Here is a 72,089-nt window from a genome sequence, read left to right as displayed (position 1 = left end):
GCGAAGGTCACACCAGCTTCATTGTACACTTTGAAGACTTTCTCAATGGCATTGACATAGGCAGCTGTTCTCAGGTCCAATCCCAGGTTGTATTTCATGGCTGTGTGCATAATTTGCCTGGCAGAACGCTCCATTGTGTACGCCAAGCCAGAGTACACAATGTCTTTCTCAGATGCGCCTGATATCCTGTCTTGGAACTCTGCTGTGGGTACAATGGGAATAGTTCCCCCATGCTTTCCAAATTTTCTTTCTAAACTCTCTTGAACAGACATGAGCAAGTGGTAGGTAGAATCCCTTTCATATTTAAAGGTCAAACGGCCAAAGCTGACATGATTTAGATTCTTCAGCCACTCAAAGTATGATACTGTCACTCCTCCAGCATTCAAGTAGAGATCTGGAATAACCATAATGTTTCTCTCCAGGAAGATCTTATCAGCTTCTGGAGTTGTTGGCCCGTTGGCACCTTCAGCAATAATCTTGGCTTTGACTCTGGGTGCGCTGGATTTGGTCAACTGCTTCTCACTGGCAGCTGGGATCAGTATGTCACAGTCAGCCTCCAAGACGCTTCCTTCATAGGGCTTTGCCTTGGGGAAGCCCAGAATGGACCCATGTTGCAATTTGAAGGCTTCCAGTTCATTTGGGTCAATACCATCTGGATTCCATATACTCCCATCAGACTCACCAACAGCAATACATTTAGCACCAACACGATGTAAATATCTTGTAGAGTGCAGGCCCACATTACCAAATCCCTGAACAACAAATGTTTTATCTCCAAATCCTGGTGTCATTCCTAAAATGCTCATGTAAGAAGCTTCATTGATGAAGTTTTCAATCCCATGGAAGACACCACGGCCAGTAGCAGAAATGCGTCCGTGGATGCCCCCTTGACTGATGGGTTTACCAGTAACACAGGCACGTGCATTAATATCGTAGTGGCCTATGGTGTTGGCATAGGTATCAGCGATCCAGGACATCTCCCGCTCACCTGTGCTCATGTCTGGGGCAGGGACATCAATGCGAGGACCAATAAAGCCCTTCTTTGCTAGCTCCACGGTGAACCTCCTTGTGATCTTTTCCAGTTCATTATCAGTATAGTTCTTGGGATTGATCTTAACACCAGCTTTAGCGCCCCCAAACGGCACATCAACCACTGCACATTTGTATGTCATCAGAGAAGCCAAAGCTTTCACCTCGTCTACACTCACATCAGTGCTGTAACGGATACCTCCCTTGCAGGGCATGCGGTGCTGGCTGTGCTGGGCCCGGTAGCCTTCGATGACCTCCCAGGAGCCGTCGTCACGCCGGATGGGGAAGGAGAGGCTCAGCACATGGTTGCAGGGCTTGATGATCTGCAGGATGCCGCGCACCCGGTTCCGTTTCTGCTCCTCGCTCTCCCGGGTCCTCAGGTCCTCCACCAGCTTGTCCTCCACAATGCTGGCGCCGCGGTCGAAGAAGCCCTCCACCATCTTGAAGAAGTTGGGGTCGTCCTCACGGTCGGCCACCACCTCGCTGTAGTGGCGCAGGGCGGCCAATGCGAGCCCCAGCTGCGGGGCGGTGGCCGGCCGTCCCCGGGCCCGGCCCAGCAGCGCGGCCGAGTTGGTGGCCGCCGAGCCCAGGGCGGCGGGCCCGGCCCGGGACAGCAGCAGCGCTTTGCCCAGGTAGCGGTACATGGCGGCGGCGAAGGCGAGGTGCGAGATGGGCGCGGAACAGGCGCGCTTTCTGAGTCCCCGCGACGAAAGAGGAAGGGCCTGGAGCGGGTTGCTCTTTTAAGCCGCAACTTACTTCCTGTCCAGCTGTTCCCTCCCCTCGGGCGCTAACGGACTTCCTGGCCAGGCGCCGCCCACGGCACCAGACCTCCGCCTTCCTTCTATACGTTCTTTTGTCTTCTGTTCTACCTTATATTTTCTTATTTCCTTCTGCTGGCGTAGAAAGGTAATTTATTTCTATTAGTTTTGTGATTTCCCTTTAAAATGTGCATACCAACTTGATTTTATATATGTAAAGTCAATCAATATCTTTTTTAAATTTTCCTTCTGAATATCAAGTACATTAAAATGCTGTAACTTCAACCCACCTCTTACCACTTTACCATATTTTCCAGTACTTTACTATTGGTTGTTTTTATACCGTCAACTGGGTTTTTATTTTTCTTATACAGTTAATTATTGCTATCACTCTTGAATAATAATTTGGCTAGATATAAAATTATAGGTCGGTTTCTTTCAAAACTGAAGAAGTTTTATGTACTTCTGATGTGTATCACTACTGAAAGGTCTCCTGCTTATTTTTTATTTGTAGGTAATATGTCCTTTATGATTGCTTTTAAGATCTTTTTTATTATTTAGTGTAGAGTTTGATCCTGATATGCATAGCTTTTGATTTAGTTTTATTTATCCTTGCTGTTTTAACTCGGATTTTTGCTTCTGATTATTTGGATCTTTCATGATTTGGGATAAAATATGAGCCTTCCTTTTCTTTGACTATTGTCACTCTTGTATTTTATATATTCACTTCTCTGGAATTCAAATTTTATGTGTGTTGAGACTTCTAATTCAATTTTCTATGTATCTGAATCTCTCATATTTTCCTTTTCTTTATTTCTCTGTGCTGTACTATGAATACTTTTCTTTTTCTTTTTTTTCTTTTTTTTTTTTTTTTTTTTTTTTTTTTTGAGACAGAGTTTCGCTCTTGTTACCCAGGCTGGAGTGCAATGGCGCAATCTCGGCTCACCGCAACCTCCGCCTCCTGGGTTCAGGCAATTCTCCTGCCTCAGCCTCCTGAGTAGCTGGGATTACAGGCACGCACCACCATGCCCAGCTAATTTTTTGTGTTTTTAGTAGAGACGGGGTTTCACCATGTTGACCGGGATGGTCTCGATCTCTTGACCTCGTGATCCACCCACCTCGGCCTCCCAAAGTGCTGGGATTACAGGCTTGAGCCACCGCGCCCGGTCACTTTTCTAAGATTTATCTCCAAGATTATTAATTTTGTCTTTAGCAGTTGTGATGCAATGAATAAGATTGTCTAAAAATGACCCCGGGAATTCACTTTGAGTTGACTTGACAAAGATCACACTGGAACCAGGGGCTCTCCCTTTTACCGCAAGGGACTTTGCATCCATTCCGTTTGTCACTGGACCTGTGCTTTCCTCTACCAAACAGGTACTTATGTACAGCAATTTTTCCAGATTCTTTGTGGCTAGCATCGAATCACAGTAATTTTTTTCTGTACATATGGACCATGAAATCTAGAGAGCCTCATGTCTACCAGTCTATGTGGTAATATACTAACAAGACTGTTTCCTAGCATTTGCCAAAAAAAAAAAAAAAATCCGTAGAATTACAAGAGAATGAGCTTCTTTTACAGGGTCATAGATCCACACTATGGAATAACACACTTCAGATCTTGGCAAAGCTTTCTTGGTGATGCCAGAATAAAGGGGTCTCACACGTTTTCTTCTCTTGTATATGCAGGTTTCCTTGGTTTATATGTTTCCTTTGAAAACCTTATTTCTTAATCCATGCAGTGTAACATTGTGAAGTTTGTCCCAACCCCTATTATAGGTCAGATGAAGTTTAGTTGCTTATTATATGTTGTTTGCTAGAAAGTTTTGTGATTTAGAATTGTAGATTCATCTTCAGTAGGGCTTTATCTAGTATAAGTGGTTATCAAACTTCAGTATAAATTAGAATCATCTGAAGGACTTACTGAAACACAGATTGTTAGATGTCAACGCTTCCTTTATGTTAAGTTTAGGGTTCTGATTTGGTCAGTCTTGGTTGAGGCTCAAAAATGGGCATTTGTAAAAAATTCCAGGTGATGTTGATGTTCATGGTCCCTAAACATATGTTGGGAAGTACTAGTCTTTAGGGAATCCTTTTCCCTTGCTGAGAATATGTTGCTTCATTGACGTGTACATTGTTTCTATGAAACAATGAAGGGCTATGACCAGTCTAAAGACATTTTAATTTTAATTTATTGGCAACACGTTGCAGATAATCTAAATTCAATTTCCCAAACTAGGTGAAGACAGGCCTACTGTTATGAATTTTTAGAGAACAATTTTTATTTGTGACTTAGGGTAAAGGTTGAAACAAAACAACTTCCTTGTTATATTTTTAATTATATGATAAGTGGAGTTTTTGCAGTCTATGCTTTCACTGAGGTTGAGGCCCCATAATGATTCCAGGCATTAGATAGAATCATTAGGGAATTTCAATTTCCCACTTTGTGAACCCAAGGTCATTAAAAGTCATGTCCTTTTGATGACTGAGAACAGTCAACTTCTTCGAGGGCAGCTACAGTTACAGTTACACTACTTTGCACTGTTTTTGAGATTCCTTTCCATTTGGGGCTTGTAGGCATTTCTTTCTTCTTTATGAGCTCTTATGTGAGCTCTTAATTCCCTTAAAATATATATTATTTATAATATGTGTATTGTCTTATAGTCTCAGTATATATAGAAAGAATATTGTATATTTTCTGTATATTTAAATAGTGTATATATATATATGTGTATATATATATATATATATAGAGAGAGAGAGAGAGAGAGAGAAAGAGAGAGAGACAGAGAGAGAGAGAGAGAGAGAGAGAATATAGTATAAGAAAATTTCACATTTCTAAATGTATGGCAGAGGGAAGATTTTCAGGTTACTTGGCTTGCCAAATTGCTGGAAATAGAATCTAGTCTTATAATGTTTTCAATTGACATTAAAATTCTACATACTTATGATATTCAATTCAGCATGATGTTTTAAAATATGTGCATTTTGTAAAATAGTGAAATCAAACTAATTAATATATGCATTATCTCACATATTTATCATTTTGGGGGGTGGGTAGAAAACTTAAAGGCTACTCTATTAGCAATTTTTAAGTTTACCATACATTGTTATTAACTATAGTCCTCATTTTTTTACAATAGATCCCATGTATTTATTTATCTTGTCTAACTGAAATTTGGTATCTTTAACAATAGGCTTTTATTTAAAGGTAAACAATCGACAAATGGGACCTAATCAAACTCCACAGCTTCTGCACGGCAAAAGAAACAGTCATTAGAGTGAACCGGCAACCAACAGAATGGGAAAAAAATTTTGCAGTTTATCCATCTGACAAAGGGCTGATATCCAGAATTTACAAAGAGCTAAAACAGAATTACAAGAAAATAACAAGCCCATTCAAAAGTGGGCAAAGGATATGAACAGACACTTTACAAAAGAAGACATACATGAGGCCAAAAAACATGAAAAAATGCTCATCATCATTGGTCATTAGAGAAATGCAAATCAAAACCACATTAAGATACCATCTCGCGCCAGTTAGAATGGCGATCATTGAAAAATCTGGAGACAGCATATGCTGGAGAGGATGTGGAGAAATAGGAACACTTTTACACTGTTGTTGGGAGTGTAAATTAGTTCAATCATTGTGGAAGACAGTGTGGCAATTCCTCAAGGACCTAGAAATAGAAATTCCATTTGACCCAGCAATCCCATTACTGGGTATATATCCAAAGGATTATAAATCCTTCTACTATAAGGACACATGCACACGAATGTTCATTGCAGCACTGTTTACAATAGCAAAGACCTGAAACCAACCCAAATACCCATCGATGATAGACTGGACTTTTTTTTTTTTTTTTTTTTTTTTTCTGTCTGAGAACACCTTTATTTCATCTTCAGGTCAGGTTTACAGGAGATTTTTACGAGATATGCTATTGTAGGGTATTTTTTTCCCTTTAGTGCTTTAAATACATCATACCACTTTATCCTGGCCTGTAAGACTTCCACTGAAAAGTCTACTGCCAGACATATTGGAGCTTAATTGTATGTTATTTGTTTCTTCTCTCTTGCTGCTTTTAGGATTCTTTTGTGTTTTTGATTTTGGGGAATTATATTATTAAATACTTTGGTGTGGTCTTTACATGGTAAATCTGCTTGGTGTTTCATAACCTTTTTGTACTTGAATATTGATATATTTCTCTGTGTTTTTTATGTTCTTTGTTATTATCCTTTTGAATATACTTTCTACTTCTATCTCTTTATTTACTTTCTCTTCAAGACCAATAGATCTTAGAGTTGCCATTTGAGGCTATTTTCTAGACCCTATAGGCATGCTTTATAAGTTTTTTTTTTCTTTTGTTTACTTTGATGCTTCATTTTCAAATAACCTTTCTTTCAGCTCACTAATTCTTTCTTTAACTTGGTCAATTCTGCTATTAAGACTTTGATGTACTTCTTAGTATGCCACTTATGTTTTCAAGCTTCAGAATTTCTAGTTGGTTCTTTTAAATTATTTCAATCTTCTTGTTAAATTTATTTGATAGGATTATAAATTCTTTTTTTGTGTTACCTTGAATTTCTTAGAGTTTTTTTTCAGAGCAAGTAGTTCGAATTCTCTCTCTGAAATGTCACATATTTGTTTTTCCAGGATTTGTCCTTAGTGCCTGATTTAGTTCATTTGATGAGGTGATGTTTTCCTTCATTGTTTTGTTTTTTATAGATGTTCATCTGTGTCTGGGCATGAAAGTGGTATTTAACTGTAGTCTTCACAGTCTGGGCTTGTTTTTACCCATTTTTTTTTGTGAAGGGTTTCTAGATATTAAAAAGGACTTGGATATTGCAAACTAAGCTGTACCTACTTTAGGATGCACTCCAAGCTCAGTAATGCTGTGTTTTTTTCATACATGTAGATGTACCATTTTGTTGGTTTTCGCAAAAAATCCATGATAATTTTAGTTTTTAATCTATCAATCTATTTATTTATTTAGAAACCAGGTTATCACACTGGCTATTTGGGGAGCAGGGGTGGTAGAGATAAAATTTTGCAATGTTGCCCAGGCTAATCTTGAATTCCAAGGCTCAAATTATCCACCTGACTCAGGTTCCCAAAGTGCTGGGATTACAGTTATAAGTCACTATGCCTTGCCTGTATTTATTTTCTTGCCTGTATTTTCTTTCTCTCTCTTTCTTTCTCTTTCCTTTCTTTCTTTCTTTTCTTTCTTTCTTTCTTTCTTTCTTTCTTTCTTTCTTTCTTTCTCTCTCTCTTTCTTTCTTTCTTTTTCTTTCTCCTTCTTTCCCTCCTTCCTTCCTTCTCTCCTTCCTTCCTTCCCTCCTTCCTTCCTTCCCTCCCTCCCTCCTTCCTTCCTTCTTTCCTTCTTTCCTTCCTTTTCTTTCTTTCTTTTCTTTTTCTCGCTTGCTTTCTTTCTTTTCTTTTCTTTTTTTTTTTTTTTTTTTTTTTTTTCCCCCAGTGAGAGACTCTTGTTATCTTCTTTTATTTTCTTCTAAACAAACAGAGTTTCTAACTCTGTTCTTGGCCACCGGAAGTGGGTGGTGGAGTGACACAACTACTCATTTTAACACCACACTTAAGACTGTACTGGATTAGACACAAAGGCAGAACACCACAGGGTCTCACCCAAGCAGTCTGTAACTACTCCCTGACTACTGCCTATGTTTGCTCAAGGTCCTGGGGCTCTACAATTGGCAGGTGACAAAGCCAGCCAGGTAAGTGTTATTTTCCTCATGGCAGTGAATTTCCCCAAATCCTAGGTGGGTCCGGAAGTTTGGTTGGGAGCCAGAGACTGGAGTCAGAACGTTTGAATTATAACTGGTATTCTATTGTTCTGTACCTGAGCTGCCAATGAAACCACACAATGTCATCTTTCCTACTATTTTCTTCCATTTCTAAAAGCAGAGGAGACCCACCTCAGACCACTGTCACCTTTTATTTATTCCTTCCTTTCTTCCTTCCTTCCTTCTGTCCTTCCTTTCTTCCTTCTTCCCTTCCTTCCTTCCTCCCTACTTTAGGAAGCACCCCAAGCTTGGTAATGCTGTGATTTTTGCTTACTTGTAGAGGAACCAGTACACAGGCCCATGGGGTATATTGTCAGATTACTGCTTTTTGTTCCCTAAGGTCCACGGGCTGTTGAGTCAGCTTGTGGTGAATTGTGCTTAACCTGGGACTCAACCTTCAGGGTAGTGGTTTCCCCTCTGGCCCAGGGCAGGGTCATAAATGCCATCCAAGTGTTAAGTCCTGGAATCATGGATCACAAGTGTCAAAATTGTGCTCTACTTCCCTGTGGCTGAGTTAGTACCTAAGGTGCCATACAAAGCTCCCTTAAGTTTTTCTTCTTCTTTTTTTTTTCTTTTTCTCAGACAGAAGGTGTTTCTCCTCATAGCTGCTACAGCTGCAAATGTGTTGAGTTCCAGCTGAAGCCAGGAAGTCTTAGAGTTTCAACCATGACCCTTGCCATAGTACCTGGGTATCAATGATGGTTATTCAGGGCCCAAAGTCTCTTCAGTTATCATGTGATGATTGCTGCCACAGTTGGGTTCTTCCCTTCTATAACACAAAATTCTTTCTTTGCCAGGGTATGTCTAGAAATGTCATTTGGGGGCTTTGGCGTGGAAAGGGGACCTCATGACTCTGATTGGTACCTTATCCTGCTGTGGCTGAGCTGATATTCAAGATGCCAGACCAAGTCTCTCTCACTCTTTCCTCTTCTCTGCTCAAATGGAAGGAAGAGATTTCTTTTGGATCCATAAGCTGTGCAGCCTGGGGTTAATGGAGGGATGATGCCAGCACTTTCTTTTTCACCCTAGCTGGTATCTCTGTATGTTGAGTGCCCCAATCTCCCTCCCCTGTTCACTGGCTGCGGGCCCAGCTCAGCACTAGGACTCATCTAGGAATTGCAGTCCTTGTGAACTAGACTACCTTTCAAGTTTATTTAGACTCCCCAAATCACTTTAGCCCATGGTGGTGAGTTACAACCACAGGGATTGGCAATTGTCCTCTGGCTAGAGCTGTTTTCAGTGCTTCCTCTGTGGGTGGGTGTCAGCTGAGTTTGGTTCAGTTTTTCTTGCTGCTATGAAAGGACAGCCTTGAGTTCAATGCCTCATAATCGCAGTGCTCAATCTCCCCCAGAGAGAGTCACCACTGCTGGGGGATTGTGGAAGGGTGGTGTTGGCAGCTCAAGATTTTTTTTTTCTACTTCTTTAGTGCCTCTGTCAGTAATATGAAGTTAAAACCGGGTACTGTGGGTGCCTTCCTGATTTTTGGTTCTTATGAAGGTGATTTTTTTTTTTTTTTGGTGTGTGTAGATAATTCTTTAATTGATGTCCTTGCAGGAGGACTGATTGGTGAAGCTTTCTATTCTGCCATCTCGCTCCACCTCTCATGCCCTCTTTTACTCTAGATGAAGAGACACAAGTCCCAGCAGGCTCCTAAACTGGAGTACATTGTATCACTAATGAAGGGGAACGTTATACTTCAAAATAACTATAGTCATTGAACTCTTAATAACAGGGATATGTTCTGAGAAATGCTTCATTAGATGATTTTGCTATTGTACAAACATTATAGAATGAACTTACACAAATCTAGAGGTTATAGACTACTATACATTTAGGCTATATGATATAGCTTGTTACTCCTAGGCTACAAACTTGTATAGCATGTTACTGTACTAAATACTGTAGGCAATTGTAACACAATGGTAAGAATTGGTGTATGTAAACATAGAGAACATACAGTAAAAACATGGCATAAAATATTTAAAACAGTAGACCTGTATAGGACTCTTCTCATGAATTGTGCTGCTATAAACATGTATGGGCACGTATATTTTTTTGTACAATGGCTTTGTTTTCTCTGCATAAATACCCAGTAGTGAAATTGCTGGAGCAAATGGTAGTTCTACTTTTAATTCTTTAAGGAATCTCCACAATGTTTTCCATAGTGGTTATACTAGTTTACATTCCCACGAGCAGTGTAGAAGTGTTCCCTTTTAACAACATCCATGGCAACATATTATTTTTTTGATTATTTGATTGCTGCCATTCTTAAAGAAGTAATGTGGTATTGCATTGTGGTTTTGATTTACATTTCCCTGATCATTTGTGATATTGAGCATTTTTACATGTTTGTTGGCCATTTGTGTATCTTCATTAGAAGATTGTCTATTCATGCTCTTATCCTACTTTTTAATGGGATTCTACTTTTTTTCTTGCTAATTTGTTTTAGTTTTTTGTAGATTCTGTATATTAGTCCTTTGTGGAATATATAGATTTGAAAGATTTTCTCTGACTCTGTGGGCTGTCTGTTTACTCTGCTGACTGTTTCTTTCTTTCCTTCCTTCTTTCTTTCTTTTTTTTGTATGCAGAAGTTCTTTAATTAAATCTCAGCTATGTATTTTATTTTATTTTTATTTTTTGCATTTGTTTTTGGGATCTTGGTAATGAAGTCTTGGCCTAAGCCAATGTCTAGGAAGGTTTTTCCAGCATTGTCTTCTGTAATTTGCATAGCTTCAGGTCTCACATTTAAGTTCTTAATTCATTTTGAGTTGTTTTTTTGAATAAGGTGAGAGATGAAGATCCAATTTTATCCTCCTCCTTGTGGTTCACAATTTATTCAAGCACCATTTGTTGAATAAGGTGTTCTTTTACCACTTTATGTTTTTATTTGCTTTGTCAAATATTTATTGGCTGTAAATATTTGGGCTTATTTCTGGGTTTCCTATTTTATTCCACTGGTGTATGTGCCGATTTTTATTACAGTATCATGATGTTTTTTGTGGCTATGGCCTTATAGTACAGTGTGAAATCAGGTATTCTGATGCCACCAGATTTGTTCTTTTCGCTTAGTCTTGTGTTGGCTATGCAGGCTCATTTTGGTTTCATATGAATTTTAGGAGAATTTTTTCTAGTTCTGTGAAGAAAAATGATGGTATATTGATGGAAATTGCATTGAATTTATAGATCACTTTTGACAGTATGATCATTTTCACAATATTGGTTCTATCCATGCATAAACATGGCATGTGCTTCCATTTGTTTATGTCATCTATGATTTCTATAAGCAGTGCTTTGTAGTTTTTTTATAGAGATCTTTCACCTGCTTGGTTAGCTGTATTTCTAAGTATTTTATTTATTTATTTGAAGCTATTGTATAAGAGGTTGAGTTCTTGATTTGATTTTCAGATTGGTGAATAGCAGTGCTACTGATTTGTGTACAGTAATTTTGTATCCCGAAACTGCTTACTTCCTTTATAAGTTCTAGGAGATTTTTGAAAGACTCCTTAGGGTTTTCACAGTGTACAATCATATCATTGGGAAAAAATGACAATTCGGCTTTCTCTTTGCTGATTTAATTGCCTCTTGTCTTGTTCTCTTGTTTGATTGATCCTGTTAGGACTTCCAATACTCTGTTTAATAGAAGTAGTGAGTGTGGACATCTTTGTCTTCTTTCAGAGAATAAGATCTAAAGATTTATTTAGATCTCAGATAAAATGCTTTCAGGTTTTTCATATTCAGGATTATGTTGTTTTTGGGTTTGTAATAGATTGCTTTTATTACTTTGAGACATGTCCCTTGTATGCCAGTATTGCTGAGAATTGTAATCATAAAGGAATGTTGAATTTTGTCAAATGCTTTTTGTGCATCTATTGAGATGAGATTTTTTTTTTTTTTTGAGATGGAGTTTTGCACTTGTTACCCAGGCTGGAATGCAATGGCGCGATCTCGGCTCACCGCAACCTCCGCCTCCTGAGTTCAGGCAATTCTCCTGCCTCAGCCTCCTGAGTAGCTGGGATTACAGGCATGCACCACCATGCCCAGCTAATTTTTGTATTTTTAGTAGAGAAAGGGTTTCACCATGTTGACCAGGATGGTCTCGATCTCTTGACCTCGTGATCCACCTGCTTCGGCCTCCCAAGGTGCTGGGATTACAGGCGTGAGCCACCGCGCCCAGCCTTTTTTTTTTTTTTGAGACGGAGTTTCGCTCTTGTTACCCAGGCTGGAGTGCAATGGCGAGATCTCGGCTCACCGCAACCTCCGCCTCCTGGGTTCAGGCAATTCTGCCTCAGCCTCCTGGATTATGTGATTTTTAATTCTGTTTATGTGGTGCATCACATTTATTGACTTGCATATGTTAAACCATCCCCGAATGCCTTGTATGAAGTCCACTTGCTCATGGTGGATTATCTTTTTGATATGCTGTTGGATTTGGTTAGCCAGTATTTTGTTAAGGATTTTTCCATCTTTGTTAATCAGGGATATTTGCCTGTAATTTTATTTTCTTGTTATGTTTTTTTCTGGCTTTGGTATTTAGGTGATACTGACTTTATAGAATAGTTTAGGGAGGATTCCATCTTTATCTTGTGGAATATCTTGTGTCAATAGGATTGGTCCCAATTCTTTCAATATCTGATAGGTTTCAGCTGTGAATCTGTCTGGATTTGAACTTTCTGTTGGTAACTTTTTAAGTCATCATTTCAATCTCCCTGTTAGTTATCGGTCTGGTCAAGATTTCTATTTTCTTCTGATTTAAGCTAGGAGAGTTGTATCTTTTCAGGAATTTATCCGTCTCCTCTAGGTTTACTTGTTTATGCACATAGAAGTGTTCATAGCATCCTTGAATAATCTTTGATACTTCTGTGGTGTCAGTTGTCATATCTACCATCTGGGTTCTAACTGAACTTATTTGAATCTTTTCTGTTCTTTTTCTGGTTAACCTTGCCAATGGTCTGTCAGTTTTATTTATCTATTCAAAGAACCAGATTTTTGATTCATTTATCTTTTGTATTGTTTGTTTTTTTCTTCAATTTTGTTTAATTCTGTTCTTATCTTGGTTATTGCTTTTATTTCTTTTAAAATTTATTTATTATACTTTAATTTCTGGGGTACATGTGCAGATGGGGCAGGTTTGTTTCATAGGTATACACCTGCCATGGTGGCGATTTGCTGCATCCATTGCCCATCATTTACATTAGGTATTTCTCCTAATGCTATCCCTCCTCAATTCCTCCACCCGCTGGTATTCGTCCCCTAGCCTCTTTATTTATTTTCTTTCGGCTTGGTTTGGGTTTGGTTTTATCTTGTTTCTCTAGTTCTTTGAGGTGTGACCTTAAATTGTCTATTTGTGCTCTTTCAGACTTTTTGATGTAGGCATTTATGACTATGAATTTTCTCCTTAACATTACCTTTCCTGTATTTCAGAGGTTTTTATGGGTTATGTCACTGTTATTGTTGAGTTTAAAGAATTGTTTAATTTTTATCTTGATTTCATTGTTGTCACAATGGTCATTCAAGAGCAGGTTATTAATTTCAGTGTATATGAATAGTTTTGAAGGTTCCTTTTGAAGTTGATTTTCAATTTTATTCCACTGTGTTCTGAGAGAGTACTTGATATAATTTCACTCTTCTTAAATGTACAGAGATGTGTTTTGCAGGCCACTATATGTTTTATCTTGGGGAAAGTTTTATGCACCAGTGAATAGAATGTATATTTTGCAGTTGTGGAGCAGAATGTTTTGTAAACATCTGTTAAGTCAATTTGTTTCAGGGTATAGTTAAAATCCATTGTTTCTTTGTTGACTTTGTGTCCTGATGACCTTTTTAGTGCTGTCAGTGAAATGCCAAATTCCTCCACTATTATTGTATTGCTGCCTATCTCATTTTTTACATCTAGTAGTAATTGTTTTATAACTTTGGTGCTCCCCTGTCAGATGCATATATATTAAGATTGTGATATTTTCCTGTTGGGCAAGGCCTTTTATCACTACATAATATATAATGTAATATATAAAGCAGATATAATATTGCTTGCACAGTGTCATTAGCCAATATAGGCGCTGTTTGGAACCTTTGGAAGACCCCTATAAATGAATTATAGCACAGGACTTTAGGAATTTGAAGCCATGCCCTGCCATCATCTTATGATAACTACTCTCCTTTTAGAGCAACAGTTGTTGGCCTGCTACTGGGCCTTAGTAGAAACTGAATGCTTATCCATGAACCACCATGTTACCAAGGGATCTGAGCTACAATCACAAATTGAGTGTTACATAATCCACCAAGCTATAAAGTTGAGTGTATGCAGCAACCCTCCATCATCAAATGGAAGTGCTATATACATGAACAGACCCAAGCATGCCCTTAAGGCATAATTAACTTACATAAAGAAGTGACCCAGATTCCCATTGTCCCCTATCTTGCTACACAGTTGTCTCTGTCCCGTTCTGAACCTATTGCTTTATGAGGATTTACCTGTCATTTAACAAAAGATGAAAAATCTAGGGCCTTTTGTACAGATAGCTGTGATTGATATGCACATACCACCGGGAAGTTGGTAGCTACAACATGATAGACCATTTCTGGGAAATACCTGAAGAACAGTGGTAAAAGAGGAATTCTTTCTATAGAAAGAATTTGGAACAGTGCACCTGGATGTTGACTTTGTTTGGAAGAAGAGACTGGACAGATGTACAGTTGTATACTGATTTATAGACTTTGGTCAATGGTTTGGTCAAGGACTTGGAAGGAACATGATTGGAAAAATGGTGACAAAGAAATTTGGGGAAAAGATATATAGATAGACCTCTCTGAGTGAGCAAAAAATGTGAAGATATTTACATCCTATGTGAATGCTCACCAAAAAGTCATCTAAGCAAATGAAAATTTGAAAATTGAGTAGATAGTATGAACTGTTCATTGGAAACTAGTTAATTTTTTTCTTTAGCCACCTCTGTCATCATCCAATGGGCTTATAAACGAATAATCCACAGGGGCACATATGGAGGTTATACATGTGCTCAGAGCTATAGATTTCCACTCATCAAGGTGAATCTGGCTATAGCCATCATGAATTGCCCGCTCTGTCAGTGGCAGAGACCAGATTAAGCCCCCAGTGTGACACTATTTTCTAGGGAATCAGGCAGATATTGGAGTCTGTTTGATTACATTGCACACCTTTCTTCATGGAAGAACCAGTACTTTATTCTTATTAAATTAGACATTTACTATAGATATATATTTGACTTCCTTGCATGCAATGCTTTTGTCAAAACTACAATCTGTAGACTTACAGAATACATTATTCACTGTCATGATATCCTACAGAGTATTACATTTTTTCAGGGAACTCACTTCACAGCAAAAGACGTGCAGCAGTGGGCCCATACTAATGGAATTCACTGGTGTCACCATGTTCTACACCATCCTGAATCAGCTGTCTTGATAGATCAGTAGGTGATGTTTTGAAGACTCAGTTACATTGTGTGCTAGATGAAAACACCTTGCAGGGCTAAGGCAAGGTTCTCCAGAAGGCTGCATGTGTTCTGAGTCAGTGTCTAGCATACGGTGCTGTTTGTTCAATAGTCAGGATTCATGAGTCCAGAAAAGAAGAGGTGTGAATAAGAGTGGTACCACTCACTATTGCCCCTAATAACTCACTAACTAAAAATGTTTGCTTCCTGTTTTTGTTGCTTCATGCTCTACTGATCTACAAATGTAATTCCAAGAGGAGAGAATGTTTCCACTAGGAGACATGAAAGTGATTCCATTGAATTGGCAATTAAGACTGTCAACTGGTCACTTTGGGTGCTTCATGCTTCTGAATTAACAAGTAAATAAGGAAATTTCAGTGTTGGCTGGAGTGACTGATCCTAACTTCCAAGGAGATATTTGACTACTACTTTACAACAGAAGTAAAAAAAATATATATGACTGAAATGTAGGAGATATCTTAGGGCAACTGTAGGTATTACAATGCCTTATGATTAAACTCAATGAAAACCACAACTACCCAATGAAGGCAGGACTACTAATTACCTAGATCCTACAGGAATTAAAATTTGGTTCATGAGACAGATAACTATAATAATCTGAAGTATTTGCTGAAGGCAAAGAAAATACAGAATGGGTAGTTAAAAACATAGTTATAAATACCAACAATAACACAGCCAGTTACTGGAAAAGGAACTTTAAATGTAATGAATCCTTCCTCCTTATTTTACTATGAATACATTTGTGTGTGTTTATATCTGTTTTCTTATTTCCTTCCACTTTCTTATTTTCTCACCATTTATTATTAAGATGTATTAATTTTATATCACAGGGCATAAGTATGAAATGACTTCCCTGCCTTTCTGGGAAATGAGTTAGCACATTTTTGGTTGTACACAAGATAGTTGTTTCATATTAGGAAGAATTATGACATTTCTTTGGAGACTATGGTTTAGGAAGATGGGTAGGGGTGCCAAGATGACAAGAACAGACTTCTGATAGTTTTACATATTAACTTGAGTGGGCCCCAGGGTGTATTTCCGAGTTTGCTTGTGAGGGTGTTTTTGGATGAGATTAACATTTAAATGGGTGAATCCAGAAATGATTTCTCCCAAATGTGATTTGGCATCATCCAATAAATTTTCAAATTAAATAGTACAAAGGGCAAAGGAAAAATAAAATTGTCCATTTGTTTTCTGCCTTACCACTTGAGCTGGGACATCTCATCTTCTTCTGACTTTGAACTGAGATTTACATCATTAGCTTCCCTAGTTCTGAGGACTTCAGACTTTGTCCCCAGGTTGTAGAGGGCAGCTCATGGGAATTTTTAGCCTCCATAATCAGGTGTACCAATTCCTCATAATAATTTATCTGTGTATATACATATACATTTATATATATATATCATATTTTATATAAGAATCAAATATCAATTATATATAAGTCACATATATTATGTAGATATAAATAATACATACATATGTTATATAAAGCCTATTCTCTTTCTCTGCAGAACCCTCATTAATAGAATCACACTAATTATATTTTTGTATATTCTTCCTAAAATTTGATTTACAAATACAGGTACATATAAATACACATTCCTAGGTCCCTTATATTAATAATATAAAACTATCAAATTATGCACATTGTTATGCACTTCAATTTTTTATGTTAACATACAGTTTTCTCATTCTTATTTATAATTGCATTGCATTCCATTGACTTTGTGTACCATAATATTAAGCCAGTAGGCTATTGGAGGTTATTTGAATGGTTTCTGACCTCTTCTGATAGCATTTTAACTATTAAGTGTTCCCTGTGATTATTTTGCTTGTTAGTATATCTGTAGGACAAATCTCAGAAGTAGTTTTGCTGGACACACACACACACACACAAAAGGCATGTGAAATTTGAATGTATGGTGACAAATTGCCCTTTTTCAGGGTTATGCCAATTTGTATGCCCACCAGTAATGTATCAGAGTCCCTACATCTCCACAGCATTTCCAGTGGTCTCTGTTGTAAGCTTAAGATTTTTAAGAAAATGATACTTCGTAAAATTGCATTTTGCTGTTATTTTAACTTGTTCTTACTTATAAGTAACACGTTTGCACATGTTATTGGGATGTTTATATTTTAATTTGTAGGCCATCTTTTCATGTCCTATGCTTATTTTTTATTGAGTTATTGGCCTTTTATAAAGACCCATTCTTGGAACATTCTCCAAGATAGACCATAAGCAAGAGTGCAAAAATGTGTCAACAAAGCTTTACGAAAGTGAAATCAATCAAATATCTTCTCAGATCAAAGCTGAATAAAGCCAGAAGTTAGTACCAAGAGAAACTTTGAAAAAAATATTCAAATACATGTAAACTAAACAACATGCTCCTGAATTACCATTGAGTCATTCAATAAATTAAGAAGAAAAGTTATATATATATATATATATGTAAATGAAAACACACCATATCTAAACGTGAGGGATGAAGCAGATGTAGTGCTAAAAGGAAAGTTTATAGCATTAAATGCCTACATCAAAAAAGTAGAAAGATTACAAATTAATAATCTAATGACACACCACAAATAGCTAGAAAAGCAAGAAGAAACCAAACCTCAAATTAGTAGAAGATGAGAAATAACCAAATCAGATCAGAACTAAATGAAACAGGTACTGAAAAAGAATACAAAGAATCAACAAATCAAAAATTTGATGGTGACAAAATGTCTCAGCATGCACTTGTCTGTAAAGAATTTTATTTCTCCTTCACTTATGAAGCTTAGTTTGGCTGTATGTGAAATTCTGGGTTGAAAATTACTTTCTTTAAGAATGTTGAATATTGGCCCCCACTCTCTTCTGGTTTGTAGGGTTTCTGTCGAGAGATCTGCTATTAGTCTGATGTTGTTATGAGAAAATGCAAAGAAATTCCAACAACAAAAGAACATATAATTTTATCTGATAAATTTAACAAAGATTAAAATAATTAAAGAGAATCAAGCAGAAATTCTGGAGCTGAAAAATGAAATTAGCATAATAAAAAGTGCATCAGAGTCTCTTAATAACAGAATTGATCAAGCAGAAGGATGAAACAGTGAGCTGAAAGAAAAGCTACTTGAAAATACACAGCCAGAGGAAGCAAAAGAAAAAAAAAATGAAGAAATGAAGCACACACACAAATGTAAAAAATAGCTTCAAAAGGGTAAACTTAATAGTTATTGGCCTGGAAGGGAAGGTAGAGAAATAGATAGTTGTAAAAGTGTATTCCAAGAGATAAGAACACAGAGCTTCCACAACCTAGAGAAAAATATTAATATCAAAGTACAAGAAGGTTATACAACATTAAGCCTATTTATCCAAAAGACTACCTCAAGGCATTTAATAATCAAACTTCCAAAGATCAAGAATAAAGAAAAAATCATAAAGGCAGCAAGAAAAAAAAAAGAAACATTCCTTGTTAGTTGTATTCCCAGGTACTTTATTCTCTTTGTAGCAATTGTGAATGGCAGTTCGTTCTTGATTTGGCTCTCTTGAAGTCTATTACTGGTGTATAGGAATGCTTGTGATTTTTGCACGTTGATTTTGTATCCTGAGACTTTACTGAAGTTGTTTATCAGTTTCAGGAGATTTTGGGCTGAGATGATGGGGTCTTCCAGATATACAATCATGTCATCTGCAAATAGAGACAATTTGATTTCCTCCTTTCCAATTTGGATACCCTTTATTTCTTTTTCTTGCCTGATTGCTCTGGCTAGAACTTCCAGTACTATATTGAATAGGAGTGGTGAGAGAGGGCACCCTTGTCAAGGACACGTGCACACGAATGTTCATTGCAGCACTGTTTACAATAGCAAAGACCTGGAACCAACCCAAATGCCCAACGACGATAGACTGGATAGGGAAAATGTGGTACATATACACCATGGAATATTACACAGCCATCAAAAACGATGAGTTCACATCCTTTGTAGGGACATGGATGAACCTGGAAACCATCATTCTCAGCAAACTGACACAAGAGCAGAAAATCAAACACCATATATTCTCACTCATAGATGGGTGTTGAACAATGAGAACACATGGACACAGGGAGGGGAGCACTACACACTGGGGTCCGTTGGGGGGAAATGGGGGAGGGGCGGGGGGGTGGGGAGGTGGGAAGAGAGAGCATGGGGAGAAATGACAGATACAGGTGAGGGGACGGAAGGCAGCAAACCACACTGCCAAGTGTGTACCTATGCAACAATCTTGCATGTTCATCACATGTACCCCCAAACCTAAAATGCAATAAAAAAAAGAAAAAAAAAAGAAAAAAAAGAAACAAATAGCATCCAATGACATATTTAAAGTGCTGAAGAAGAAAAAGAGACCCTAAAACAGTACATCTGGCAAAACTATTCTTCAAACCTGAAGGTGACATAAATACTTTTTCAGACAAACGAAAGCTGAGACATTTAGTAAACACCAGACCTGTCCTACTTGTAATGTAAGTTATTTAATTAGAACAAGACATTAATGAGCAATAAGTAATTACCTGAAAATACAAAATTCGCTGGTAATAGCAAGTACACAGAAAATCACAGGACATTATGACACTGTAACTGTGGTGTGTAAACTATTTCTGTCCAAAGTAGAAAATCTAAATAATTAACCAATCAAAAATAATAACTACAACAACTTTTGAAAACATAGACAGTACAATAAGATACAAATAGAAACAACAAAAAGATGAAAAGCAGAAAAATGATTTTAAGGTGTAGAAAGTGTATTCCAAGAAATAAGAACACAGAACTTCCAAAACTTAGAGAAAAATATTAATATCAAAGTACAAAAAGTTTATACAACATTAAGCCAATTTATCCAAAAGACTACCTTAAGGCATTTAATAATCAAATTTCCAAAGATCACGAATTTCTAGATAAACACAACCCACCAAGATTGAACCAGAAAAAAAAAAAATCAAAACCTAAATAGACCAATAACAAGTAATGAGATAGAAATCATAACAAAAAATCTCTCTGTAAATAAAAACCTGGGGCCCAATAGTTTCACTGCTGAATTCTACCAAGCAAAGAACAAATACTGACCCTACTCAACCTATTTTTAAAAATATAGGATAAAGGGATATTTCCAAACTCATTCCATGAGGCCACTATTAATCTGAAACCAAAACCATACAAAAACAAATCAAAAAAAGAAAGCTATAGGCCAATATCTCTAATTAATATTGTTGTAAATATCTTGAACACAATACCAGAAAACCAAATTCAATGTTTAAAAGTTCATTCATCATGAAGAAGTAGGATTTATCCCTGGGATGCAAGGATGGTTTCACATATGCAAATCAATCAGTGTGATACATCACATCAAGAGAATGAAGAACAAAAACCATATGATCATTTAAATGGATACTGAATATAGCATTTAATAAAATTCAACATTGCTTCATGACAGAAAGCATCAAAAAACTGGGTATAGAAGGACTATATCTCAACATAATAAAGGCCATATATGGCAGACTCACAGCTAGTGTCATGAATGGAAAAAAAGTATAAGGCTTGCCTCTAAGATATGGAAAACTACAAGGACACCCACTTTTACTACTATTATTCGACATAGTACTGAAAGTCCTTGCCAAAACAATTAAACATGAGAAAGAAATAAAAGATATCCAAATTGAAAAGGAAAAAGTCAAATCGTCTTTGTTTGCAGATGATATATATATATTTTTTAATTTGGAAAAACCTAAAAAGACTCCACAAAAAAATTACCAAAAGTGATAAATTCACTAAAATTTCAGGATACAAAATCAACATAAACAAATCAGTAGCAGCTCTAAATGCCAACAATCAATAAGCTGAAAAAGATATAAAAAAATATAACTCCACTTACAGTAGCCACACATAAAATTAAATATCTAGGAATTAACCAAAAAATAAAAGATATCTATAATGAGAAGTGTAGGACACTGTTGTAGGAAATTGAGGACACTAAAAATGAAAAGATATTCTATGATCATGGATTTGAAGAATCAATATTGTGAAAAATGTCCATACTACCCAAAGAAATCTACATATTCAATGCAATCTCTAACAAAATACCAATAGCATTCTTCACATAAATGGAAAAAAATTCTAAAATTTATAGGCAGCCACAAAATAGAAGAAACAATGCTATTGAGCGAAATAAACAAAACTGGAGGACTCACATTATCTTTCTTCAAATTACACTACAGAGCCATAGTAACCAAAACAGCATGGGACTGGCATAGAAATAGACACATAGACCAATGGAACAGAATAGAGAACCTAGAAAAAAAATGCAGGAATCTAAAGTGAACTCATTTTCGACAAGTATGTCAAGAACATACGCTGGGGAAAAGACAGTTTCTTCAATAAATGGTGCTGGGAAAACTGAATATCCATATGCAAAAGAATGAGATGAGACCCCTATCTCTTGTCATATACAGAAATAAAATTAAAATGAATTAAAGCATTAAATCGAATACACCAAACTATGAAACTACTGCAAAAAAAAAAAAAAAAAAATCTATGTAATACTCCACAAGCATGGGCAACCGAAGCATAAATGGACAAATAGAATCACATCATGTTAAAAAAAGCTCCTGCACAGCAAAGGAAACAAACAACAAAACAATGGGAAAACCTAGAATGAGAGAAAGTACTTGTAAACTACCCATCTGAGAAGGGATTAATAAGCAGAATATATAAGAAGCTCAACATAATACTAGAAGTCTTCGTTAGAGCAACCAGCCAAGGAAAATAAAGTGAATCCAAAAAGGAAAAGAAGAAATTAATTATGTTTGCAGATGATATGATTCCATAACTAGAAAACCCCGTAGTGTCTGTCCAAGGCTTTTTGATTTGATAAATAACTTAGCAACATTTCAGGATTCAAAATAATCAGGTCAAGCACCAAAAGAGTGACCACAAAGCCTGACAACAGCTTGCCTCCCAGCAAGAAGTAGCACAATTGGTTTGGGTTTGCGTTGCCACAGTTTCCTTGTTAAAACTACGGGCCACTCCGCCTTGCAAACCTCACATGGCCTTTCATTTGATTGTGGCCCCAGAGGTTTTTTTTCAGCTGCCCCAAGGGCCAGGATCAAAGTAGTCATGGAAAAGGGCCAAGCAGTGTTCAATCGATAAATCTGCTCCCTAAGACGGTGAGTGATAGCCCAGTTTTGTACAAAGTTTCAGTTTTCCATCACTCAGGGTAAAGTGCTGGTGCTGCCGGACGACGTGCCTTAGCAAGATTTTTCTCAGAACGTGATGCCATCAGCTCCAGCAGGCGGGATTTTTGGCCCTTCTGGAGAGCAGTAAATAGAAGAAGGGAAGCCATCCTTGCTGCATCCTCCTTGCGGCAGGCATGGCCAGGACCTCAAGCAGAGCAGTGACAGTGGGTGCCAGGAAACGTCCTGCCCCTTGCTGGAAACTAGGTCTCATTTGGATTTTGTGATTTTAGAAAATTATTTATTTATTTACAAGGTTTCAACTTTACTCAGTCAAGGTGGGAAATGCAGTCCCTACCCCTTCGAAAGCACAGAGCAAAGAAACGAGGCTGTTTAAATCTAAGTCTCCACACTGGTGTTTAAGTCATTGTAAAGAAGAGACCTGTAGTTGAAGAGAAAAAGAAAATCAATGTGGAAACATCAGTAGCATTCCTACACACAAAAAACATCGAAACTAAGAGCCAAATCAAGAATGCAATCTCGTTCACAGTAGGCACAAAAAGAATAAAATACCTAGGAATACAACTGACAGGGAGGAAAAAAGATCTTTAAAATGAGAATTACAAAACACAACTCAAAGAGATAAGAGATTACACAAACAAATGGAGAAATATTTCATATTCATGAATAAGAGAATCAATATTGTTAAAATGTCTATACTGCCCAAAGCCATTTACAGATTCAATGCTGTTCCTACCAAAGCACCAATTACATTCTTCATAGAACTAAAAAAAATAAATAAAAATTCATGTGGAACCAAAAAACATTTCAAATAGCCAAGCGAATCCTCAACAAAAAGAACAAAGCTGGAGACATCATATTACCTGACTTCAACTATCATGCAAAACAAAGTAACCAAAACTGGTGCAAAAACAGAAACATAGACCAATGAACAAAACAGAGAGTACAAAAATAATCTTGCACACCTACAATCATTTGATCTTTGTCAAAGTTGAGGAGAACAAGCAGTGGGAAAAAACACTCTATTCAATAAATGATTCTCAGATAACTGGCTGGCCATATGTAGAAGATTGAAACTGAACTCCTTCTTACACCATATACAAAAATCAACTCAAGCTGTATTAAAGATTTACATGCAAAACATAAAGTACAAAAGTTCTGAAAGATAACCTAGTAAATACCATTTTGAATATAGGAACTGTCAATGATTTCACCAATGAAGATATCAAAAGCGATTGCAACAACAGAAATTGACAGATGCAACCTAATTAAAGAGTTTTCTCATGGCAAAAGACACTGTCAACAGAATAAACAGACAACCTACAGAACAGGAGAAAATATTTGCAAATTATGCATCCAGCAAAAGTCTAACATTCAGAATCTATAAAGAACTTAAACAAATTTACAAGCAAAAACAATCAGCCCCATTAAAATGTGGGCAAAAGACTTGAGCAGACATTTTGAGAAAGAAGACATACATGCAGCTGACAAAAATATGAATAAATTCTCAATATCACTAATCATTAGAGTAATACAAATTTAAACCAAATGAGGTATTAGCTCACACCAACCAGAATAGCTATTATTAAAAAGCCAAAAAAATAAAAATAAAAATAACAGATGCTGGCAAGGTTGCAGAGAAAAGGAACACTTTTACACTACTGATGGAAGTGTAAATTTGTTCAGCCTTTGTGGAAAGTATTGTTGTGATTCCTCAAAGAACTCATAACTTAACTACCTTTCAAATCAGCATTCCAATTATTGGGTATATATGCCCACAGAAATATAAATCATTCTACCATAAATACACATGCATGCCTCTGTTAATCGCAGCACTATTCACACTAGCAAAGATATGAAATCAACCTAAATGTCCATCAACAGTAGACTGGATATAAAATATGTGATAATATACCCCATGGAACACTACACAGCCATACAAAAGAAAGAAATCATGTTATTTGCAACAAGACGGTAGAGCTGGCAGCCATTATTGTAAGTGAACTAAACGAGAATAGAAAACTAAATACTGCATGTTCTCACTTATAAGTGGTAGATAAACATCAAGTATATGGACACAAAGAAGACAACAACAGACAGCGAACATTGAGGAGTACTTGAGAGTGGAGGTGGTGGGAGGATGAGGATTGAAAATCTGCCTATAGACACTGTTCTCATTATTTGTTGATATGGTTTGGCTGTGTCCCTACCCAAATTTCATCTTGAATTTTAGCTCCCATAATTCCCACGTGTCATGAGAAAGTTCCGGTGGGAGTTAATTGAATAATAGTGCAGGTCCTTCTTATGCTGTTCTGGTGATAGTGGATAAGTTTCAGGAGATCTGATGGTTTTATAAATGGGAGTTCCCCTGCACAAGCTCTCTTGCCTGCCACCATGTAAAGTGTCCCTTTGTTCTTGTTCTTCCTTCGTCTTTGGCCGTGATTGTGAAGTTGCCCTAGCCATATGAAAATGTGAGTCCATTAAACCTCTTTCCTTTATAAATTATCCAGTCTCTGGTATGTCTTTATTGGCAATGTGAGAACAGACTAATACAGTAAATTGGTACTGAGAGTGTGGTGCTGCTGTAAAGGTATCTAAAAGTATAATATGGTCACTCTGGGATCATGCCTGAGTAGGACCAGAGGGTATAAGTGAGCTTCGTGAGCAGGTACTACAGACCTCCATATCATCCACTATGCTTGCTCCAGCATCCTTCTTTAATTTATACCTATGACCATCTGATGGAAGAGAAAAATGCCTGAGCTTGATTTATAAATATTTTGGCTGAATATGTGAGTTCTAGCTGAAAATGAGCAGCTCTTGCCTTACACCCAAAATCAGGGGTAGCCTTGAGGAAGAATAGCATCTGACCAGGGGATTAAGCTGTAAGGGAGGTATGTAAATGGGCCGCATAATCATGGAGTACATGGTCATACTACATACTGCACCATTCAGAAGCAACTGACCTCACAAAGAGCTTGAATGACCTACTGAAGTCACAATGAGGAAGTATTAGCTCGAATGCAATACTCTGCAAGATGAAGCTCCATCTGTAAGCTGCAGTATAAAAATTATAACAGATATTTATAAATGGTGTTTTATCCTCAATAGGAAGAACACATATGCCATAAAAGATAGAATTAAGAGTGGCCCCACTTGCCATCACTCTCAAAATGACTCACTGGGAGGCCATGTACTTCTTGTCACAGCAGCTCTAGGCTCTACATAGTTATAAGTCCTTATCCGAAAAGAGGGACATAAAGCTTGCCAAGGGACATAGCAAGAGTCCCACTGAAGGACAAGTTACAGCTGTTGCTAGGGAACTTTTTACTCCTTATACCTAGAAACAACATGTTGAAAAGAATCACCGTTTTGAGAAGGGTAATTTAATCCAACAAGCAGAGGGGAGGTAGAGTTGCTTTTTGCAATGTGGAAATGAAAGAATATTGGCAGAAGCCACAAGATCCATTTGGGCTTCTCTTTGCAATCCCTTGCACAATTTTAACTGTGAATAGAGCCTGAGAAGATTGCAATTACTAAGAGTTCAGACCCTTCAGAAATGAAATTTCAGATTATAACACCAGGTAAGACACCAAGACACATAGGAGAATGAGAGGAAATTAGGATGAACAATGTATAAGGAAGAAGACCAGCTGTGGCCCTAAGATGAACTGGAGGGATAAGGACTGTGGTTTTTCCTCTACCCTTCCTCTTTTAAGTTTTTCCTAAGGAGGAAAAACCCACAAAACTTTTGAGGAGTGAATATGGATAAAGAAATAGATTTGTGCTGTGATGGTCAAGGGAAATTGCTGCACACTTCAGGGGGGATTTTTCTGAGGAGTAGCATCAGCTGACAGCCTCTGCTCATTTGAGAATCACTAGTATTCAAGCTGCAGCTACACTCTCACTGGACTTTCCAAGACAGTAATAAAGCACTGTGAGAGTACTAAGGCCTGGGTATTTCTGCCTAACATAGATTCCTCTAAAGAGCAGTCTTTGCTCTGGGCTTCTCATTGACCTGGCTGAGATTTTCCCTGAGCCGCAATACAGGTGAGGCTCTTTTGTTTCCTTTCTTCTTTCATGGATGCCCGCTTGCATGGCAGTCTACAGTCTCTTCTTGCCTACTTCTGCTGTGTCTCCTTTTACCTTTCACAAGTGTTTCACCAAATAAGTCTTTTATACTTGTAACTATGTCCTTACTTTTGATTCCTGGAATATCCCTGATGTTCCAGGAGAGAAAGCTGGGCAGCATTCAAGGTGTCAGGGGAAGGGGTGGTGAACAGTGTAGCTGCCATTTACCAACTGATTTAGAAATATGGTTGTATTTTTTCAACCATTACGGGTCATTCAATGTGTACTGGCTGAATATTAGTAGTAGGTCTAAACTTCATCTCTTTCTCTAACATATTATTTCTCCAAATACCACTCTTCCCTTATGGGTAACCACTTTTATTATTTATTTTGCATCCTACCACAGTCTCTTTATGCAAACATAGGAAAATGCAGATATATGTCAGCCCTTCCTTACTTTTAAAAATGCTATAAATAACAAAACATATCTTCCTTTTGCACCTTGATTTTTTTCTCTTAAATTTATATTGAAGCACTTCCCAGGACACTACATAGCTTTCTTATTCTTTTTCACATTCACACAGCATTCCATTGTGTTTAAGTACTATTATATATTCAGCAAGTCATTGAATCACTTATTGAGAGCTAATTGGATTGTTTCTAAACTTTTCTTGTAACTTTATAAAATATATGTCATGTAGATATATGTAAAGTTATTATATGGTTTAGAAATTTAACACCGCTTTAAGAGTTGGAGCTGAAATGTTGTCATCTGAGAGCAAACTGAAGTCAAGATTATAACCAAAAGGCAGAAAGCAGACTGGGTGAAATGAAAGAGGCCTTCATACTTATCTCTCTCTATTTCTCTCTCCTTCCACACCAGTATCCGGCTCTCAGGAAATAATGTGACATGCATATTCATAGAAATATGTAAAGTGATTGAGAAATGTGTGTTATTACCTCATGAACATTTGCAGTTTATCATTAAATAAATAAATAAAATGATAAAAAGAAGTAAAAGTAAATAATTAGGTTTAGAATTCTATATGTGTGTGGAAGGGATAAGGCATTAAAGAAAAAGTATTCACTGACACTCATTGAAGATGTAAGCAGACTTTCTTCAAAGGGGAACTATCATAATAGGTATAGGAACCATGGGAATGGGGTGTTTCCTTGGAGAAGAGAGATTGGGCTCAACTATGAATGTAGCATGAGCAAATAGGAATTTATAGCCAAAGAGCAGGGTGTCAGTCAGTGGATGGAAAATTACTGAGAGGTAACATTGGGGTTAAGGGAGGATTCTGGCTATACTGACTTAACAGGATTCCAGGGTGTTGAGAAATCTCCTGGAGGATGGTGGAGGATGAGAAACCTGATCATATAATGAAGAATCAGCTATTAAGGGTGTAATACTCTTGCTAAACTGATTTAGCAGCTTTTTTGCTAACACGGATTTTATAAGGGAAATGCTTAGATAGACCTAGGCGATAGTTCAGGAGCATGACTAAAATTTGATCAAACAAAACATTGTTGTCAGGTGTTACTATCTATATATAGTTCTCTATTTCTCTTCAGGGTGTGGAAGATCTGGTTCCTCCCTTTCATTCTCTGTTTACTTTTAGTTTGAGTTGTAAGTTAAAGAGAAGTTTAATGAAATATGATAAGAGTGTTGAAGGGGAGTACATTTGAACCCAAATTTAGAAATGGTTTCCAGACTGAAGCTTCAGAACATGAGGTAAAATGCTACATTACTTTGGTCTGAATAATTGAGACATTTGATACATTTAAAAAAAGAAACATGTCTATAAATCACTTCTGTAAATTATATGACAAAAAAAGCAGCTCTTGATACTCATGGAAGGCTTGTTTTTATTTCAGTTCCACAGAGGTAGAAGTGTTCATTTGAGAGTAGCTGGTGCTTACTGTAGTAAGGCCGTTCTGTGAAACCAAGCGCTCAGTTGTTCTTTAAAGCAGCTTATGAATCCACGGTGCTTCAGGCTGAGAAACAAAGTAGAAAAATGCAAATAAAAAGAAAGATTTTATTTGTCTATTATTCAAGACATCTTTGGTGTGTTAAGGATCACACCAAAGCACAGAATGTAATAGATGAAAGGGAACTTGGATATCATTTTTATTTCTTATTAAAAATGTAGATCTCTGATCTCCACCCCAGTCCTACCAAGTCACAGTCTCTAAAGATAAAGTCCAGCAATATGTACATTCAACAAGCTCCCTGAATAATCTTAATGAACTTTGAAGGGTGAGAAGTACTGAAAGGTAGTCCAAGCATCAGTGTTTGTACAGGAACTAAGCCCAGCAACGTAACTCCATTAGCCTAAACTTTCACAACTACATTAATGGATTTGAACTTTAAAAATAAAAATACAATGTAAAAAATGAAAATATATTTAAAATATCTTGTAGTCACCCCAAATTCCACCACATTAACACAATTATTTTCAAATTTGCATATTAATGCATACTCTTCATCCATGAACATGAAGATTTTTCCTTGCTTATTTATTTTAGCCTTATAATACAAACTTGTCCCTCTATTTCCCTAGGCTCCATCATTATTATTTCAATGAATGCATACTGATCAGTTTCAGATATTACTAACACCCCCTTTAATTTTATACATTATACCTATATATTTTATACATTAATTTATAAGTATACATAATTTTATATATTATACATTTATACCAAAGTTTTTCTTTTATAGACAGTATTACACTCATGTTCTTTATGCATAGAGTTTGTTTTTTCTTCTGAAAATTTTTTATTATATTTTTAGGGGTGGGATTATTGAGTCAAATATTATTTTACCATTTATGACTCTTCTTATATATTCCCATATAGGCCCAGAGGAAGGTTAAGCTGGTTTATATTAGTCCTTTTCTGAAGTCAGCAGTGAGTAAATGTACTGCTGTCACTGAAGCTTCAACAGTTGTAAGACATATCATACATATACAATACATGTAAAAATTATATTTTATGTATTCATATAGTTAATATACATAAGACTTATAGATATATAATAGTCACATTACTAGGTACAAAATAATCTCTAGGGGTTGCTTTGATTACTAACCATGGCCAATATTTTTTCATGATTTTTCCTCTTACATTGATTTTCTCCTGTATAAATTATCTGTTCCTATTTCTTCATTTTTTATTATACAGATATTGTTTTTATTCTCAGAAATATGTCTTATTATAGCACTCTTGATTCACAGTTCAGTATTTTTTCCATATTATTATGCATCCCAAATAATTGAAACAAAATGCTGGCTTGTTTTATTCTCAAATACATGTGTGGCATAACTTCTACCTGTATATTGTGATTTGGGAGAGGCACTAGAAATGTCATATTCTAGAGCATTTCTTTTTTTTTTTTCTTTTTTTGAGACAGAGTTTCGCTCTTGTTACCCATGCTGGAGTGCAATGGTGCGATCTCGGCTCACCGCAACCTCTGCCTCCTGGGTTCAGGCAATTCTCCTGCCTCAGCCTCCTGAGTAGCTGGGATTACAGGCACGCGCCACCATGCCCAGCTAATTTTTTTTTTTTTTTTTTTTTTTATTTTTTTTTATTTTTAGTAGAGACGGAGTTTCACCATGTTGACCAGGATGGTCTCGATCTGTTGACCTCATGATCCACCCGCCTCGGCCTCGCAAAGTGCTGGGATTACAGGCTTGAGCCACCACGCCCGGCCCCTCTTTTTTTAAACAGACATTTCTTTATCAAAAAGACTTTTTTAAAAAGACATTTTCTTTTTTTAAAAAAATTCTATTTTTAATAGAGATAGGGTTTTGCTGTGTTGCCCAGGCTGGTCTCAAACTCCTGGGGTCAAACAATCCACCCACCTCTGCCTCTCAAAGGGCTGGGATTACAGGTGTGAACCACCAAGCCAGGACTGCCTTTTTTATTAAATTTATCATACTTTAAGTTTTAGGGTACATGTGCAGAGCATGCAAACCACTATGGCCCGTACATACCTATGAAAATAAGACATCTTCTAAGAAAGACAGTGCGTGGAATTAGATTTATTATTGAGAGTCAGAAGTCAACAAGAAGACACCAAATCTCATGGTGGATGATGAAGGCATTTATTTCTATGCTTGAGCATAGCAAAGTAGCAACACAGTAAAACAGTTAAAGAAATAGGAAAAACAATCTTTGCAAAGTGCATGCAATTTAAAAATGAATCAAAAAGTTATCATAGACCAAACCAGCATTTCCTCCCACCTATTTTATAATTTAATATTTCTTTATTTTTTATTTTATTTTATGTTTATTTCCATAGGTTATTGGGGAACAGGTGGTATTTGGTTACATTAGTAAGTTCTTTAGTTGTGATTTGTGAGACTATAAACATTCCAGAAGGTAACACTGGAAATACCCTTCTAGACAGTGGCTTAGGCAAGCATTTCATGACCAAGATCCCAAAAGCAAATGAAATAAAAACAAAGATAAATAACTGGGACTTAATTAAACTAAAGAGATTTTGCATGACAAAAGGAACAGTTAGCAGAGTAAACAGACAACCCACAGAGTGGGGAAAAAATTTTCATAATCTGTGTATATGACAAATAAATACTGTCCAGAATCTACAACAAACTCAAATCAACAAGAAAAAATCAAAACAAAACAAATAAACCCATCGAAAAGTAGGCTAAGAACATAAACAGTATTTCTCTGAGAAAAAAAAAGTGTTGCAAAGAGGCATCACATATTCTATGTTGCTTTTATTTCCCTTAGGCTGTCATCATGCTTATCACACCACTTGCCAACTCTGTGTTTCTCCCATCATCCACTTTGACTGGCTTCTCAGCTGTAAATTGTTTCCTCCTGTAGTTAGTTTCATCCTTCAGAATCATGTTGTAATATTGCATCTCATAATGTAATATCACAGCCCAGTTCTGCTTTTAACTAACTGGTTGTTTCTGGATATAAAATTCTCCATTGCCTCTGTCAAAATTTTGCTCATCTTTTATAACCCAGCTGAAATATTATTTCACCTTTGTGGTATGAATAAGTAATTTATGAACTGGACATACTTAAATTTCATATTATATAGTGACAGCTGTGTTTATACAACTGCTGAGAAATTCCTTCATTCATTTTTTGGTGGTTCTCTAACAAATGTCACATTCACTTTTTCAATAACTATTGAGTTCCGACATTCTTGGGAATTTAAAATATATTAGTAAACAAATTAAAGATTTTTGTCATCATGTGGCTTACTTTTTAGCAAAATATATATACAATGCATAATCATAAAAATAACTGAGTAAATTACATAAATGAGCAAAGAATGTGAAGCTTCTTGGTTTTATGTAATACATTGAATGTTCCTAATTTCAGGGAAGGATACTTTCTTTAGAGAGGACAACTAAAACAAAAGCTGCTGGCGTTTTCATTCCTTAGGGTAAATCTTTAATTTCTTTGAAAGAAATAGACACGATGTTTGTATCTTCATTCGTTTTAACAGTGTTTGACACATGATTGATAATTATCCTAAATATGATAGAATTTCTAATATAAACTTTCAACTTAATACAAAATTTTAAGTTAATCAGTCAACAAATAGTTGTTAATCATTTACATGCAGAACAATACTCTGAGTGTTACAGTAGTTAGAAAAAAATTGGAACACAATATTAATATCAAAACAATAAATAGAAAGCAATATAAGTGTTACAGTGTTTTGAGGGAAAGTTGAGCTTTGAAGAATACAACTGCAGAAGGAGAAACCAGTTGCAAGAGAAAAGGGGAGTAATATAAATGAAAATATAAGGCAGTAATAGTAATAATAAAGTCTTACATTTGTATAATAATTTGCCATTTATAAAACACTTTCACATCTTTTCATATTTGAACCTAAGAACAATTTGTTATAATGGGTAGGTTAGGTACTATATTTCTCATTTGCAGATGACTTTACCCAAATAACAGGAAAGACCTTAGTATTAGTTAATGGTAGATTTAAATCTCAAGTTCATTTTTTTCTGATCTCATGGAGCTTAGAAATTGTTTGAATATAGGAGATAACAGACAAGAGTTAGAATAAGAAAATAGTCTAGGGATATACAGTTTGAAATATTTACAAATAAGTGAAAACTTAAGACATAGTAACAGATTAATGCTCCCAGAGTATATAGAGAAGAGTCTAAGTTTAATAACTGAGCTGTAGAAAACAACTTTTGAGCTGGATATAGAAAGAGGAAGAAGTGCAAAAATTGGAGATAGAGAAACAGTAGTAGGAGAGGGGAAAGAAAAGTAGTGGGAAGAAAGAAAACACCAATAGTAGAAATTCAGGATAGTTAAGGGAGAAGATATGTTTTTTATAAAGGCAAGAGGTCACAAGTTAATGTAGGTACAGACAAGACCATAATATTCAGTGAAAGGTCATTTCAGGGAACTATTAAAATATAACTTTGTAAAAAAGAACTAGAGAAAAGGGACAGAAAAGAAAAACTGAAGATAAGAGTAGGGGAACTAGGAAAAATGTTATAAATATAATGTTTAATGTTATAAAGGTAATTGTCAAACATATGAAAAACAAATATAGGATCCCATTAGCAAGAGAGAAGAGAGGATGATGTGCACAACCTACATCTTTATCTGTTATGGAAGGAAACCAATGTAAAATGTGTAAAATTGAGAAGTAGTCATAAAAATATTATTCAGAGATATGGAAATAACCAGCAAAGAAATAAAAACAGAAACATATTAGTAGGCATTTATGTCTTTCTGTTTGTCTGGGGCTTTCAGTTACACTGGTACTTGACTGTCACTTTATTAAATTCAGTGAGATGGTTTCAAATTAAAACAACTCCAGTATTCTTTTTAATAGATAAAATCAGTTAATAACAGTTTCATAAATAAATGACCTCCCCAGTCATAATTACATATTGTACAAAAATCTCCAAAATCCTACAAAAACTTATAGAAATCAGTACACAATAATTCATGAGTCCTCCTAAGAATAATTTCTTGTGGTAATGAATTCCATTCAATGTTATCATTATTTTTTGTGCTCTAGTGTGTCAGACACTTTTTCTATCTTGTTAGCCTCATAAGGGGAATTCTGTCCATGGTTCATCACTGTTATGGGCAGACATATGACTTATATCTTTCAGGCACAACTTAAAAATGACAAACTCATTCCACTATGCTAGCCTTAAAATTTGAAATTGCAATTCATCTAGTTCAAGTCTTTAGAGATGAGAAATCAGGCCAAGAATAAGAGAGGGATTTACTTTGTTTTATCATTAAGCAACATGTGTCCCCCACACACAAAAAAAAATAAAAAGCATAAAGTGAACCAAGATAGGCAGTTCTTACGTGTTTTACTTCAATTTGTTTTTTGATTGATTTCACCAGAAATAAGTACTTCCTTTAAGTGCTTTCCAGTTTAATACAAAACAACAACAACAGCAACAACAACAACATCTTTCCTTGAATAGGAACAATGAACCGACTTGCAACCTCTTTAGTTTGGGTTTTCTGATTATTTAGTCTTGTCTTCTTTTGACTCCTAATTAACTTTGGAAATTGAAAGATAAGCTTTTAAATCAATTGCCCAGTGTTGAGCATAATGTCCTGTAACCTCTGCATGCTCAGAAAATGATAATTCCTTATGGAAAATGAAATATGGATCAATTAACTAATTTTATTAAGCAGAAGATGACAGTTAAAATATTGATTGGCTTATTTGTTGAAATAAACATGTTCTAATAAATTTGTTTCTTTTACATTGTGTTCATGAAGCCTTGATAAAATTAGAAGCCACATGCATTGTTATTCGAGGTACGTTGATAGGAGTAGTGCTCCCTGAATATGCATAATGAAATGCCAGATAGTATACTAAAAACCTAACATGTTTCATTTTCCTATAAGGAAGGTCTTATTGATATACCATATTGTAATTGAGAAAAAATAGTATTTCAAGTGATTAAGAAAGTCCTCCAAAAGTATCCTGCTAGTAAGTGATAGAGCAAGGATTTAAATACAAACTGGTTGACTCCAAAACTGTATGCAGTAGCCACTAGATTATACAACCTGCGTGGGGCTTTCTATTTTTCAAATAACATATTGAATTCTTGTGGGAGATTAGGAAACCTCCTTTGTTACTTAATTTCAGTACAATGAAACCTTGATTGTCACAATGATCAATTTGGACATTGATGACAGTTTATTATTTACTAAGGACTAGTTTTTGTTTGTATTAGTCCCTGTTAAAAACTACTCTGTGGAGAAGATAATTTTCTCTAATACAGAAAGCCAAGGAACAATCAAAACAATTATAGATGTATTTGACTATGTAAAAATTTAGCATTTGTGCACAGCAATATACACTGTGGAATAATTAATAGATATGAACGTTGGGGAAAATACAACAAGGAAGACAGATGAAGGATTAATACCTACAATATGCAAAGAGACTTTAATAAATGCAAAAAACATAAAAATTCATGAGAAAAATGCACAAAGAATACAAAGAAATGATTCTCCAAAGATCAAGCCTATGGCACGACAAATATTCAAAAGATACTTAAGTTCACTAGCATTCAGAAGAATGCAAATGAAATATCATTATACATCCATTAGAACAGCAAAAGTTAGGAAGAGCTCTAGCAACTATTGCTGACCAAGATGCAAAGAAGTATGCATTATTTCTATATTTTTAAATAAAACGGTAAGAAAACCTCACTTCCTCCTGCTCCCAGCTGCCATACACTTTCATTCCTGCTCCCAGATGCCACCACTGTCTGTATGTCTCTCTCTCTCTCTCTCTCTCTCTCTCTCTCTCTCTCTCTCTGTGTGTGTGTGTGTGTGTGTGTGTGTGTGTGTGTGTGTGTGTGTGTGTGTTTGAATGTTTAATAGGGTAAAGTGAAAGTTGGAGAGAAGTATGGAATGAAACAGTAAGCTGATAAATGTTACCTAGAAAGGACAAAAAAGTTAGCAATGGATGAAAGTAGGAATGAGAAGTAGAGAAATAAGCAAAAATAAAAACTTAAAAGATGGAAAGAAAACAAATTCAGAATGTATGGTATTCTGACACATTAAATTCTGTGTGTGTTTTCATAAGCAAATTGTAAATAAGAACGATAACATTAGATATATGTCTAACGACTTACATGGATGACCATGATATTGTCAAGTGAGAAAATAACTTGTATTTTAATACAAGAGCATGATTGTATTTTGGTCAAAACAAATTATCTGATTGTCTCTCTCTCTACCTCCTTACATTTGCTTGTACAAGGAAATGGTCCAAAGAGAAAAATGGCCCCCAGGCTGTTAACATTGTTTACCTCAAGAAGATGAAAACGTAGAGAGATATGACATCAGAAAGCGAACATAAGGATCTAAATGATTAGCTTTTCTTTACATATTTTATATTGTTTCTGTTGTTGTATTTGTATTTTTGTTATCAAAGATTATATATATATATATATATATATATATATGTATATGTATATGTACACACACACATATGGAAAAAAAAAAAACAGAATGGAAAACAAATGACCCTAAACCTAACACCCTACTTTTCTACCTTAGCAGTTGGACTATAAAGAATTCTTCCCTTATGATTGAGAATATTGCCAAGATTTATAAACATAATATCAAATGTAAGCAATCTTAATCCAGGAGTATAAACAGTGCTGACACTGAAATACAGTACTGCTTATGTGCTTCTTATGTGGTGCTGTGAGAATCAGTGAGACTCCAGTGGAGGAGAAAAGGAGAAAAGTCACCATTCTTCAAGCCAATATTAAAAAAAAGAAATAAGAAAACACCATAAGTTTCAATAACATAGTTTGTTCACAAGTTCCCCATACACAAATGAACAGGATACATGGGTCTTCTCCTCCAGACATCCACTTAGAATGTAAAGTGCATTTTTGTGACTCCCCTCACTTAATAAAATACTTTATTTCTCTTAATGACATGTCTAGAGTAAAAATGCTTGGAAAAAAGGATATCCAAATGTCTGCTACTGTGATATGATATGTAGCTCTTCAGGGGGACCAAATTCTCAAGCAACTAAACATAACATAGGTGTTGTTTATGAATCTGTGGATGTGTATGTGTGTATATATGGCAAGATTCACCACCTGCATAGAATCTGAATTCTAATGATGAATGTAACTAACAAAAAAGGAATAAAATATAATTTTAGATAAAGATAAATTCAGTGAAGACAAATAATGTACAATGCAGTGTTCAGAGATTGACTGAATAGTGATGGAGAGGAAGGTAACATAAAAACAAGGTAGTCAGGGAAGGGTTCCCTATAGAGAACACTCAAGCTGAAAAACTAAATAATGAGAAGAACTAGATAGGCAAACATCTGTGGGAGGAACATTCCAATCAGAGGAAACAGTATATAAAAAGGCTTTGCAAGAAAACAATCTTAGTATTTATGACAAACAAAAAGAATGCCAGTTTGGCTATATGACAAAAGAAAAGAGAAAAAGTGCTACATGATTAGGGTGAAAAATGAGTAGGGGCTATATATTGTAGAGGTTGGAAGCTAGGGTAAGAAATTTTATTCTGCGAAGCATGATGGCTTATATCTGCAATCCCAGCACTTTGGGAAGCCAAGGCTAGAAGATTTCTTGAGCCAGGAGTTCAAAACCAGCCTGGGTAACATAATGAGTTAATGGATTGATTACCTGTGGAGGGTGAGAAATAGAAGGGAGACAGAGATTATGTCCATGTTTAAAATAAATCAACTGGTTGGATGGTGGTGCCATTTGATAAGATGAAGAAGGCAAGGAGAAGAATAGAATTTGGTGTGGGTTAAAAGTACTATTTAAACATTTTAAGTTTGAGATGCCCAGTAGCTACTATAGTGGAGATTTCAAGTAAGTGCCTGGGGAGAAAACTTGGGAGTTCAATTGGAGGGTCATAACTGAAAATAATAATTTTGGAATTGTCAATACATAGATAATATTTATAGCCATTTAACTCTATAAACTCACAAAGGAAGGATTGTAAATAGAGAATGTCCAGGACGAAAACAGGATCATTCCAATTTTTAATAATGAGTCAGAGAAGGATACAATAAAGGTGGTTAAAAGGTACCAGTATGTAGAAATAAAAACAGGAGAGCACAGAGTCATAGAAGTGAAGTAAGAGAAATATTTCCGGACAGGTTAGTTTAAATGATGTTGTATTATGAAATAAGATGAGGAGGGAGGAAAAACCTGTAGATATGGCCACAAGAAGGTACTTGATAACATTTTTAAAAAAGTTTCAGTGGAGTAGAGATAGAAAAGCCTAACTGAATGGTGGCTGTGCATATGGAAGTTTATTAAAGAGACTTGACGTGAAGTGTACAAGCCTAGAACATACCCTGAAAGATTTTTGTTACTACAATTAAAATTTATCCTTGTATTCAATTTTTTTCTTATATTTTAATTATTTTTCCTAAAATCTGCCTGTGGAAAAGAGTCTAGCTATTTGAGAGTCTTTATTCTTATTTATCTTAAAAATTATTTCCCAGCATACTTTCATTCCTTTTAAGTTTTATCACTCTAGTGGCTAGCCATCCATTAACTCAATCTGGTAGAGAGAGAAGATATCACCTAGAGCAAAGGGGTCATTAACCACCTTTGAGTCTCAAAGCAGAGTTTTGGGGTCTACTGGAAACACAGGCTTTCTGAGAGTGATAAAAAGTGTTGTTAACTTCCAAAAATATTAATATATGAGGAGCAAATTGATGTATGTATGTAAAGTTTTATTATAAACCAAAGATAGAAAATACTTGGTATACAAGATAAAAGATATCTCTCTGTGTCTAAAAGAGGAAATATAAACTTCTTGATTGGAAGAACAAGAAGATGACAAGGAAGAGAAAGGAGAAGAAAGGGAGGAAGAAATCAATGAAAATGAGAAACTTAGGCTCAAGAACTAGTCATAGCTACAGTTGTTCTGAGTTTAGCAGGAGAGAGAGCAGCAGCCCTACCATGTTTGGAATAAACGATGAATATCATGCAAGCACAGAAAACAAAGGTTGACGCCCAGAAATCATGTAAATGAGTTACACCTCAACCCAAAATCGTAAAGCCAGAAAGAAAGAAAACATGTGGAATAGGAACTTGATAGGGTTTGGCTGTGTCCCCACCCAAATTTCATCTTGAATTGTAACCCCACAATTCCTACATGTCTTGGGAGGAAGCTGGTGGAAAGTGATTGAATTATGGGGGTGAGTCTTTCCTACATTGTTCTTGTGATAGTGAATGAGTCTCAACAGATCTGATGGTGTTAAAAACGGGAATTTCTCTGCACAAGTGCCCTTTGCCTGCCGCCATCCAAGTAAGATGTGACTTGCTTCTCCTTGCCTCCCATCATGATTGTGAGACCTTCCCCAGACATGTGGAACTGTGAGTTCAATGAAGCCTCTTTCTTTTGTAAATTGCCCAGTCTCAGATGTATATTTATGAGCAGTGTGAAAACGGACTAGTGCAAAGCTCCTCTGTCTAATGTAAGATGTCTATTTACACTTTCCCTTACAATCATACTATTTGGTTAAGGGATTGAAGGGGAGATATCCTGGATGACAGAAGTAGTACCTTTAAGTTGACAGAGTATTTACCCCCAATTAGTCAAAGTTAACCTAAGACTTATGAATTAGAGAAGATATAGTCATTTCTGAAAAGTTAGCTTTTGTTTCCTGATATCAGTTATGATGAGGGCTCATAAAAACTCCAGTTGAGATATGGATTAAATAATTTAATTTTTTGCACAACTGAATCTTGGCATGTATTCCACCTGCTGTGTATGGATTTTGGTTAATACAGCTTTTACTCTATTCAGCAACTTCTCAGGAAATGTCTTTGTACCTCACTTAAATCTGCTTCTGTAGAAGTTTTAGTCAATTTTCATTTTTGTTCTTTTTCAAGTATAAAACTTAACCACTATTTTTGCAAAATGACCTTATTTATACATAAATTCACACATTTCCTTAAATAATGAGTCAGTTCTCTCTGCTCTAGTCAACATAATTTCTAGTCTCTTAAATTTGTAACTTCTTTTGCAATATTTTGATTACTTGTGAAATACTCTTTATTTTTCTTACCTTTGAGTCAAAGTTGTCAATATTCTAGAAAAGATAACTATCATTTGGAGAAAATATAAATTCAAACTTTAAAAATACCTTTCATTTTATATCAATTTCAGCCTAAAAATAAAACAGTAGTAAACTTACCAAAGGGGCATATCTTGGTTTTGGAGAGGGAGGAGGCATCTTGCACAGACAAAAACGTTTGACCTTTGGTGATGGCAGAAAAGGGTCACAAGGAGGAAGTGGTGGTCTTTCTCTTGATGAAGGAACTCTACCTGTACTTGCTTTTCCCCCTTTCTCTTTGAATGTAGTCTTCTTGGATGACATTTTGAGTCCTTTATTTAATTCCAGTCCTTCCTTCTTTGAAATTGCAGATGTGCCTTTTGATTCGTCAACTCTCTTCTTAGCCCCAGGTTTGTACAGTGACTCTTCAGATTCAGTATCTGAACCTTTGATTTTTATAGACTTTTTAGAGACTGTCTTGGAAGATTCATCAAATTCAGTATCAGTAGACTCTGTGTCCCTCCTTGCATCCTGCTTGACATCTTTCTTTGAGCCTTTCTTTTCCTTCTTTGAGTCTTTCTTATCCTTCTTTAACTCTAAATCAGATTCCATTTCAGAAGATTCTGCATTTTTCTTTGCATCCTTCTTTTTGTCATCTTTCTTTGAATAATTCTTCCCCTTCTTTTCATCTTTTTTATCCTTTTTTGAATCTCTTTCAGATTCAGAATCAGCATTAGTATACTCTTCATTCTTCTTGACAGACTTTTTATCTTGCTGTGAAGATTTTTTATTCCCCTTTTCATGTTTCTGACTCTTTTTTGACTCCAATTCAGATTCAGAATCAGTAGAGACTGTATTTTTCTTTGCATCATTTTTTTGGTCATCTTTCTTTGAAGCTTTCTTTGACTTTCTTGAATCCTTTTTTGCATCCATTGAGTCTCCAGATTCAGCATCAGTAGACACTGGGTCCTTCTTTGTGTCCTTTTTCTTATCATCTTTCTTTGAAGTTTTCTTATCCTTCTTTGTATCTTTCTTTGCATCCTTTGAGTCTCCAGATTCGGCATCGGTAGACTCTGTGCCCTTCTTTAGATCCTTTTTCTTGTCATCTTTCTTGGCACCTTTCTTATCTTTTTTTGACTGTTTCTCAGAATCCTTTGAGTCTTCAGATTCAGAACCAGAGCTTTTCTTTGCATCTTTTTTTGCATCCTTCTTTGCAGGCTTCTTTGAATTATTCTGTGAGTAATTCCTTAACCATGTATCAAAACTTATGGATTCATCATCAAACTCTTCTACTAACATCAGAAAATCAGCATTTAAACTATTTTCTGGGCAAATTTCTGATATGGCATCATTACTAGTCTTTGACATCTTCAAATCTGTCTCTGGATTGTTCTTGGTACGTGTGGATTCAGTGTTTTTCTTCTTGGAATTCATTGAATCTTTCTTATCTTTCCGTGAATAAGTTTTTGAGACTGCCTTAGAATTTTTGGATTCCAGATTTGTTTCCAAATTGGATTTTGACTTTTTAGATAGTCTATTTTCATGTGATGATTTTATGGAAGTTTTAACTGTCTCATTTTGTCTTTTAGTTTTCTCATCTTCTACTGTTTTCCTGGATTCTGCATTTGTTGCATATGAGCCTCTTTTTTTCTTGGAATCTTTCTTCAAAGGTGTTCCTCCTTTTTCATCTTCGGACTCTTTATATTCTGCATTTTTAAGATGGGTTTTGGAAGTATAAAGACGTCTGAATGGAGTCTGTTCCCTGGCAGCTATGTTAATAGAGGGCCATTGCAAAATTCTTCTTAAAGAATGCATTATCCATACATAAGCTGGTTTCTGGCCTTCTTCTGACTTTCTTTTGTCATGCCTCTGAAAAGATTGGTAAGAACAATAATCCTTTGTGAATGAGTTATGTCTTTCTATATTGGGACATAATAGAAATTCCATTTGACCCAGTAGTCCTATTACTGGGTATATATCCAAAGGATTATAAATCATTCCTTCATAAAGACACATGCACACCTATGTTCATTGTGGTGCTGTTTAAGATAGCAAACGTGTGGAACCAACCCAAATGCCCAGCAATGATAGACTGGACAAAAAAAAATGTCTCACATATACACCATGGAATACTATGCAGCCATAAAAAAAGATGAGTTCATGCCCTTTGTAGAGACATAGATGAACCTAGAAACCATCACTCTCAGCAAACTGACACAAGAACAGAATACCAAACACCACATGTTTTCACTCATAGCAGGTGATGAACAATGAGAACATGGGCACAGGGAAGGGAACAACACTCACTGGCCTAGGTGAGGGGGTGGAGAGGAGGGGTGGGGGGTCAGCGGGGGTGAGGGCAGGGAGGAGGGGGAGGGATAACACTGGGAGAAATGCGTGATGTAGGCAATGGCGATGGAGACAGCAAGCCACCATGGCATGTATGTACCTATGCAACAATCTTGCAGGATGCAGGACATGCACATGTACTCCAGAGCTCAAATACAATAAAAATAAATAAATAAATAAAAATAAAAAAAGTTTATTTTTAATTAACTGTTTATTTAAACTTATTTTTTTCCTCTATCAAGGGTGTGTGTGTGTGTGAAATACATACATATATATATATATATATATATATATATATATATATAGAGAGAGAGAGAGAGAGAGAGAGAGAGAGAGAGAGAACTCCATTTTGAAAATAAGATGACTTTAGCAGAAACTTTATGATTGGGGCAGGCCCACAGTGATCCATGACATTCCAGGACTTATCCTCAAATACCAACAGCAGGCTTTTTGGGACTTCTATATGGGGGAAATCTTTTGGAACAATTTAAACACCCTTTATCCCCAAGTTAAATCAGAAATAAACTGATCCTCTTGAAGTTTGTTATGACAGTTCCTGCAATAGTTGTAGAACCCTAGTCTGATATCTATTCCTGATTTTAAAGTTTCTTGTCAAATTGAGAGCCTGTGACCCCCAGCTGCACTGCAAAAAATGAAGACATAAATTGCATGAAATAAACAAATGCTTGATTTACATTAGCTTGTGCAGCACTAGTGTAATTTCTTTTCTTTTTCTTATTAATTATACTTTAGGTTATGGGGTACATATGCAGATTGTGCAGGATTGTTACATAGGTTTACACATGGCATGGTGGTTTGCTACATCAATCCCCTCTGTCATCTACGTTAGGCAATTCTCCTAATGTTATCCCTCCCCAGTAATTTATTTTCAACTCTCTCCCAAATATTTGTCAAATCTAGTTGTCATAAGAAACCATAAAGACAGATTTTAGAATTACTTCTTATTTTCCCTTAATTATTCAGTAGCAAATGGTAATATGGAATTAAAAGATAACCATGAAGAGAAACATGAAAATTGTATCACTACAGATGTAATAAATTACTCTTGAATAAATGCATTGACTGCAACTGTGCTCTGGGAGATGCTTTAAAAATTGTTTGATATCACAATAGGTGATCAATATGTGATTATTTTTCATTTTGCTAATTAATAGGATAACTCCACTTTAGAGAAGCAGTAGAAAACTTGAAATCTCTTAATATCAAGTATCTTGATTTTCATATTTTGTAAAATAGGGATGCCTTAAAGCCTCATTAAGATCAGTTTCTGCTCTAATATTAAAATTTTAGCTGCTTTTGCAACTGGTAAACCTGCTAGTTTCAGTATTAGGTTATCCAGCTTGCTTAGTTAATGTCTTTGATGTAGATAAATATGTACAAATACGAGCTTAATCTAAAGCAGGTAGGACAGTCTGTTCTACAGAGAATTACAAATAAAAAAATCTTCCAACAGATAGTAAAATTCACGTTACGTAGGCATTACTTATTATATTTATGTATGTTTTATCAACATAGATTTCATTTTTAAAAATGACTTTTTCTGTACTTACAGTAACTGTTACTTGTGATTTCAAAGATCTTGATTTATCATTTCTACCTCTCTGGGGTGGTTTGGGAAATGTCAAAGCAAAGTGTTTTTCATTCCATGATTTTCTGCTTGATTCACTGACTAAAATGAGAAAGAATAATAAACAATTTGGAGTTAATGTCATATTTTCCACAGACCTGAATTATTCTTAAGTAAGAAACATATCCTTTAAATTAAACTGTTATAAATTAAAATGTAAATTTTTCCCTCAGAGTTTCTAGTTTATTTGCATAGCAATTAGAGAAAATAAAAGCCACTTTTCTTACTTATCACTGAATTTTACTTAAAATGAAGCTTGTAATTTTATTTTCTACATTGAACTAATTTTCACAGATACTTAAATCATGATGGTAAAATAATATAATCAAACATTAGGAATAGAAAATAGAGATTTACTGTTTCCTTTAAAATATCTGCATCATCTTGTCTACCCTGGCTTTTTTTTTTTTTCTTTATGTCACTTTAGTTAGATTGCAGACAATGTTACTTCTTCTGTACTCTTCATAACAACTAGCATGGTGATGATATCAGTCAGTAAAAGTCTTGATTGATTACATCTGAGTGTTTCTTTTAGCACTTCTCTGACCTCAGTGGCATCCCCAAACCCTAGGAATTAGGGCCGTAGATGGAAATTGTACATTCCATTCTTAGGATTATATTGAAAGAAGGGCATATACATACTGGAGGACAACCAGAACAGTGTGATCAGGGAGATCAAACTATCTGAGAACTTTGTCAAAAGAGGAACTGGTGAGGAAACTCAAGATAGCTCTCTTGGAGATGGAGAGGCTAATCAGAGATATGACAACTATATTTAGATTTTCAAAGAGCTACTATATTGGAGAAAAGTAGTCATAGTAATAATAGCATAGATGCAACTGCTAACACTTATGTAATCTTTACTATGTGCCACACTGGTGTTCCTAAGCACTTTCATAAACTTGTTTAATCTTTACAACGATGCTTTGGATTAGATAATATAACTGTCTCCATTTTCTAGGTGTAGTAAAATAAAGCACAGAGACAGGGAGAGTTTAAATTAATTGCCCCAAATCGTAAAGCTAGTAACTAGTAGAGTTGATTCAAACAGGTACTTTTGCCCCAGAGCCCACGCTCTTAATCACAATGTTATATGCTTCTTTTATATGTATGCTGAAGGATGGGCTAGAACAAATGAGTAATAGTTATAGCAGTGCAGACAGATTTCAGCTCAGTATATTAAGGGAAACTTTCCTAAAGTTGCAGCTGTTCAACAAATAGGCTGTTCATTAACAACTTTCATCTCTCTGACTATATTTGCCTTCTTTACTGTAATTATGAATTTAAACACAAGGGAATCTTATACAAGCAAAATTGTTTTGTATTTTGAAGAACAACAAATAAATCTTTCTTCATAACCAGTGAGTGCAAACCTACATCAAGGCCAGAAATATACACATACATACACACCAACCAACATACGCATATGAATATACAAACATACATGCTTTTATAAAATTTTAACAAAAATTCATAGCAGTTTCTGCTTTATCACATTTAATGGAATAAACTAGTCATTAGTTCCTAAAATTATTTTCCAGTCTAAGACATATTAAACTTCAATAACTAAATTCTTACTTGGAATGGAATTATCATATGTTCTGATGTTTACTTCTAGTCTATTAAAAGAAGAAAATGCATTAATTAAATTTGTATTATGGAAAACCAATAATAATAATAATTTTTTAAAAGTAAACTATCCTTTATTTCTAAGAAACAAGCCCAATGCTATGTTTAAGGCGTGATTTGGAACTGTCTTATTGTCACTCATTTCAATTGCAACACTTCAAAAACTTTTATTATTCTCTTATCTCCATTATTTAAGAATAACTACCTTTAATTCATATTACAGTCTCTCTATTCTAAATCAAGTGTATTTTTACTAGAAACTTAAGCAGAAACCTGAAATAAAAACACTAACGTAAGTAATTTCTTACTTAATGATCTAGAACAATAAATTGAACCAGTTAATATCCTCTAGTGAAAAACTTTAAGGCAGAATTTTCTTAATTCACTAAATAAATTCTGAAGAAAACTGACAACATTTTAATGTTTTCAGAAATTACATCAAATCACTAATGATGTCTGTTGGGGGTACATATAAGTGTTGACCTGGAATTTGAATTGTCTCTCTGCACAGGGATAATTGGTCCATGATAGTCGCCATTTGGAAGGTGCCCATTTCGTTTGGTACTAATCAGTATTGTCTACCAAAAATAAGCATGGCATTATGTGTTTTGAAAATGTTACTTCCTTATTAGCTGGAACGGTGAATGTGATCATTTCTAATATTTAGGTTATGCTTATATAAACACATATCCTAGTAAGCTTGTCCAATCTATGCTCAGGCCACACGTGGCCCAGAGGGCTTTGAATGCTACCCAACACAAATTTCCAATCTTTCTTAAAGTATTATGGATTTTTTAAATTTGTTTCTTGAGTTGATCAGCTGTTGTTAGTGTATTTTATGTGTGGCCCAAGACAATTTTTCTTCCAATATGGTCCAGGGAATCTGAAATATTGAACATCTCTGCCATAGATCTTGACTTTTTTGATTTACCTAAGTCATCAAGTTTTTAAACACAAAAGAAGATAAGTCAAAATGATCGAATGTACTCATATTTGACTGAAATCTATTTTCATTTTCTAAAGTAAAGTGCTAGTGCCCAGCACAAAATCTGACCTACACTCATTATTAAGTAACAACTGACTTACAGAACACATGGACACAGGGAAGGGAGCATCACACACTGGGATCTGTTGGAGGGATTAGGGAGGGATGGCGGTGGGTGCGGAGAGATAACATAGGGGAAAATGCCAGATATTGGTAATGGGGTGATGGAGGCAGCAAACCACCTTGACATGTAAGTACCTATGCAACAATCCTGCATGATCTGCACATGTACCCCAAAACCTAAAGTACAAAGTACAATATAAAAAGAGAGAGACTTTCTGCAATCTCTAAACAAAAACAGACACAAAACAAACAAAAATAAATCATTGACTTATTTAGGAAGGCTTTTGGAGACATTAATCAATAAAACATCTAGTCCAGTGACACGAAAGTGAAGGTAAACATCAGAATTAATTTGGAAATTTAAAAAACATAAACACATCTGAGAACTGCTCCCAGAACCATGAATCAAAATTTCTGGGTTGAGTAAATCAAATCTGTATTGTAAAACTTCCCTAAGTGACTTTGATACTCTGCTCCGTTTAAGAACCACTGCTCTGGATTCTTATGCAAAAGAAAACTTTACATACGTCTGAAATAGTTCAAGTTTGTGCTTTTGCTTTTTCCAAAGGCAATTGGTCAATGACCTATTTGTCTGTAGTGAAACCACTTAATTTAATAGAGCAGCTAGAAAATGGTATGACCTGCAGCCCTGGAAACCACCTAATTCAATAGAGCAGCTAGAAAATGGTACGACCCAGCATGTCACTTTAGAAGTCTGACATGCTGACTCGATCACTGCTTTTATACTCTAAGGAAAAGACTTTGCAGCTGCATAGATTTTTACTTCCTTCCTACTATCTATAGTAACATTTTCTAAACTTCTTTTTTCAAAGATTTTATCAGAAAACAATTTTGAACACATCAACTTGCTATGTGTTGAATAGTTCATAGTCTACTGTAATCATATAAATTATGTATTAAAATAGAAAATTTCAAAATATAAAGTAAAGCATGTAAATTCAAGTTTTAATAACTTATTTTTACACTTCAATTAATTGTTTTGCACATACATCTCACTTGGGATATCACTAGAAAAGGCAACAAAGAACCAGTGAGAAAGGGGACAATTTACCCAAATATTATGAAATGTCTACTTTATATAGACAATATTCCAGTCTCAAATTATTGGAAATTCAAGCATAGTTAAACTTCTGAGCAGTTTTCTTCATTTCCAAAGAGTAGTCTTAGTTATTATTTATGTTATAAATAAATATGTGCATACACCTTTGATTTATAGGTGGAGGTAATTTATCTTTTGAGATAAAGGAGAAAATTAGTTATGGAAGCCAAAAAGTGTAACTACATATTTAAAGTTATAAAACAAAATAACTGCCAACTCAAGATTTTTAACACAACACAAATATTCTTTAAAATTAAGATAAAATAAATGCATGTTTGTTTGTTTTTTACTTTCATTTTAGGTTCATTGGTACATGTCCAGGTTTACTATACAGGTAAGCTTGTGTCATGAGGGGATGCTATACAGATTATTTTCTCACCCATATACTAAGTGTAGTACCCAATAGTTTTTTTTTTTTTTTTTGATCCTCTCTCTCTTCCCTCCCTCCACACTCTAATAAGCTTCAGAGTCTGTTGTTCCACTCTGTTTTCATGAGTTATCATTTAGTTTCCACTTAAATGAGAGAACATGCAATATTTGGTTTTCTGTTTCTTTGTTAGTTAGCTAAGGATAATGGCCCACAGCTCCATTTATGTTTCCACAAAATACATGATCTCATTCATTTTTTATGGCTGCATAGTATTCCATGTTGTATATGTACCTTATTTTCTATATGCAGTCTACTATTTATGGGCATCTAGGTTGATTCCATCTTTTTGCTATTGTGAATAGGGCTGCGCGTGTCTTTAATGTAGAATGATTTATATTCCTGTGGTTATAAAACCAGTAATGGGATGCAGAGTTGAACGGTAGTTGTGTTTTTAGCTTTTTGAGGAATTGCCGCACTGCTTTCCACAATGATTGAAGTAATTTACAATCCCACCAACAGTGTATAACCATTCCCTTTTCCACAACCTCATCAGTATCTGCTATTTCTGCTATTTTTTGACTTTTTAGTAGCCATTCTGACTGGTGTGAGATGGTATCTTATTGTGGTTTTGGTTTGCCCTTCTCTAATGATCAATGATGTTGAGCTTTTTTCATATGATTTTTTGGCTGCTTGGATGTCTTTTTGAGAAATGTCTGTTTATGTTCTTTGCCCAATTTTAAGTGAGATTGTTTGATTTTTTCTTGTATATTTGTTGAAGTTCCTTTTAGATGCTGGATATTGGACTATTGTGCATACTTCACAAACATTTTCTCCCATTCTTAAGGTTGTCTGTTTACTCTGTTGATAGTCCATTTTGCTGTGCAGAAGCTCTTTAATTTTTACAAAGCAATTGTGTTTTTTTTTTTTTGCCATTAGTTTAAAGGTCTCATTCTGTTATTGCTAATAGGTCTCATTCATCAGTTTTTGCTTTTTTTGTTACTGCATTTGGCGTGTTTGTCCTGAAATCTTCGCCAGTTACTATAACCAAAATGGTATTGCCTAGGTTGCCTTTCAGGGTTTTCATGGTTTTGAGTTTCACATTTAAAGCTTTAATTCATCTTGAGTTGATTTTTTATATGGTGCAAGAAAGAGGTGCAGTTCCAATCTTCTGCATGTGTCTAGTCAGTTACCCTAGCACCATTTATTGATAATAGGGAATCCTTTCTCCATTGCTGGTTTTTGTTAGCTTTACTGAAGTTCAAATGATTGCATTTGTGATGGTCTTATTTTCAGACTATCTATCTGTTCCACAGGTCTATGTATCTGTTTTTGTATCAGTCCCATTCTGTTTTGTATTTTGGTTACTGTAGTCCAGTAGTATAGTTTAAAGTTGGCTAATATGATGTCTTCAACTTTGGGTTTGTGTGTGTGTGTACGTGTGTGTGTGTGTAGGATAAATTTGTGTGTTTTTTGTTGTTGTTTTGTTTTTGTTTTGCTTAGGATTGCCTTGGGTATTTGGTCTTTTTATTTGGTTCCATATAAAATATAATTTTTTTCTAGTTTTATGAAGAATGCCATTAGTAGTTTGATAGGAATAACATTGAATTTGTAAATTGCTATGGACAGTATGACCATTTTAATAATATGGATTCTTCCTATCCATGAGCATACATTTTCCGCTTGCTTGTGTCATCTCAGATTTCTTTGATCAGTGTTTTGTAATTCTTATCTTTAGAGATTTTGTACCTCCCTGATTAGCTGTATGCCTAGGCATTTTACTCTTTTTCTGGCAATTATGAATTGTATTACTTTTCTGACTTGGCTCTTACCTTGACTTTTGTTGGTTTATAGAAATGCTAGTAATGTTACATTGATTTTGTGTCCTGAAATTTTTCTAAAATTGTTTATCAGCTTAAGGAGCTTTGAGGCTGAGACTACAGAGTTTTCTAGATATAGAAACATGTCCTCTGCAAACAGGGATAGTTTGACTTCCTCTATTTCAATTTGGATGCCTTCCTTCCTTTTTCTTTCCTGATTTCCCTGGCCAGGACATCCAATACTACGTTGAATAGAAGTGTTGAGAGAAAGCATCCTTGTTTTATGTCAGCTTTCAAGTAGAATTCTTCCAGCTATTCCCTATACAGTATGATGTTTGCTGTGTGTTTGTCATAGATGGCTCTCATTATTTTGAGGTATGTTCCTTCAATTCCTAGTTTATTGAGAGTTTTTAACATGAAGGGATGTTACATTTTATTGAAAGCTTTTGGTGCATCTATTGAGATAATCATGTGGTTTTTGTCTTTAGCTCTGTTTATGTGATGAGTCACATTGGTTAATTTGCAGATGTTGAACCAACTTTACATCCCATTGATGAAGCCTACTGAATCATGGTGGACTAGATTTTTTGACAAGCTGCTGGATTTAGTTTGTGAGTTATTTTATTTTATTTTTTTAGAATGTTTGCATCAATGCTTATCAATAATATTGGCCTGAAGTTTTCTATTTCTGTTGTGTCTCTTCCGGGTTTTGGTATCAGGATGATGCATTGATGTTCCTCAGGAATACTGACCTACAGTTTTCTTTTTTGTTGTTGTTGTATCTCTGCCAGGTTTTGGTATCAGGATGATGGTGACTTCAGGCAATAATTAAGGGAGGATTCCCTCCTTTTCAACTGCTTGAAAGAGTTTCAGTAGAAATATTGCTGGCTCCTCTTTATACCTCTGGTAGAATTCAGCTGTGAATCCATTTGATCTTTGGCTTTTTGTGGCTGGAAGGCTACTTATTACTGTCTTAATTTCAGAACTCATTATTGGTGTATTCAGGGATTCAATTTCTTCCTAGTTCAGTCTTAGGAGAGTGCATATGTCCAGGAACTCATTTTCTTCTCGATTTTCTAGCTTATTTTGCATACAGGTGTTTATAGTATTCTCTGATGGTTGTTTGTGTTTTTGGGAAGTAAGTGGTGATATTCCCCTTATCATTTCTGATTGTGTCTATTTGATTCTTCTCTATTTTCTTCTTTATTAGTCTAGCTAGCCATCTATCTATTATTATTATTATTTTTTTAAGTTCTCCTGGATTCCCTGATTTTTTGAAGGTTTTGTGTGTGTGTGTGTGTGTGTGTGTGTGTGTGTGTGTGTGTGTCTATCTCCATCAGTTCTGCTGTGATCTGGGTTATTTTTTGTCTTCTGCTAGTTTTGGGGTTTGTTTGCTCTTCATTCTCTAGTTCTTTTAGTTGTGATGTTGGGGTGTTTATTTGGGATCTTTCTAGCTTTTCTATGTGGGGATTTAATATTCTAAATTTGCCACTTAACTCTGTTTTACCTGTGTCCCAGAGATTCTGATACATTATTTCTTTGATCTCATTGGTTTCAAAGAACTTCTTGATTTCTGCCTTAATTTCATTATTTACCCAGTAGTCATTCAGAAGCAGGTTATTCAATTTCCATGTAGTTGTGTGATTTGAGTGAGTTTCTTAATCTTGAGTTCTAATTTGATTACACTGTAGTCTGAGAGAATGTTTGTTATGTTTTCACTTCTTTTGCATTTTCTGAGGAATATTTCACTTCCAAATACATGATAGATTTTAGGGTAAGTGCCATGTGGCACTGAGAAAAATGTATGTTCTGTTTGTTTGGAGTAGAGAGTTCTGTAGATATCTACCAGGTCCACTTGATCCAGAGCTGAGTTCAAAGTCCTGAATATCTTCATTAATTTTCTGTCTTGATGATCTGTCTAATATTGACAGTAGGGTGTTAATGTTTTCCACGATTATTGTTTGTGAGTCTATTTCTAGGTCCTCTTAGCACTTGTTTTTTTTTTTTTTTTTTTTTTTTTTTTTTGTTTCTTTTTTGTTGCTTTTCATTTGGGTGCTCCTGCATTGGATGTGTATATATTTAGAATAGTTAGCTTTTCTTGTTTAATTGAATCACTTACCATTATATAATTTCCTGTTTGTGTATTTTGATCTTTATTGATTTAAAGCCTCTTATGTCAGGTATTAAGATAACAATATCGTCTATGTTTTTGGTTTCCCTTTGCTTAGTAGATTTTCCTCCATTCCTTTTTTGTTGAGTCTATACGTGTCTTTGCATTTGCGATGGTTCTCATAAAAACAGCACACCAATGGTTCTTGACTATTTATCCAACTTGCTATTCTGTGTTTTTTAATTGGGATATTTAGCCTATTTAGATTTAAGGTTAATATTGTCATGTGTGAATTACATTCTGTCATCAAAATGCTAGCTGGTTATTTTGCAGACTTGTTGATGTAGTTGCTTCATAGGGTCATTGGTCTGTGTACTTCAGTGTGTTTTTGTAATGGTTGGTAACATTTTTTTTTCCTACTTATATTTATTGCTTCCCTCAAAAGGTTTGGCAAGGCAGGCTTGGTGGTAATGAGTTCTCTTAGCATTTGTTTGTCTATAAAAGATTTTATTTCTCTTTTGCTTAGGAAGCTTAGTTTAGCCAGATATAGTATTCAGGGTTTAAATTTAAATATTTATTTAAGAATGTTGAATATTGGCCCTCAGTCTTTCCTGGCTTATAGCATTTCTACTGAGAGTTCTGCTGTCATTCTGATGGACTTCCCTTTGCAGGTGACCTAATATTTCTCTCTGGCTTCCCTTAAGATTTTTTCCTTCATTTTAACTTTGGCACATCTGATAATTATGTGTCTGGGGGTTGATCTTCTCAAGGAGTATTTTACTGGAGTTCTCTGGATTTCGTGAATTTGAATGTTGGCATGCCTTGTTAGGTTGGAGAAGTTTTCCTGGATGAGATCCTGAAGTACTTTATACAGCTTGGTTTCAATCTCCCTGTCTTCTTTGGGTATCCCAATCAGTCTCAGCTTTGGTCTTTCATAATCTCAGATTTCCCAGAGGTTTTGTTTGTTTCTTTTATTCTTTTTTCTTTAATCTTGTCTATCTGTCTTATTTCAGCAAGATAGTTTTCAATTTCTAAGATTCTTTCCCTCACTCTGTTTGGCTATTGATGCTTGTGGTTCCATTCTGAAGTTCTCATGTTCTGTTTTTCAGCTTTATCAGGTCATTTATACTTCTCTCTAAACTGGTTATTCTGGTTAACAGCTCTTATAATATTTTATCATGGTTCTTAGTTTATTTGCATTGAGATAGAACATGCTCCTTTAGCTCTGTGAAGTTTGCTGTCACCCACATTGTGAAGCTCACTTCTGTCAGTTCATCCATTTCAGCCTCAGCCCAGGTCTGTGACTTTGTTGATGAGGTGTTATGATCATTTGGAGGAGAAAAGACCCTCTGCATTTTTGAGTTTTCAGTTTCTTTTTATTTATTATTTTTTTTCTTCTTGAGTTTATTTAGCTTCAATCTTTGAGGATGCCAATGTTTGGTTAGGGTTTTTGTGGGGACTTTTTGTTCATGCTGTTGTTGTTATTTATTGTTTTTCTTTCAATAGTCAGGCTGTCTTCTGTAAGGCTGCTGTTGTTTGCTGGGGGTCCACTCCAGATCCTACTGGTCTGGGTCTCTCCTGCCTCTGGAGGTGTCACCAGTGGAGGCTGCAGAACAGCAAAGATGGCTGGCCTGCTACTATTTCTGGGAGCACCATCCCAGAGGGGCACTAGCCTGACATCAGAAGGAACACTCTTAAATAAGGTGTCTGTTAGCCCATTATGGGGGTCTCACCCAGTCAGGAAGCATGGGATCAGAGACCTATTTAACATAGCCCTCTGATTGCACCATGGCAGATGTCCTGCACTGCGGGGGATGAGGGGATCCCATTTTCTGAACTCTCTGGATTTCTCAGAACCAGCGGGGAAAAAGTAAGTGCACTAATCTGTAGAGACTGTAGCCACTGCTCCCCCGAGTGTATCTGTCCCAGGAAGATCAGAGTTCTGTCCATAACCCCCTGTGTGGAGTTGCCGATATTCCTGCAGGGAGACCTTACCCAGTGAGGAGAAGTGGGTATTGGTACAGCCTAAAGGGGCAGTCTGCCCATGAACTGCTACCACCACTGTGCTGTGCTGTGGGAAATTTCTCCTAGTCCAAACCACTTATTCTCCCTGGCACCAGCAGGGGAAACTGGCAGACTGAACCTAAAGTGATGGCTGCCACCCCTTTGCCAAGGAGCTCAGTCATCTTAGGTAGCAGGCAGCCACAGTGATGGCTGCCACCTCTCCTTCTAGGATCTCAGTCATCTTAGGCATTCTCCAGCCATGTGGCCGCTGAGAACCTGCACAGCTCTAAGCTGGGGATCCAAGACACTGGTGGCGTGGGATCATGAAGGAATCTCCTGATCCTTGGGTTGCATGAATCTATGGAGGAATTGTGGTTTCCCAAGTGGGGTTGCACAGTCACTTACTGCCTCCCTCAGGTGGGTAGGAGCTCCCCTTGCCCCATGCAGCCCCCAGGTGGTATGTTACTCCACCAAGCTTTTACACATTTTCCATGGGTTCTGCTAACTACCTAATCAGTTCCATTGAGAGAGAACCTGGATAACTTAGTTGCTCCTGCAGGGTTCAGTCACCATTTTCATTCTTGGTGAGAACCTTTGAAGGTAGTTGTTTCTAGGCAGCCATTTAGCCCCTCCCTGCAATAATGCTCTTATTTTTTATCTTGGTTGGTTTAGTCTGTTTTATCTGAAATTAGGGTTATAACCACATTTTTTTTCTAATTTCCATTTGCTTGTTTTTTTTTTTTTTTTTTTTTTTCATCTCTTAATTTTGAGCCTATGGGTGCCATTGAATGTAAGAAGGATCTCCTAGAAACATCATACCGTTGGGTCTTGCTTTTTTATATAGTTTTCTACATTCTATTTAAATTGGGCATTTAGTCATTTACATTTAAGGATAGTATTGATATATGTGGATTTGATCCTGCCATGATGTTAGCTGGTCATTATGTAGGCTTGTTTATGTGGTTGCTTAATATTGTCACAGATCTGTGTATTTAAGTATGTTTTTGTATTCATTGATAATGTTTTTTTTCTTTTCACATTTAGAGTTTATTTCAAGATCCCTTGTAAGGAGTGTCAGGTGGTAATGAACTTCATCAGCATTTGCTTATCTGAGAAGGATCTTATTTCTCTTTTGCTTCAGAAGCTTAATTTGGGTGGATGTAAAATTCTTGGTTGAAGTTTTTTTTTTTTTTTTTTTCTTTAAAAATGTTGAATATCAGGTCACAATCTCTTCTGGGTTGTAGGGTTTAAACTGAGAGTTCCACTGTTAGCCTGATGGGGTTTTATTAGTAAGTTACCTGCCCTTCCTCTCTAGCTATCTTTAGCATTCTTAAAGAAAGACATTTTTAAACAAACAAAAACCATGATAATTTCATTACAAGCAAAAAGCACTAAAAGAAATGCTAATGAGATTTCTCCATGCAGGAAAATTTTACCTGAGATGATCCACATTTAACACAAGATAAATAAAAACCATCAGAAGAGCAAGTATGTGGGACACAATATAAATATTATTTACAAATAATAGTAATAATAATCTATTAAGTTTTAAATGAATAAAGCGTATGTTAATAATAGTGTAAGAATGTAGATGGAATAAACTGAAGTGTAAAGGGCTTGCGTTGTTTGAGAACTGACAGAAATATAAATTTGTACTAAACTATAAAAGGTCAAAGATAAATATAATCCCTGGAATAACCACAAATTAATAACAAAAGAATGTATAAATGATAAGATAATATTGGGGAAAATGTAATTAAACATTATAAAACTAAAAGTAGTACTATATAAACTCACAATTACAGTTGAAGCTTTAGCATACCTATATTAGTAACTAATTAAAAAAAGAAAAAAATACAGCCAACAAACATGAAAAAATGCTCATCACCATTGTCATTGGAGAAATGCACATCAAAACCATATTGAGATATCATCTCACACCAGTTAAAATGGCAATCATTAAAAAATCAGGAGACAACAGATACTGGAGAAGATATGGAGAAACAGGACTGCTTTCACACTGTTGGTGGGAGTGTAAATTAGTTCAACCATTGTGGAAGACAGTATGGCAATTCCTCAAGGATCTAGAAGTAGAAATATCACTTGACCCAGCAATCCTATTACTGGGTATATACCCAAACAATTATAAATCATTTTATTATAAAGACACATAGACATGTATTTTTATTGTGGCACTGTTCATAATAGCAAAGACTTGGAACCAACTCAAATGCTCATCAATGCTAGGCTGGATAAAGAAAATGTGGCAAATATGTGCCATGGAATACTATGCAGCCATAAAACAGGATAAGTTCATGTCCTTTGCAGGCACATGGATAAAGCAAACTGACACAAGAACAGAAAACGAAACACCACATGTTCTCACTAATAAGTGGGTGCTGATCAATGAGAACATATGGACATGGAGAGGGAAACATTACACACTGGGGCCTGTTTTGGGGTGTGGGACTAGGGCAGGGATAGCAGGGGGTGGGTGGATAGAAGAGGGATAGAATTACGAGAAATACCTAATGTAGATGATAGGGTGATGGATGCAGCAAACCACCATCACACGTGTATACTTGTGTAACTAACTTGCATGTTCTGCACATGTACCCCAAAACATATATATATATATATATATATATATATATATATATATATATCTCAGTGGAGATATAGAAAATTTGAATAACAAAATTTGACGTACTATAAAGACACTACACCAAACAACTGCATCATACATTATTTTTTCAAATTCACAAAAGTGGCCATACACTGGGCAATAAAGCAAGTTACAACAAGTATCAAAGTATTGAGATTACATGGCATATGATTGCAGGCCTGCTGCAGTAAAACAGAGCACCTTGTAGAACCCCATGGCCCTAGGCTCCAGGTAGGCCTGGCAGACTCTGTCTCCAGGCTTGCCCCCACTGTAGACAAGGCTAATACCTGCAGCCTCTAGCCCAGCACCCATGAATTGAGCATCCATGCCTATCTCAGTGCCAGACTAGCCCCCAGAGCTCTGGCTTGTTCCATAGACTCAGATTACAGCCCTGCTCAAAGCTCCAGTCCTAGCCTACTACCCGGCTGACTCCCACAGCTCTAGTCGCTAGGCTGGCACTTGAAGACCGCAAGTTCAGGCAGCCCCCACAGCCTTAGGCATCAGACTGCCCATAGAAGATTGCCCACATAGACCAAAATTTCAGGACTACCCGAACCCTAAGATTGGCCCCCACAGTACTAAAATACAGGCTGGCACTTGCAGACCCAAGCTCTATACCAGCCTCCATGCTTTCAGGCCCCTGGTGGGCACTCATGGACCCAACCTCCAGGTTGGCCCCAGCACACAAGCTTAAGACCTGCTCAGTGCCAGACTGACCTTTGTGGCCCCAGGCTTCTAACTAGTTTCTGATAACCCACACTCCAGCAGACTCAGGGTCCAGAAACAATCCAGAAGATTCCAGTACTAGGCCAGTCTTCATGGACTCAGGCACCAGAGCTGCTCCTGTGGAACAAGGTTCCAGTCTAGTCCCATGGACTGAGGCTCCAGATCAGCCCTCACAGATAAAGGCCCCAGTCTAGCCCCCGAACATATAGCTTCCAGTAAAATTGAGCACCAGGACAGCCCTTGAAGCTGTAGACCAACGTGTCTACCAAACCTCCGGCTTCATCTCAGCAACTGGTTGGTACTTGCAGACCTCAGATCCACACTGGCCTGCATTACTTTAGGCAACAGGCTAGCCCTTACAGATACAGCCTTCAGTCTTGCTCTTAAAAACACAAGCTCTACATTTACCCAATACCAGTAGAGTTTTTAGGCCCAAGATTCCAAACTGACCCTTTTGGCCACAGGCTCCAATCAAGCCCTTAAAGACCTTTCCCCCAGGTTCATCCCACAGACCTAGGCTCCAGACTGAGCCTCCTATCCCAGGATCCAAGTATTCTCTAGCACCAGGCTAGTCCAAGGTGTTAAGACATTCCCAATGACTCCAGGTCTGTTCCAGCAGACTCAGAGTCCAGGCACACTCCAGTAGATCCTTTTTGTGGTGCTATGTTTTTCTGATTGTTGATAATATTTTGTGGCCATGCATTGATGTATGCACATTTGAAGAAGTATGCACTTATTTCAGTCTTTACGGATTTGCTTCAGAAGGGAACACCCTTCACCAGTAATCTTATCCAGAGATTGTGGGAAAGAAATCTGACTTGGTTTACAGGTGGGCCTAGTGTTGGGATAGTCAGACTGTACTCATTTCTAGGTAAGCAGGTGGGTAGGCCTGGTGCCTGGCAACAAAGAGTGGGCCCTGGAACATGAATCGTGAAAGTGCGTTTCTGCCATCCACAGGCCCAGGACCCAGGCCTAACCCCATATTCTCAAGCTCCAGGCCCACCCTGGTGTAGGCTAGCCCCATGGACTCAGTCTCCAGGCCCATCCACGTGAGCCCAAGCACCAGAACAAACACACCACCTGGCCAATTTCTGTGGCCTCAGTCTCCAGGATCTCTTAATTGCCAAGTTGATCACTGTGGACCCAGGCTTCAGGCTAGCTTTCATGATTCATGTTCCAGGCCCCACTCTTTGTTGTCAGGCACCAGGCCTACCCACCTGCTTACCTAGAAACAAGTACAGTCTGACTAACTCAACACTAGGCCCACCTGTAAACCAAGTCAGATTTCTTTCCCACAATCTCTGGATAAGATTACTGGTGAAGGGTGTTCCCTTCTGAAGCAAATCTGTAAAGACTGAAGTAAGTGCATACTTCTTCAAATGTGCATACATCAATGCATGGCCACAAATATTATCAACAATCAGAAAAACATAGTACCACCAAAGGAACAACATAAAAGACCAGTAACCCACCCAAGGGAAATGGATATTTTAAAACTTCCTGACAACGATTTCAAAATAATCACCTCGAAGTAGCTCACTGTGCTACAAGAAAATACAGATACTCATATAAACAAAGCCATGAAAATAACACACAAAGAAAATGGAAAGTTTGACAAAAAGATAGAAACTATTAAAAAAGAACCAAACAGACATTCTGGTGCTAAAGAACATAATGATTAAATTGAATAATTTCATAGAAAGAGAGCTTCAACAGCAGACTCAGCCAAGCAGAAAAAGAATCAGTGAACTTATAATAAAGAAAGTTTTTTTAAAAAATTACTAACAACTGAAAAAGAGATAAGAAAGACTACAGGAATCAGAGGAACATGATTAAACAAACCTAAACACACACAAACACACACACGTGTGTGTGTGTATATATATAATGGGTTCCCCAGAAGGAGTAGAGAAAGAGAAAAGACTCAAAAGCTTACATAAAAAATAATAGAAAACTTCCCAAATCTGAAAAAGAAAATGAATATTCAAATCTATGAAGCCCAAACAACCTAGAAGAGATTAAATATAAAACAAACTTTATTAGGACACATTATAAGCAAGTTCACGAAAGTCAAAGACAAAAAAAAAAAAAAAATGACAGGACAGGGAGAAAAGAAACTTGGCATATACAAGGGAACCTCATAAGGCTATTAGTAGATTTCTCAGCATATGTAAAAACTACAGTAGTCTCCCATTATCCACAGTTTTATCTTCCACAGTTTCAGTTAGCCGCAATGAACCATGATTAGAAAATAGGTGAGTACAGTACAATAATATATTTTAGAAGGTCAGGGAGATAGAGACAGTTCAAAAGAGAAAGAGAGAGGGGCCACATTCACATAACTTTTATTGCAGTATATTATAATTGTTCTGTTTTATTATTAGTTATTGCTGTTAATCTCTTTCTGTGTCTGTTACAAATTAAACGTTATCATAGGTAAGTATATGTGTATATATGGCTGTTACATATATATAGTGTTCACTACTATATGTATACACACATATGTACTATAGCATATATATATATATATATATATATATATATATATATATATATATAGTGTTCACTGCTATCTTCAGATCCAGGCTTCCATAGGGAACCTTGGAGCATATTCCCCACAGATAAGGGGAAGCCACTATAAATCACAATAAAAATTAAAAAATATTTTGAATATAATAAAGAAAACTGATATTTACAAACTTGTGCTACTCTAATTCCTATTCAGAGAAAATGTTATAACCTTCAGTTTATATATCAGAAAAGAAGAGGGGCTGAAAATCTATGACCTATGTATCCACTAAAGGAGTTAAAAATAGAGCAACAAATTAAAGCAAAAAGTTAGTAAGAATACAAAATAACAAACATAACAGCAAAAATTAAAGAGAAGACAATATAGCTTTATGCCAATTAATTTGAAAATTTAGATAAAATAGACAAATTCCTTGGGGAAAAACACATGAAAAGTTAAGTGGAAGGAAATAGAATACACTAAAGATGTTGACTTAATAATTAAAAACTTACCTGCACAGTGAACTCCAGGTACAAATGTCTTCATTGATCATTTCTTCCATATTCCTAAAAAAATCGTTTACAAATTCATTCAAACAGTAGAAAAGGAAGAAACATATATAATTTTTTTATGAAGTGAGCATAACCTAACTACCAACACCTGGCAAGGTCTTTTATATTCAAAGTAGAATTATAGGCCTACATCTTTCATAAACCTTCATGCCAAAATTCTTTTTTCTTTTCTTTTCTTTCTTTCTTTCTTTTTTTTTTTTTTTTTTTTTTTTTTTTTTTTGAGACAGGGTGTCTTTCTGTAACCCAAGCTGGAATGCAGTGGCATGATGATGGCTCACTGCAACTCCTTTAACTCCCAGGCTCAAGTGATCCTCTTGCCTTACTCTCTCAAGTAGCTAGGAGTACAGGTGTACATTTCAATACCTGGCTGATTTTTATTTTATTTTTTTTATTTTTTGTAAAGATAGAGTCTGACTATGTTGTCTAGCCTGGTCTCAAATTATTGGCCTCAGACAACCCTCCAATCTTGGCCTCCCAAGGCATTGGGATTACTAGCGTGAGCCACTGTGTCCAGATGATGCCAAAATCTTTAAATATTTTTGGAAAATTTAATAAATAGAAAGGATATTATATTACGACCTAGTGGAGCTTATTTCAGGTTGTTTTAACATATGAAATTGACTACATTGAGACAGTAAAGAAAAAAAAACTATATGATTATCTCAACATGTAGAAAAAATATTTGATAATATCTATCACTTATTTATGATAAATTTTTAGCAAACACAGAATAGACAAGAACTACCTTACTCTAAAAAAGGGAATCTAAAGAAAACCTGCAACAAATGTATTACTCTATAGCAAAAAGCTGGAAAGTTTTTCCTGACCTCAGAAACAAGAAAAGGATGTTCACTAGTATAATTTTAATTTAACACAGTAATGGAAATATCAGTGCAATAAGAAGATAACGCAAGTAAAAATAAGTTAGAATCATAAAAAGAAGAAAAGAACAAATAAAACTGTCATTATTTAAGGGGAATATGACTGTTTACAGAGAAAATTAAAAAATATCTACAGAGGCACTATTAAAATTAATAAGTTAATTTTGTAAGATTATTAAAGACAAAAGATAAAATGTAATAATAGCCATTCTGACTGGTGTGAGATTGTATCTCATTGTGGTTTTCATTTGCATTTCTCTATTGATCAGTGATGTTGAGCTTTTGACTCTTACTAAACATTCAGAAAATAAAAGATGCTGGCAAAGTTGCAGAGAAAAAAATGCTTATAGACTGTTGATGGGAGTATAAATTAGTTCAACCATTGTGAAAAAAAAATGTGGCAATTCATCAAAGACCTGGAGGAAGAAATACAATTTGACCCAACAATCACATTACTGAGTATATGCCCAAAGGAATACAAATCATTCTATTATAAAGATAAGTGCATGCTTATGTTCATTGCAACACTACTCACAATAGCAAAGAGATGGAATAAACCCAAATGCTCATTAATGGTAGACTGAATAAAGAAAATGTGGTACATATCCATTATGGAATACTATGCAGCCACAAAAAGGAATGAGATCATGTCCTTTTCAGGGCTATGGATGGCTATTCTCCTCAGCATACTAATGCAGGTACAGAAAACCAAACACTGCGTGTTCTCACTTATAAATGGAAGCTGAATGATACAAACACATGGATACATAGAGTGGAACAACACATACTGGGGTCTATCAGAGGGTGGAGAGTGAAGGGTAGGAGGATGGAGAGAATCATAAAAAATGACTAATGGGTACCAGGCTTAATACCCGAGTGATTAATCTGTACAGTGAACCCTCATGACACAAGTTTACCTATGTACGAAATGTGCGCATGTACCCTTGAGCTTTAAAAGATAACAAAAAGATGTAATTACCTGTCTGTATACCAGTGAAATAATCAGAAAATCTTTTAATAATACCCTTTATACAATCAAATAAAAATAACAAGTACCTAGAAATAAATATAAAAATGTATATGTACAATAGCTTTATACTGAATAGTAGAAACTAATATTAAGATAAATTTTAAAAGATACACAAATAGATGTATATACCATGTTAGAATTTGAAAGGCTCAGTAATAGAAACTACAGCAATTATTTCCAACTTGATGTATTAATTCAATGCAGTCCCAGTAAATTTATAAATATTTTTCTGATTATTGTCTAGTAATTCTACCTTTTATATGGAAATAAAGGATTCAAGAATATGCAAGACAATTTGGAAGTAAAATAATGTGAAAGATATATAATGCCACATATTAATATACCAAGTTAGTTTAGAGTGACAGTAATTAAGATAATGGAATATAGACACAATGACAACTGATAGAGTGAAATGAAAAGCAAAATAAAGAGACCTATATAGATACAGTCATACAAATTATACCAAAGGTTTCATGCACTGGGGAAAAATGGTGTTTTCAATAAATGATTTTAATCAAGTAAGTATCTACAAGGGAAAAAAATGTGATATTTGACCACCATTTCACAATAAGTACCAGAATCACACTCAAATAGACTGAAGACCTAAAGCTGAACAATACAATAATAAAACTTTCACGAGATAACAGAGAACAATATCTGAATGATATAAAGTAGACAACTATTTATTAAACTGGGCATAAAATCTATAACCATAATGAAATAGCATGACATATTAAGCTTCCATTATCTAGTTATTACAAACTATACAAGTTTTCCCTTCTCTGATAATGAAAATAAAAATAAATAAGAAAATATACATCTCTGAACATCATGACAAAGATTCTTTAGAGAAATAGTATGGTTACGACAACAATATGAATAATGGGCAATATGTTCATTATGCTTTATTGTTTCAGTTTTCAAAGTAAACTTTCAAATATGCTATCTTGTTTAACAGAGTTTAATAATTATATTTGCTTGATTTGATCTGGAGTGAAGTCCTGCTCTTAAAATATTTTATTCCTTTTCAGTTTATGCACTCCCTACTTCAAATCTACTATTTATAAACATAGGTTTCTTCTTGTCCTATTTTTTTTGCTCCATTTATGTTTAATTCATCACTTTTCTTTAAATTCTATTTCCTGATAATTGAATTAACCCTCAAAATAGGCAATAAATTATGCTGTAGTTTTCACCAAATTATTTATTCAACTCTTAAATATTAAGTACTGTTGAAGGCTGAAAAATTAAAAATATTCATACTTTAATTTCTAGAACCTGGGCATGTTATATGGCAAAAGGGACTTTGCATTAGTGGTTAAATTGATAATCTTGAGACTGAGAGGTTATTCTGCATTGTTCAAGAGGGCAAAAAATGTAATTACCAAAATTGTTATAAGAGGGAGAAAAGAGGATCAGAGGAGGAGAAGCAAAGTGATTATGAAAGCAGAGACTGGAGTGATGCAATTTGAAGGAGGAAGAAGGGGGACAAGCCAAAAATTATGAGTAGCCACTGAAAGCTAAAAAAGACAAGGAAATAGATTTTCCCCTCGGACTTTAGAAGAAATCACCTTTGTTAACCCTTTGATTTTAGCCCAGTGAATTCGATTTTATATTTCTGACCTCCAGAACTGTAAAACTATGTTGTTTAAGCTATGTTTGTGACAATTTTCCACAACAACAATAGAAAATTAATACAATTGTTGGTACCAGGAGGCTGTTGCTGTAACATATATATAAAGATGTAGAAGTGGTTTTGGAACTGGGCATTGGAAAGAGGTTACAATAATTTTGAGAAATGTGATAGAAAAAGCCTAGATTACATTGAATAAAACTCCAAGATAATATGGATGCAGCTCAACTGTTTTCTACAGTTATGTGAAGAACAGAACTTAAGTGATGAACTTGGATATGCAGTTGAGGAAATTCTCAAGTAAAGCATTGAATGTGTGATGCAGTTTCTCCTTGTGCCTATAGTAAAATGAGAAGAAAAATAAATATAATTAATAGAAGAATTGCCATGGAAACAATCACCAGAACTTAATTATTTGGGAAATTCTCACTTTATGTAGATTTTAAAAGATGTTAAATTAAGGTTCATTGTCAAGGAAGTGTTCTCCAGAGAGAGAATGCTCAGGGGGGCTGGACAACATTTTGCTAGTGCTGGAAGATAAAGCATGTGACTTATGAATGTGCTCAACCACCTCAGCGAAAGCCAGGAAAATACACTAAATGTATAAAGATATTTTCTGTATAAACATCTGTGGAGGAATCTTTTTTTAAATGGCTGGAATTCTCATAATACACACAAGAGAACCACCCATTTCTGAGAATGTTATAGCAACAGAATGAAAGTTTGGGATGAAATGGATAGAGAGAAGTATGAAATAATTAAACTGACAAATCTCTACAGGCAGAAATCAGATTGGCAGAATGACTCAGTTGCAAACATATGCTATCCTTTAAGAAAAAAGATGGCTAACTCTGAGGACAGAGCTGAAGGCCTATGGGGTGGAGCCATGGGTCAAGGTAGTGGAATCTCAAGCCACAGTAGATTATTCACAGACTCCATTGGTATGTAACAGAGTTTGCTTAGTTTGACTTAGAAATTGCTTGAGGCTGATTCCATTTTTTTTCTTTTATTTCCCATTTTATGAAGTCACAATGTCTATGAATATTTGTTATTCTATCCATGTTCAGTCATTGTGTTTTTGAAGCAGAAAATGTGTTTTGTAATTTTACAGTGCTACAGATATAGGGTAATTTCATCCCAGGATGGAACACATATAGAATCTCACTATACCTGATTTAGATGATTTACACTATAGCAACTGGGACTTTAGAGCTGATGATATTTGGATAAGATGTTAGACTTGAGCTAATACCGAAATGAGTTTATAGTTTTGTAGATGTTAGTTTAGAGTGACTGTGTTTGCATGTGGGATAGACATGAATATTCGGGATTTAAGACAGACTGTGGTAGGCTGAATAATATACCCTAAAGATAACAGTTCTCTAATCCCTGGAAGTTGTGAATCTTACCTTACTGGCAAAACACAATTTGCAGGTGTGATTACATCAAGGATCTTGAGTTGGGGAGATAATCTTGGATTATACAGTTGGGTCCTAAGTGTTATTACAGTGTGCATATAAAAAATAGGTAAAATAAGATGACTACAGAAGAAATGCAATATGACAACATTGCAGAGATTAGAGTGATACAGTCAAAAAGCCAAGAAATGCTAGCAGCCACAAGAAGCTAAAAGAGGCAAGGAATACAATCTCTTCTGATGCCTTGAGAAAGAATCAGCCCTTCCAATAACTTGATTTTAGCTCTCAATGATTCATTTTGTGCTTATGTCTTCCAGAAATGTAAGAAATTAAATTTTTATCATTTTCACCACAAAGTATATGGTAATTTGTTACAGAGGCAATAAGAAACTAATCAAGATAACAAGCACAGACGTTATTGTAATAATCTAAATAAGAGATCAAAATGGTTTAGATTTGGTGGCAGAACTGATGTTGAGACTAAATTATAGATAATTTTAAAAGAGATAGCATGGGGAGAAATGACAGATACAGGTGAGGGGACGGAAGGCAGCAAACCACACTGCCATATGTGTACCTATGCAACACAATCTTGCATGTTCTTCACATGTACCCCAAAACCTAAAATACAATAAAAAAAGTAAGCCCTATAGAATTTGTACTGGATGTTCACTGCTAGAGAAAGAGTGCAATCGATGACACCAAAGGCATGTTGATTGTGTGTGTGTGTGTGTGTGTGTGAGCATGCACACACACACATTTGCATGTGTATGTTTGCTTAAACAACTGCTTGACTAGTAGTCCCAATTCCTGAGATGCAGAATATTTATGGATGAGCAGGTATAGAAGGGGTATAAAACAAGGATTTTGTTTTGCACATATTGAGTTTGAGATATTTATTAGACAGCTAAGTGGAATTGTCAAAAAAGTAGTACATATAAACCTGAAAATTAGAGATGTGCTCTGGAACAGAGATATAAATTTAGAATTCGTTAACATTTAGATGGCATATAAAATCATTGGCCTGGATGATATTATATACGAAATGTTTGTAAATAGGAAAAAAAAAAAAAGGTCCAAGGACTAAGTTTTTGAGCTATTCAACATTTAAACATTGAAGAGATGATGAGAAATCAGCTACAGAGGCTGAGAATAAATAGGGTAATAGGATAGAAGGGAAATCAAGAAAGCAAAGTGACACAATGGCCAAGAGAAGAATATTTCATGAAGGGGCTCAATGGTATCAAGTGCTGTTAGTGGAGTTGTAAATGTGAAAGCCTTTGGAGAACTTTGTTTCCATGGAATGGTAAGAACAAAATTTGAAATAAGTTTGGGAGAGAAAAGAAACCTAGTAATGGTGATTATCTCCGGTAATGTTCTGTGAATCTAGTATGGAAGTGAATTTTGCCAACTCTTCTTTTGTATTTTTTAAATTATACATATACTATACATATGCATTCAATTTTTCAATTAATACCTAGTTTAGAAAGAGACTGTTAATTGGAGAATAGGAAGTGGCAGTAACTAATATAAATAATTCTTTCCAAGAGCTTTACTATATAAAGCTTACAGAAAATGAGGTGCCAACTGGAAGAGGCTGTGAAGGAAAAGGGACTTTTTAAGTGGAAAAGGGATTTTTTAAGTGGTATGAGTTACTACTTTCTTTGAACACTGATGGGACAAAATCTACAAAGAGTAAAGAAAAAAATGATGATACAGAAGAAAATGAGTTAACAAAAAAGGCTATATGTATAAATAGTAAATAAAATCCCATCCTGTGTTATGAGTTAAATTATATCCCCCAAATTTATATTCAAGTTCTGACATCTGGTACTTGTGAATATTATTTTATTTGGAATTAAATCTTTGCAGTTGTAATCAAACAAAAATGAGATCATAATGAATTACGTTGTGCCCTAAGCTAGTGACAAGTGTTCTCATAAGAAAAAAAATCATTTTCTTATAAGAACGAAGGGAGAAATAGACATAGACAAAAAGTAGATGTCATGTAATAATGGAGGCAGAGGTTGGTGTAATGTATCTACAAGCCACAAAATACCAGGTACTGCCAAAAACTGCCAGAAACTAGGAAAGAGAGGCATGGAACAGAGTCTCCCTTAGAACCTCCAGAATAAGTCAATTCTGCTGACACCTTGATTTTGGACTTGTACTCTCCAGAACTGTGAGACAATATATGATAGTTTAAACCACTCAGTTTCTGGTAGTTCTTACAGGAGCCTTAGGAAGATAGTATGCCTAGCTAAAGGAGTTAGATCATAGCAAGAAGAAAGCATCTGCTCTATCAGGATGGATGGCGGAGTATTGGAGTAAAGATGAATGCAGACTCGTATATTTTCTTGTGGAGAAATGTAATTGCCAGGTAGCATTAATGGCCCACTTGAAGTTTGTCATTTTATATTTAAATTGAAGATAATTATTATGGGTACACATTTTTTTCTCATGCATATTTATCTTGCAAAGGTGTGTTGCATAATTAGAGGTTTAAATTTATTAAAAATTAAGTTTTGTATTCAGCAGAAATGTCAAGAAGGAGAGTAAGGTAAAGGGAGCTGAGGATGTATGCAAGAAAATATTTGTGCTAATTCACCGTTAACCTGTAAAAATCTAAGATAGGCAAGGATTTATGATGGGCAACAAGAAAAGCCACAAGAAGGTCCTTAGCCAGTGACAGGGAAAAGGTAGTAGAATCGGCCATTAGTCTTAGAGGTAGAAGAATTGTTGAAATGAGGTTTTTAGAGGTACCTGAGGTATCAGTTGGAGAGCGAAATGTTTGAAGTTGAGATTCTGGAGGTATATGTTCAAGTGCAAACCAGTAAAGTAGGATGTAAGACAAAATAAATGAAGAAGAGAAAGCCAAATAATTAAATTTTTAGATATAAGATTGATCATCTAATCGTAAAATTACTGGAAATTAAGACAAAGGTACTTTTGCAGAAAGTGATAGCCAGATGGAAAATCATCATGAAATGAAGTAGAGTACTAGGAGTCAGGTGATGAATAAGACAAGAAAGGTCACAGGTGATATAAGCTGATGAAATGAGATTCAAAGTTGGCTGTTTTTGGAAGAAAGGAGAATGACCTGGAAATAGCATTGAGGAAGAAAGCAGACATCTACTGCATTTTTAGGTTCAGTGGTAGGAGAGGGTGTAGGAAGAAAAACATCATCCCTTCTTGAAGGCTGTAGGAAAAGCAGTGAATTTGAAAGAGAGTTGGGTTTCAGATACAGCAAGAGGACAGAGTTGTCATTCAGATAGGAGGCAGAGGAGGACATAGAGGATGTTGCTGGTGACAGGGAGTTTCAAAGACATAATGCCTAATGGTGACATAAACCTGAGGTCATTGTGACCTAAGAGGGATGATCAGATGTAGGCAGCATCAAACTAGAAATGTCTGTAAAAGCCCTAGTGACTTGAGAAGCTCAATTTGGGGAGCCCAATTTTAATTTCTAGATCAAATCACTCTCTTTCTTTCAAACTTTCTTTAATTTTCATTTTCTAAAAGTAATACAAACTAATAGAAAAATATGAACATTACAAACATGTATCATTTAAAGAGGGAAAATGTCTGTAATTCCTTTTTGTGAATAATTCTCCAAAATTTGAATTTCTGAGTCAAATATTTTCTGAATTTTCTTTTTATTATTGAGGTTTTCACTTTTTAATGTTTACTGAAAATTAATATTTTTCCTATAAATTGCCTCATTATATATCCCATATTTTTATTCCACATTAATTGTATTTTTCTTATAGACTTTACAAGCATTTTGTATTAGGTTGTATCATAAGAAATTTCAATTTTTGTAGGTCAAAATTTTTATTATTGGCAATATCATATAGTTAAACTTAATATACATTGAATATTATCTGGTAGATGTAAGTTAGCATAGGTTACATTATCTTAATTTTTAAATTACATTCAGCAATATTCTTTAAAAGGAGATTGACTTTTAAAATAAAAACACTACAGCAACTAAAGGCGTCAGAATAACAGTTTAATCCCATATGAATACTTTATCTTCTACTTAATGAGGCCTTTAAAAATAAACATACTATACTTTATTGGAAATAATAATCTTTTTATCAGAAAAATAGAGTGGTCTAATTTTGCTTATACACGCAATTAAGTTTACCAAACTAGCATGCAAAGTCTCACTACATTGTAACATGCTTAACATTTTAAAGTGACTTCACATAAGTTTATTCTTTCCATGATTCCTAAAACAAGATGTAGTTGTAAGAAACTGAGAACCAGAGAGGTAAAATAGTCAAGATTCACAGGTATTTTGTTAAAAAAAAAAAAAAAAAAAAAAAAGATTGTACTAGTGAAATTTCAAAGCAAAACATCTAAGATATTAATGAAAATTTCATATCTCTGTTTAAAATACAAATTTTAATTTATAAGTAAAATGACTGTGAAAGAAACATTCTTTACAGTGAAACATATACATTTGTAACCATATTGAGCACATTGGTTAGTTAAAATACTGAAAAGTATTAAAAAGAGGACTTACAACCTTGGAAGAGACATTTCCCCTGCCTATATGTTGCCTGGACTGGAGCATAGTAACTTGAAACTGGTGAGTGATGTTGAATGATGACATCATAAAGGGACTGTAAATAAAAGAAATTTAAAGGGGAAGGACACAGTAGTCATATTTTAAAGTGCACAGGGGCTTTTGAAATTTATTCTTAAATTTTGGGTGTATTCACACTCAACTTTTTAAAATTTGAACTGATTAAGTATTCATTGATTGAATCTACCTGGTTGGTTTATTAAATATTTAATTATTTCATATCAGCCTATTTTAATGCTTTGAATGTGCTTGTGTGCACACAGATATGTTTATGTGTGTATATTTGTAAAAGATATATGTGCTGAAAGGGAAATAGAAAAATATAAATTTTTTTATTATTTTTTATTTTTTGTATATTTTTTATTGTGTTTTAGGTTTGGGGGTTCATGTGAATAAAATGCAAGATTGTTGCATAGGTACACACATGGCAGTGTGATTTGCTGCCTTCCTTCCCTTCACCTATATCTGACATTTCTCCCCATGATATCTCTCCCCAACTCCCCGACCCCCGCTGTCCCTCCCTTATTTCCCCACGACAGACCCCAATGTGTAGTGCTCCCCTCCCTGTGTCCATGTGTTCTCATTGTTCAACACCCGCCTATGAGTTAGAACATGCGGTGTTTGATTTTCTGCTCTTGTGTCAGTTTGCTGAGAATGAATTTTCCTCTAAAAAGAGCAGTGGTAGCTTACTACATTTTTTAATTTTCAAATTCTTCTCCCCTGAAACCGTTTCATACATTCATAGATATATTCCCATAAAACGACTTGAACACATCTTAGTCTTGGATATATAAATTCAGCAAAAGTAAACTATCTATTGAATTACTATTGACAAATCTGTAAAAACATTTCACTCAAACCTTAAAACAACTCTAATTATGTACAGAGTTGTGTTAGAGCAAATTATCAACAGCTAATTTGTATTTAAAAAAACCCCACATAAATGTGAATTATTCAATATAGAAATAAAACTTTCAGGTCAGGTAGGGATGTATACAGGTAATATTGTCCATATGTGTTTTATATGACAGTGACCATATATCTAGCCAAGGAGAAAAAATAATTCATTAGTTTTTCATTAATTCATTTTTTTTTATTATACTTTTAAGTTCTGGAGTACATGTACAGAACATGTAGATTTGTTACATAGGTATACAAGTACCATGGTGGTTTGCTGCATCCATCATCCCGTCATGTGCGTTAGGTATTTCTCCTAATGCTATCCCTTCCCTAGCCCCCCATCCACCGAGAGGCAACAGTGTGTGATGATCCCCTCCTTGTGTCCACGTGTTCTCATTCTTCAACTCCCACTTATAAGTGATAATATGTGGTGTTGTGTTTTCTGTTCTTGTGTTAGTTTGCTGAGAATGATGGTTTCCAGCTTTATTCATGTCCCTGCAAAGGACATGAACTCATCCTTTTTTATGGATGCAAAAGTATTCCATGGTATATACGTGCCACATTTTCTTATTTAGTCTATAATTGATGGACATTTGGGTTAGTTCCAGTCTTTGCTAATGTTAAAAGTGCCGCAGTAAACATATATGTGTATGTGTCTTTATAATAAAATGATATATAATCCTTTGGGTATATACCCAGTAATAAGATTGCTGGGTCAAATGGTATTTCTAGTTCTAGATACTTGAGGAACCACCATGCTGTCTTCCACAATGGTTGAATAAGTTTACACTCCCACCAACAGTGTAAAAGCATTCCTATTTCTCCACATCTCCAGCATCTGATTTTTTAGTGATAGCCATTCTAACTGGCATGAGATGGTATCTCACTGAAGTTTTGATTTGCATTTCTCTTATGAGAAATTATTTTTCTCTAATTACCAGTGATGGTGAGGTTTTTTTCACATGTTTGTAGCCTGCATAAATATCTCTTTTTGAGAAGTATCTGTTCATATCCTTCACCCACTTTTTGATGAGGTTGTTTTTTTTTTCTTGTAAGTTTGATTATTTGTAGATTCTGGATATTAGTTCTTTGTAAGATGGGTAGATTGCAAAAGTTTTCTCCCATTACATAGGTTGCCTGTTCACTCTGATGATAGTTCTTCTTCTGTGCAGAAGCTCTTTGGTTTAATTAGATCCTATTTGTCTATTTTGGCTTTTGTTGCCATTGCTTTTGCTGTTTTAGTCATTAAGTCCTTTCCCTTGCCTATGTCCTGAATAGTATTTCCCAGATTTTCTTCTAGGGTTTTTATGGTTTTAAGTCTTACATTTAAATCTAACCCATCTTGAGTTAAATTTTTGTATCAGGTGTAAGGAAGGAGTCCAGTTTCAGCTTTCTGCATATGACTAGCCAGTTTTCCCCACACCATTTATTAAGTAGAGAATCCTTTCCCCATTGCTTGTTTTTGTCAGGATTGTCAAAGATCAGATGGTTGGGTTGCAAATGTGAGTTGTAATTTCTGAGCCCTCTGTTCTGTTTCATTGTTCTGTATCTTTGTTTTGGCACGAGT

General features: G+C 35.5%; 2 protein-coding genes across 3 annotated transcripts in view; both read right to left on the bottom strand.

The window, feature by feature from the left end:
• LOC101033096 (glutamate dehydrogenase 1, mitochondrial-like) overlaps positions 1 to 1,691 on the bottom strand; it is a 1,767-nt gene extending 76 nt beyond the window's left edge. The window contains exon 1 of the mRNA XM_010347338.3: positions 1 to 1,691. This exon is cut by the window's left edge and continues 76 nt beyond it. Coding sequence (XP_010345640.2) covers positions 1 to 1,673 — 1,673 coding nt within the window. The 5' untranslated portion in view covers positions 1,674 to 1,691.
• A 26,512-nt stretch (positions 1,692 to 28,203) lies between these two features.
• Positions 28,204 to 69,613, bottom strand: CYLC1 (cylicin 1). 2 transcript variants are annotated; one of them, XM_003936822.4, is made up of 5 exons: positions 69,560 to 69,613; positions 45,015 to 45,055; positions 43,360 to 43,478; positions 39,581 to 41,308; positions 28,204 to 28,350 (listed from the first exon to the last, which is right to left on the bottom strand). In XM_003936822.4, exons 1-5 carry the CDS (start codon positions 69,574 to 69,576, stop codon positions 28,318 to 28,320), a joined length of 1,938 nt encoding a protein of 645 aa, XP_003936871.1. In that variant the 5' UTR covers positions 69,577 to 69,613; the 3' UTR covers positions 28,204 to 28,317. The 2 variants fall into 2 exon arrangements, with proteins under 2 accessions (XP_003936871.1, XP_010345641.1); XM_010347339.3 differs by lacking the exon at positions 39,581 to 41,308 and having other exon boundaries at positions 69,563 to 69,613.
• Between the last annotated feature and the right edge of the window lie 2,476 nt (positions 69,614 to 72,089).

The sequence above is a fragment of the Saimiri boliviensis genome, chromosome X (assembly GCF_048565385.1).
Source record: "Saimiri boliviensis isolate mSaiBol1 chromosome X, mSaiBol1.pri, whole genome shotgun sequence".
NCBI classification, from domain to species: domain Eukaryota; kingdom Metazoa; phylum Chordata; class Mammalia; order Primates; family Cebidae; genus Saimiri; species Saimiri boliviensis.
This window is presented reverse-complemented; position numbering and strand designations above follow the sequence as displayed.

Excerpts from the sequence above, each read along its gene's own strand:
- CYLC1 (XM_003936822.4), bottom strand. Across the intron at positions 43,479-45,014 it reads ATATGATAATTCCATTCCAA|TCAGTGAATCAAGCAGAAAA; the intron begins GTAAGAATTTAG and ends TTCTCATTTTAG. Across the intron at positions 41,309-43,359 it reads AATCACAAGTAACAGTTACT|AGGCATGACAAAAGAAAGTC; the intron begins GTAAGTACAGAA and ends CAATCTTTTCAG.